Source organism: Aulonocara stuartgranti (assembly GCF_965226115.1).
Source record: "Aulonocara stuartgranti genome assembly, chromosome: 19".
NCBI lineage: Eukaryota > Metazoa > Chordata > Actinopteri > Cichliformes > Cichlidae > Aulonocara > Aulonocara stuartgranti.
The window spans coordinates 9,302,166-9,374,254 of NC_138955.1; the positions used below are offsets into that span (position 1 = coordinate 9,302,166).

The 72,089-nt window shown below is 38.9% G+C and overlaps 2 protein-coding genes across 14 annotated transcripts; one reads left to right on the forward strand and one right to left on the reverse strand.

Moving 5' to 3' along the window:
• Window positions 1-5,362: 5,362 nt before the first annotated feature.
• Window positions 5,363-56,504, forward strand: LOC309695053 (uncharacterized protein). 13 transcript variants are annotated; one of them, XR_014273029.1, is made up of 8 exons: window positions 5,363-5,463; window positions 6,090-6,137; window positions 26,178-26,813; window positions 27,802-28,132; window positions 28,215-28,390; window positions 28,487-30,944; window positions 34,054-34,100; window positions 52,007-52,066. XR_014273029.1 is itself a non-coding variant. In XM_082515446.1 (6 exons), exons 3-6 carry the CDS (start codon window positions 52,038-52,040, stop codon window positions 54,978-54,980), a joined length of 1,332 nt encoding a protein of 443 aa, XP_082371572.1. In that variant the 5' UTR covers window positions 28,725-30,944; window positions 34,054-34,100; window positions 52,007-52,037; the 3' UTR covers window positions 54,981-56,504. The 13 variants fall into 13 exon arrangements, 6 of the variants coding, with proteins under 6 accessions (XP_082371572.1, XP_082371570.1, XP_082371574.1 ...); XR_014273030.1 differs by lacking the exon at window positions 6,090-6,137; XR_014273031.1 differs by lacking the exons at window positions 5,363-5,463; window positions 6,090-6,137 and adding an exon at window positions 8,742-8,963.
• Window positions 56,505-57,981: 1,477 nt separating this feature from the next.
• Window positions 57,982-69,482, reverse strand: LOC309695057 (programmed cell death protein 10). Its single transcript, XM_082515454.1, has 8 exons — window positions 69,347-69,482; window positions 67,779-67,994; window positions 63,846-63,899; window positions 62,255-62,372; window positions 61,132-61,258; window positions 60,171-60,249; window positions 59,990-60,072; window positions 57,982-58,845 (listed from the first exon to the last, which is right to left on the reverse strand). Exons 2-8 carry the CDS (start codon window positions 67,866-67,868, stop codon window positions 58,764-58,766), a joined length of 633 nt encoding a protein of 210 aa, XP_082371580.1. The 5' UTR covers window positions 67,869-67,994; window positions 69,347-69,482; the 3' UTR covers window positions 57,982-58,763.
• Between the last annotated feature and the right edge of the window lie 2,607 nt (window positions 69,483-72,089).

Sequence of the window (72,089 nt, forward strand, 5' to 3'; positions counted from 1 at the left end):
TGTTTAAAACAGTTTGCAGTTTGTAGAAAGTGGTTCCAAGAGTGCCAAGAAAGTGTTACTCACACCATTACACCACCACTAGCAGCAGTGTTGGAGAGTAACTAAATGTACCAGCGTTATGTATTTAACCTCCTAGGACCCGGCGCCCACATATTTGGACATCACATTTTGGGTTGTCTAGACCAAAATACAAATTTTTTCTCTACAAGGGCCAGATAAACACTTACATGGATATTATGCTGCCACTGTTCTATCAAAATCAGTAAAAATAGCAAAAAATATTAAAAATGCATGCCATGAAAGAGCTCAAGTCTTAGGACGTTAAAATACAAAGTTTAAATGGATGATATTCAGAATAAAGTTACTTTGTTTAAATAAGTGGAATATAGGGCAGTCATTTTGTGTTTCATAGGCTATCCCCTCTTTATCCCTTCGCCAGTTTTGGTGATTAATTGCAGTTGGTATTAAATCTAGTTCTTTATGATTCTTTTACTGAATACAGAGAACACGACTCAGTCTTCAAAGTGTTTATAATTATTTATTCAATCAAATTCCGGAAGAGAGAGAGACGTGCACAGCCCAAAGCCATTTTGCAGATCTCTAGCATTAGAAGCCAAAAAATGTGTATCATACAGGTGTTATTTTGGTCCTTTACACGTCACACATAGTTGCGATAAAAACAACTCCTTCCTTGTTATTTAGTTCCGCTCTTTCTGTCTGGTTTCCTGCATTTTATTAATATGCCTCTGTTGCTAAGTCGACCTGTCACCCTCTGACCTAGTTCTCTCTCACAGCTGGCCTTGCTTTATACAGGCCTTTATTATTAAAATACATAAAACAATACAACCAGAAAAAAATCACTAAGAATATATATTTGTTCCGTAACATTGGGCACAGGTTTAGCTCGAATGGATGAGCGTGCACTTATATGGCCCATGGCCGAGAGTGGCCGACCAGGGTTTTCAGTATAACCTGTGGGATCCTTTTTTTTTTTTTTTTTTTTTTTTTTTTTACCCTGGGATGAATACATTTTCTCTGATTCTGAAACCCAAACAAAACGCGCAATGAGAGGCTCTAATGTTGATGCTGTCAGTTACACACTGGACCTGGCACCAGCAGAAGGGAACCAGCAGTGCATGAGCAGGAATGCGTTTTTTTACTTGGAAATTCCAACACCACTTCAGAAGAAGAATAAGATGGGCAAAACTTCAGTACCTTCGATGTGCTATTGCTGTAGTTTTTAAAATATTGATCTGTACCACACTGTTGAGATGTCCGTTTATGGTAAAATGTCATGCAAATACAAGTACATTAGATAATGCAGTTGAAGAAAATCAAATAAAGGGCCAAATTATAATTAAATTAATAACAAAAACTATCCCGGGCATTGGATACAGTTTATTTATAGTAGCATGCCAGTGAACATTCAGTTGATGGAATGAAAACAACAACAAAATACATAGTTTTTTCATCTGCAAATGTGACAAATGTGCTACAGCACAAAATACTCACATTCAGACCACTTTGTTCGAATGCTACTCTGCAAAATCAGTTTTGTTTTAAAAAAAAAATAAAATAGAAAAAGTGCAAATCAAGCACATCTGCTTGTGGTTTTGGTCGTTGGGGTCTTAGAGTGTAACATTTATTCTGTGGTCTTGGAGAGCTGGATCATGGTTGTCCAACTCTAGATGCTGGTTTGTTAACTTGGTTCAGACACAGCCAGGTGGAAACCTTTTGAGAGCCATTGGTTTCTGGTCCAGTAAGGCACAGTCCATCTTGTAGACCAGGTATTCAAGTCAAGGATGTACCTGAAAAGTGGAATATGCCATCTCCTTAACTTGTAACTTATAACTTGTCTTATACGGGTGTAATAGCACATCAGAAAGTTTAATTCCTCCCATATGCTAATTATATACAGGGATGAGTGATGGGCATGGAATGGTGATCTTTGCATTGGACTCTTTGCTCCACCGTTTGACCGATGAAAGAAGCATGAACAGACAGGCATTGTTTAGGAGGTTGACACATTTCTTGTCTAACCATTTCATTGCAATCAGACCTTCATCAGACCTGTAATAACAGGCTCCATGGCCCTTCTTCATCAGGTCTTTGTCTGCCATCAGGGGAGCTCCACCGGTGCAGTTTGATCATACAGTACCAATGCACCTGACACCCAAGGAGGTGTGCAAGTTCTGGACCAAGCAGAAACCTGTGAAGAGCTGGGATTCTTTTATGGGTTTGCATAGTGTTTTTGACAACTTTGCCCCCTTAGATGGAGCTTCTGTTCCTTTTCACTCAGGGGAGCATTGAAGAATGTGGACCCCCCTTGATACAGCAGCAAGTCGTGGATGATGCCAGATGAACTTGCTTGGTAGAACAATTTAAAGCCACACACATGCACTCCCATACTCTCACTGAGTATGCCAGTTGCTGTACCACTGGCCTGGTGTTCAATCAGTTAATGTTCATTAAAGTATATCTGGAAAGCGCTCTCTGTGCCCCACTCTCTGACTGGAGTCGTGGTCCTGAGGGAGCTATCACAACGGTATCCCAGAACTCTCTAACACCAATAGAATATTCGCGTAGTTGTAAAACGCATGACAATATATTAAGTAATCCAAAGTATTTAGAATACGTTACCCTCATTGAGTAACTTGACAGAATACTTTACAAAATACATTTTGGGGTATGTATTTGGTAATACATGGGCCGTATGGGGGCGCGGTGGTTAGCACTGTTGCCTCATAGTAAGAAGGTCCTGAGTTCAATTACTTTTTTTTTTTTTGCTTTTTTGCCTGTCCCGTTCGGTACTTTAGCAATCAGAATTGTTGTCTGAAGGCCAGGAAAGATGCAAAGGGAAAATATGGCAATGCCATATTGGTCCACTTTATTGGTAAATGGCCTGTATTTGTAAAGCGCTTTACTAGTCCCTAAGGACCCTAAAGCGCTTTACACAGCCAGTCATCCACCCATTCTCACACACACGTTCACACACTGGTGATGGCAAGCTACATTGTAGCCACAGCCACCCTGGGGCGCACTGACAGAGGCGAGGCTGCCGGACACTGGCGCCACCAGGCCCTCTGACCACCACCAGTAGGCAACGGGTGAAGTGTCTTGCCCAAGGACACAACGACCAATATTGACCAATATTTCAGGCCAGGGTCTTACTGTGTGGAGTTTGCATCATGTTCTCCTCGTGTTTGCGTGCGTTCTCCCCGGGTACTCCGGCTTCCTCCTATAGGAAGTCCAAAGACATGTATACAGTCCAAAGACATGTACTTAGTGGGGTTAGAGTAACTGGAAACACTAAATTGCCCATAGGTATGAACGCATGAGTGAAATTGGTTCTCTGTCTCTGCGTTAGCCCTGTGACAGACTGGCAGCCTGTCTAGGGTGTACCCTGCCTCTTGTGCTAAAACAGCTGGGATAGGCTCCAGCGCCCACTGCGATCCTGAAGAGATAAGTGGAAGTGAATGGATGGATGGTATTCTGTAATCTGTAGTGGAGTACATTTAATTAACCTTCCCAACACTGAACAACAGCCTGAAGAGCTTTAATGCTCAATTCTAACCCTACTATCCAAATGTCACAGCAAAAATCGAGACTCTCCAAACCAGCAATGTTTTTTTTTTTTTTTCAAATTTTCTTGTCTAATTTTGATGAGTTTGTGCTAATCTTAGCCTCAGTTTCCTATTCTTAGCTGACAGGAGTGGCACCTATGATTTTCTCCTGCTGTAGTTCATGTGTTTCAAGGTTTGATGTGTCGTGAGTCCAGAGCTCCTTTTCTATGTGCTCAAATTGTTGTCATAAATATTTTGTACTTGCAAATCAGGATTTGTATGTGTAAAAATAGTGTGTGTGTGTGTGTGTGTGTGTGTGTGTGTGTGTGTGTGTGAGAAAAAGATTTGTGTGTGGACTTACTGTAACTTGAAACTTGAGTGCAGAGTTTCACACGTATTTTTTTGGCTAAGTCCACACACAAATCTTTTTTTATGCACACACAAATTCTTTTTACACATACAAATCCTGATTTACAAGTACAAAATATTTATGACCACAATTTGAGCCCATACTTTTCTGCATCCTTTGGTTGTAACGCTGGTTGAGTTGCTGTTTCCTTCCTATCAGCTCAAAGCAGTCTGGCCATTCTCCTCTAATCCCTGCCATCATTTAGACTTTTTTGTGCAGCTCACTGGTATTATCTCTCTTCCAGACCTTTTTCTGTAAGCACTAGAGATGGTTGTGTGGGGAAAATCCAAGTATATAAGCATTTTCTGAAATACAGATTGGCACCAACAACCATGACAGGTTCATTAAAATCACCTTTGATCACCATTCAACCACTCAGTTTTGTCTTCAGGGAGTTGTCTTGACCATGTCAATGAGCTGCTGCCATGTAATTATACCCTATCAGCAAAGTTTTAGTTTATTATCCTTCTTTATCCTTTCTGTCAGTGCGCCCCAGGGTGATTGTGGCTACAATGTAGCTTGCCATCACCAGTGTGTGAATGTGTGTGTGAATGGGTGGATGACTGGATATGTAAAGCGCTTTGGGGTCTTTAGGGACTAGTAAAGCGCTATATAAATACAGGCCATTTACCATTTTACCATTTAATTGCATATTTTGAAATAGATTTTTATGGGTTTTTTTAATCTAACAAACTGTGATCATTACTTTTGCTGTAACCATAAATCTTTATTTTTATTTTTCCTCTTTGTTTTTGTGAGCAAATCAGGTGCATTGCAAAAGGTTAATTTTCTAGGACAAGGAAAGAATGGATGAAAATGTATTCCTCTGGTTGTCCAGTTCTACCCTATAACCTATAACTACAGCAAAAGATTATTTTAGGTTTAGAGCTATTTAAACCAAATGATTACTTTTACTTTTACTGTTTTCCACCAGTAACATTTAATGTTTAAGTGTGTATAACAAAGACAAAAGATAATTACGATTCATGTAGGAGCTGTGTATATTTCCAAACACTATAGGAAAATATTCTGGTAGCGCTTTCTATTACAGATCAGTAAAAAAGAAGTTATAGTAGGGAAACAAGGGGGAAATAAGAACGTAATAATGTGGTAATTTCTAAGTTATAACTATGCATTTACCCAAGGGCGTAGATTTGGCATGGACGGCAGGGACATGTCCCCACCAATATCCAGCGATTATTGAATTGTCCCCACCAATAATTTGATCTCTTCGAGTAAAGAACAACAATCCCGATAGTAAGAAAAAAAACACAGATCTGTCAACATCATTCACCCAGCGGTGCAGAAAGAGTTAAATTACGCCCTCTACTGGAGTCCTACGTCATGTGACAAATATGGCCAGTGTGATTGGCTGTGCCTTTCAGGGAGCTCTGTTTAATTCTAGCAGCGGCGATGACCTGCAGGGAGGAGAGGAGGACGGCAGCAAAGAGGAAGAACCTGGATATAAGAAAGTATTTTTCAAAGAAACCTGTAAGTCACTTAAACTCAAGTTCACTCATAAAATGTGTCCGTCACAATAACGTTACAGGCTATGCTAGGCTTTGGCCCACATCAGTCTAAAACTGTATGTAACCATGAATGACGTGTTTTGGAAACTAACTGCACAAAAGGCAGCACTATTAGTTCTCTCAGTCTCAGAGCAGCATTTCTAATTTTGATTGGAACTGTCAGAGAAATCAGCAGCCTCGAGCAAGCCAGGATATTAGTTTACAGAGGCTGTTAAAATTATATGTCTAACGTTAAAATGTTGGTGACACAATAATTTCATCCTAATGGCACTGACGTATTCATAGGGTTAATTTTTGAGACAATATATTATGAGCTAGTCATGATTTTACAAATATTCCACCTTGTAGTGCAGTTTGCACAAATTGTTTTAAAAATGCACTCAGCCTACAAACATTACAGATGAGTCAAGATCTGCACAAATTGACAGAATAGGCTGATGATTTGGTGCTATGATTAACTAGTATTTATTATCATGACAATTGTTAGGCTGCTGATGTAAACTGATTCAATATGGTATGTTTGACAAAGAATCTGAATTGACATGTCTCACTTTTTATATGGCACGAATCAATGTGTTATTTTATCAGGTGGCAATATGTCCTAGTGCAGTCAGAGGGGAAGAGCCAGGGCCAAAGGTGAGGCACATCAAGCACAGAATAATAATTGTAATCTGAGGATAAAATGCAGGTACTGAGGCCAAAAGAAGCTTCAGTGCTCTCAGAAGACTAACATGGCTAAGGGTTAACAGTGACTCAAATGAGATTAAACAATGCTGCTGTATGTCGACCAGGAGAGACTGGACAGTATAGATGTAAAACCAATATGCCAGCAGTTTCTCAGTTAACGAGAGGAGAAGGCATGTGTTTGGCTCCTTCACATAGAGGACGTTGAGTTGTTGTGTGGGACATGTAGTCCATGTCTGTTGCTGTAACAGTAGTTCATGTTTAGAATAAAACATCCCAGCTCACTGACTTGATCGGGGCAGTAGTGCCTAAAGTGTTGCATAATTTTGCCGAGAGATCTTTTACTTTGTGGTAATCTTAGATGAGTAGTTTTATGGACAAAAAACAGCAGGTCACTGAGTGTTCCCTTAGTGCTAATGTATAAGAAATGTTGGTGTAGTATAACTGAAGTAATGTTGTTGAGTCCTTAAAGTCATATTCTTTAATTGTCATGACTGTATTTTAAGCTATTTTTATTTTAGCATGATACCTGATTTATACGGAATATGACTGAAGTAAACTAAAGTCTAAAATACTTAGTCATTTGTTTAATAGTAATTTAACATTATATAATTCACATATAAAACTATGAATTGTAATTTTAAATGGTTTAAAAACATGCAGAATAGCATATGTAGGCAAGTATATTTCTCCTTTTTTATCAAGAAGCAAAGACAAAAAGGACAAAAATAAGAAACAGGGCAGGGTTCAGTGGTTGAATCATCCGTCCCCACCAATGCCAAAACCAAATCTACGCCCTTGCATTTACCACAGTAACAACCACTTAATATCCATATCAACAGAAATCACCTCAAAGAAAAGGCTGCCAGTAGATGGCAGGCTGCTCCCTACCGAATGTGCACTTTCTGTTTTATCCCTGAATAAAATCAGAGGAAGTGGGGGACCAACTGCTAGCTTTGGCACGTACAAATTCCAAAACACTTAGAAAGTTTGCTTCCTTTTTGGCTTGCCTCATAGAGCCATGGTTGCATAAACCAATGAGTTATAACAATAGATTTGGAATCAACCCATATTCTAGCTACTGCTGTAGAACTGCAAGGGAAGTAAAACATTTTTTATTCCTTTAGTTATATTTAGGAGCATGTCTCTTGTAGTTAACTTATGCCACATACTGTCAACTTACACCACTAACAGAGTAGCTAACCGTAGGTTAGTTGGTAATACTTAGAGTAGTCATAAAAACCAAAGTTGGATAAAAGTAAGGTTGTCGTGAAATAAGCTGACCATTATTGTAAATATGAATAGATGTGGTCAGTTGTACTTCTAAAAAAAATACATACATTTGCCCAAAAATTGAGCACTCCAGTTTTAAACAGTTTAGGTGAGTGGGTTCGAGGTTTGGTATTCTCGTAATATAGCTATCCACCCCCAGTATATTATGTAGTGGTTTATTTTTTAATGATAGACTAAATATTCCAATATGTTATTTTGTGCATAAAAGGAAAAAGATTAATTTATTATATAACTTTGTACACAAATTATAATGGTGCATTTTTTTTTTCCAATAGAAAAGTCTGTATCTGGTAAATAGATGCTGAAAGAACAACAAATTTCATCATGCTTGCTTTAACATTGTTTTTCTTCCAAAACGTCAAATTTTTCGGTATGCAAGTGGTGCTACTCGCTGCAGGACAGGATATTTGGATGATTAGGGGTCAATGAATGATGAAGGCAGTGCAGGACACTGGTGACCAACCCTGAATTAACAAGCAGGGGAACATGAATGGCATCTTATTTTTGTGTAGTGGACATTTTAAAAATGTGCTCCAATTATTATGTATTGTCATCCATGTATAAAATATGCTGTGAAAAAGGGTCCTCTACACGCCTATGCAAATTTAATGTATTTCTGTGTATTGTTCTGAGTCAGAAAAACAGGATCTCACCATCGGCATAATCCCAGCACACATTTCCCCATTACCAATATCATCCGTGCACCATGATCAGTCACGCATCAGCATCCTGAATTTGTATTTTCTGAGAAATATGTTCAGAGCCTGCAAATCTGTGAGCAGTCTCTTGTGTCTCGCTTGTGCTGTGTGCCCAAACACTTGTGTTATTTCTAGAGTACGGCTGAATAATCTGGTAGAGCAGCCACATGGATCATTTTATTACAGATGAAAGAACTTAGACAGTTTTTCAACTCTCAGTGTTGCCACAGTGATCTTATGGACCTACAGTGGAGTTTGTGGTCTGAATATTACCTCTTAAATGTGAAAGTTCAATAATGAGAACTGAAATAGTGAAATAAACCAGTAGTACAATTTTAGTTCTTTATGTTCGTTACTTTAAATAGCAAGAATTAAATAAGTCATTTTAGAGACAGTATGCTGACAGTACTTACTTTAGGGTCTGCTTTTATTGCACAACAATGGCTACTTTTAAACTCTGTGATGTAAAGTGCCATCTAACCGGTCTTTCCGAAAATTGAAAAACCAGATATACAACTCAAATTTGGCCTGGTGCCAACTGCCTGTTTGCTTTCATTTTCATTCATATGTGCCACCTGAGTGGTAAAGCTTGCAATACGATCCTTGTATTGTGCAACCCAAAAGAAACCACCATTTTTGGATTTATTTCTAATGCTTTTGGCTTATTTGCAAACAATATAGATTATTTTTAATTAGTATTATTACTATTATTTGCCTGTTTGCAAGCCATCTTACGCTGTTGGAGAAACGGAGCTAGGCAGACAGAGGAGAACTGAAGTTTGACCAGGTACCAAAGCAAATCATTCATACTGTACAAATAATGTAAATATGACTGTGTATCACGAAAGATTGATATCAAACTGATAGGTGGGAATCACCATACATCCCACGATACGATATTATCACAATACTTAACGCACGATACGATATTATTGCAATTTTTAAAAATATTTTGCAATATTCAGATTCTGTACATAAAGGTAAAGTTTATCAATATTCATTTTATCTAATAACAAAGTCTCACACTCAGTCTTTCTCTCATTTCAGTCAGTTTTATTGGGTTTTTTTTGTTTTTTTTCCGCCTGTCCCATTTGGTTCTTTAGCCATCTTTAGTCAGTTTTATTGTTGACAAACTGAACGGTTTGTATTACAATCTAGTCCAACTTAACTGAATGCAACCATCTGGTACAATTATAACTATTCTGAACTATGCAATTTATGAAAACTATGCAGCCCGTTCAGCAACTGAAGAATTTGAAAGTAAATTAAAACAAAATATAATTTTACATTAAATAAAAAAAGTTTTAAACTTAATTAAAATAAAACATGTCTTAAATGAAAATAAGTAAACTCTGAAGTCAGAGCATGTTCCAGTCCACAAAAACGTTTTTGTAACAAAATATCGATTTCTGCTGTCCCTGTATCGATACATTATTAGAAAACAAAATATCACGATACTACACGGTATCGATTCCCCCCCCCCCCCCCCCCCCCCCCCACAAACTGATCACTTCACCAATATTACGTTACTTGCTCTTCAAGTGAATCAACAAATGGCGAAATGAAAAGCCGAACAACAACAATGCTCTTTCTTTAGAGAGTCTTAGCTTACATGTGTGTTTATTTCATATTTTCAGTTGTTTCCCTCCACGGCTAAATAAATCGGTTTCAGTAATTTATGATATACAAGAATGGACATAAGGGGCTTCTTTCAAAGAAAAAACTCAGGTAGTCTATATATTATGCTTTGTATGTTGTTCAGTATATTTCTATGCAAAACAAGAGGAACTTCAATACACAGCAGTATATTCACAATTTAAACCACATATTTACATACACTTATGGAAAACACAAGAACATTTTTTTACTGTACAACATCAATTTAGAGTGAACTTGTTTTGTTTTGGATAAATAAATATTGAAATATATTTTGAATTAGTTAAATGTCAGAATAAAGAGAAACAGAGCTGTCTATTTTTTTATCACTTTCATTAAATTTAGGAGTACATGTACACTAAGTTTATTGTTAATTAATAAGAAAACTCCAGACGATTCCATTCTGAGCTGAAGAAGCTTCTGATAGGTTAGTAGAGTCCATGTGAGCAAATTGGTGGCACACCTGTGGACACATATAAGGCAAAACACAGAGCCTGTTTCTTTGACATGGGAAAATCAAGAGATGTCAACCAAAACACCAGGAAACGAATTGTGGAGCTCCATAAGTGTGGCTCAAGTTTGAATACAATTTGGTGCCATTTACAATTAAGAAATACAGATAGTTTCTCTCTTTACTCTTAAAGTTAACAAATATGTTTTTTATATTTATCAATCTAAAAAAAATAAACATTTAGTCTGATTTGATGTTACAATTAAAAAAGTGTTTGTGTTTTGATCTGAAGAGTGTGTAAATATCTGGTTTCCACTGTATATTTGATGATTGTCAGCACAAAGAGGGAGAGAGAGGAACAGAGAGGGAGAGAGAATGAGGACAGAACAGAGATGAACAAGAGCAGGTGAGACACACATGTTAGTCAAATGGTCGTTTACCAAAAGTATCACCGTATCATAGGTCCTCATGTATCTCGTACCTAGTGTTTCTTTTTAGGTTTACTATTTTTCAAATTCTACATTTATTAAGTTATGCAGGCTTGTTTGCAAAACAAGGCTAAATAATTATATAAACTTTTCTCAATCTAAATAGTGGACTTTGGTAGAATTAAAAAATAAGTGTAGTGCAGGTCTATGATGATTTTTAGTGCTACTATCATCTAGTTCTGATTCTGGTTCTGTCTTGGTTAAGTCCTAAGTAGTCCTGATTTTGAACTGATGTAGTCCTGTTTTAATTCAGGATCAGTTCTGGGTCTGGTTGAATTGGGGTTTACTCCCTGTGTCTTGATACAGCCCCGATTTTGTTCTGCCTTGCTGCTTAATTAAAAAACTAGTTTAAGGTGTCCTGCATATGTGATATATATTTTTCCCTATATGAAGTCATTCTTTTTTGAACAAAACTCAAACAGAGCCTATTAATCTTTCAGTCGTTTCTAACCCCCCCCACAAAAAAAAAAAAAAAAAAATCCCACATGCATACTACCCTTTAGGGCTAAGCCCCGGGTGTTTCAAATGTCTGGCTCCGCCTCTGGAAGGAACAGACTAAACACAGTCGTTATCAGGGTGTTGGGTTTTAGAGAACAGACTGTGAGAGAATGTTCCAGGGAAAAGTAATACAAAAAAAACACGAGACTAGGCAAGGACATAAGAGGCTAAGCAGGGAAGCTAAGGGAGAGGAGGAGAGGAGAAAAGTGCGACCACCTTCATCAAGAGCAAGAGCAGAATGCTGAATCCATCGCCATAAAAACTGTTCGCTTCACAAGGTACAACAACGTATTTCCTTCCCCCTCACATTTCAGGATTTGGTTTGTTCCACGAGCTGACACTGAGCCCTCTGCGAGATAAAGACGAAAAGTAGGTGGAAATTAATTAAATTCATAGTGAAAGAAACTGCTCGATTTTCCTAGTATTAGTTAGCTTACTTCATTTCTAACAGAAGATTATGTGTTTGTATTTTTTTAAGCCAATTTGTAATTCGTCCATGTACACCCTGTACATATGAACACTAAATAACCGATCTGTCGACCTGGTGCTTCTTCCTCAGGCTTAGCTGTCCGACTCTCCCCATACAGACATTCCCGACCCTGAACCAGTGACACTGATATGTGAAGGAAGTTAATTCTTTCATGTCAACAATGTGTATAATTGCAGGCAGCCCTTTGGGATTTTTTTTCTACCCGGTGTTTTGTAATAACACATCATGATTATAACCAACATAAACAGAGTACTTCTGGAGAAATGTGCATTGCTCTGTGTATATATTGTACACTGGCTATAACTGTTGTGGGTGGGGAAAACTAGTGAGCTAAAACAGATGGAAAAACCCTTTGAGTTCCACTAGGTTTTCTTTGAAATTGATATCCAAGGAATTATTTATGTTATATTTGCTAATATTTTGTATCATAAATAAAGGTAATTAAGCACAAAATGTTTTTACACCATTTTATAAATTACATTTATCTTTCCTTAAATCCAAAAAAGCTCACATATATAGTATTTGTATTTGGCGTACCAATCAATGTAATAATAATAATAATCATAATAATACCACTACAATATTCTAATGTAAAAAAATAAATTAAAAAAAAGACTTATCTAAGCAGTGTACTGATCCATGTCTCCACAGTGTTATATTTTTAGGTTTGGCATGGTTTCCAACATTAAAGTGGTAATGGCGCCATAACCTGCAGACTTGAGCAGATATTTTTCAGTTGCATGAGTCAAACAGAAAAAGGTGTAGACATGCTTTTTCTGTTTAACTGGTCTCAGTATAACTAGCTTTTCTTGAAACTCTTGCTAGGTTAGAAAAAGACAAAAAGACTATGCAACCTTTGGTTTTAACAGTGCCCAACCCTACAAAACCATTGTTTGTCTTCCCTGATTGAATTGCTCTTTGGAATTGCATTCCTTGTCTTCAGCCAAGGGTTAGAGCTCGCGTGTGAGGTTGAGGGAGATATGGCACTGTAAACAATTCAACCAGAAACTTGGCCTGAACGTTTCCAGTAATGTTAACCTATAACTTTCTTCCACCTGCTGCATGTGGAAAATTGATCCAGCTCTGCTTTGCACCTAAAAGTGACAAAACTAAGACATTTTCATTATTATCATCACTGCTTAAACACACTTCTCTCTCTCCGACCAGAAATACCAATTTATGTCATGTATTCACACTCATAGGTGTAAGCGTGTCTTTCATTGCATTTATGTTATGTGTTCATATTAATGTTGAGTGTATTCATATATTGAATTGATATACCTTTATTAGTCCCACAAGGGTAAGCTGCTTCTTCATTGCATATGTATTTTATAATCAGGTTTAATTCATGTCTCTTTGCACTGAGCTGTGGATTCAAACTATCTCACTTCTGATTATTTCCAAAAATAATTTAACATGTAACAATTTGTGTATGTGTTTTTTATTCATTCATTTAATTATTAGTTTGTGTTTTTCCTTCTCTCTCTCTTTTTTTTTTTTTTAAATTTACCTTTCTGTTATGATGCTCGGGGCATTTCTAAACCTCCACCAGTTCAGCCCCCATTTTCAAGCCAATTCCCCACACGCTGTCACTCTAACTCGTCTGGGCTTGACCTCTCACTGGTCCTTGTCCTTGTTCCTGTGTGACCTTCAAATCTCCATCTCTCTGTTTCTTCTCTCTTGATCTTTTCAGTCTTTTTTTGTAGGTTAACTCCCAGCATGGCAAATATCACGTCCAGTGCCTTCAAACAGTCATGTCACTGATTAAGTCTCCAGCTCGTAATTTAAAGCTCATGTTCCATCAGTGGTATTCATACATGCTGCTGGACCCTTCAGTGTTATAGGTCAGTTGCACTGTCTTTTGCCTGCTGTTATTTCTTCAAGTACACGGTGTTCTGTCTGTCTTCTGTCTTCATCAGGAGATTGACTGTCCTTTAAGCTTCTTCTCAGGATAAGGACAGAATGAAAGGTCAAGCTGTAAAAATTTTAAGCCAAAGGCTGGCCTGTTTGTCATCCCAATTCTGTTAATCTATCATTTTGCCGCTGTACTCATGTTTTGAGGTTGAGTAAGTCCATGGGCACCTGTATTAACACACTAAAACACTTATTTAATATCATTTTCATTACTATTTCTTAAGACATTCATTCTCTTCCTCCACCTAGATTTTAACAAGTCTCTCTCTCTTTCTGGTTCCACACTACACAGTTCCTTTTATGGGCATGCAAAGTTGTTCACTTCCTGCCAGACACACACACTGCACCACACACCCTCATATTTTTATCTGTTTCTCTCTTTTCCTGTTTCTCAAGGGCGTAGATTTGGTTTTGGCATTGGTGGGGACGGATGATTCAGCCACCGAACCCTGCCCTGTTTCTTTTTTTTTTCTTTTTTTTTTTTTTGTCTTTGCTTCTTGATAAAAAAATATAAAAAAAAAGAGAGAGAGAGAGAGAAACATACTTGCTTACATATGCTATTCTACATGCTTTTAAACCATTTAAAATTACAATTCATAGTTTTATATGTGAATTATATAATGTTATATTACTATTAAACAAATGACTAAGTATTTTAGACTTTAGTTTACTTCAGCCATAATCCATATAAATCAGGTTTCATACAAGAATAAAAACAGCTGAGGCTTCCGCTTCCGGCCGATGAAGTAAGTAGCAGCGAAAGGCAGCTCCGCTAAGATTTTTGATTATCCAAACCTCCTGGGACACATATTGACTTTGATTTGGACCAAGATTCAACTGTACAAACTCCTCCTGACTAAAGCGAGTCATGAAGAGTAGTCAGAAATACACGCAAAAAACTTTGTCGTCAGCTTCTGCTACATCTGGCGGCGAAGAGCCACAACACGACATGGCGGACGAGAACTCGCCAATCTCCGTGAGGATCCTTCGGAGCGAATTGCAAGCCTACCGAGACGGTATGATGAATGATATTAAGACGCAGATAGATAATATGCATGAAAACTTACGTGAGGACATTTCCTCGCTAAGAGAAGAAGCTAAAGCAGACACCAATAAGCTTCGACATGAGCTATCACAGAAAATAGAGGCACTGCACGAAACTCATGCAGAAACAACAAGTATACAGAAGGACATGGAGCGGGCCCTCTGCGACACTACAGACGGGTTAACAGCCTTGGAGAAAGATCACGAAACCCTAAAGAAAGATTACAACAAGCTACACGACAAATGCCTGGATTTAGAAAATAGAAGCCGCAGAAACAATCTGTGTGTGGTGGGCATTAATGAGGACGCAGAGGGGGGAAACCCCAGCCGTTTCATGGCAGAATTTTTCTCAGAAGTGCTCGGGAAAGAAAATGATGATTCGCTTATCATGATAGACCGAGCCCACAGAACCCTCGCCCCGAAACCACGGACAGGGGAGCGCCCAAGAGCCATGATAGTCTGCCTGCACTACTACACCGACAGAGAGAAGATTTTACGATTGTCCAGGGAAAAAGGCCGCCTCTTCTACAAAGGATCACCTGTACACATCTTCCCGGACATGAATCCTGAGGTCAGCAAACTTCGAGCGTCATTCAACCCCGTGAAAGGGAAACTACGGAATGCTGGCGTTCCGTACAGTCTGTACTACCCCGCCAAGCTGACTATAACGGTGAACAACGCTAAGCACTTATTCACAGATCCGCGCGAAGCAGAGAAGTTCGTCAGTACCCACGTCCAGAGCCCAGCCACATCTACCGCTTAGCCACATCTTTACAAACATGACCCAGGAGGGAATAGCATATAATAATAGACAATCTTAAGGAGTTTAGTGGTGAATCTGATGTCTACAGCCTGTAAAAAGCTGGACAAAAATTGTTTTTCTTTTCTTTTCTTTTCTTTGCAAATGAAGAAAGGGTTCCGGTTTGAGTTCATGAGGTTGTTCTTTAGTTTGGTTCAAGAAAGTTGTGAATTTCAGAGGATCACTTTTAGAAAGCTCAGAGTAAGATCCATCAACCACTCAGTAACAGTTAATAACTATTGGTACCTCTACTGAGAGAGCACCACAAAATCTTGTCAACTTTGTAACATGGAACTGTAAGGGACTCAGGGGACCAGTGAAACGAGGAAACATTTTAGCTCACTTAAAAAAAGTAAACGCGGATATAATCTTTTTGCAAGAAACGCATCTAAAAGTACACGATCACAACAGATTACGATGCAAATGGATAGAACAAATATTTCACTCTACGTTTAATGCTGATCAAAAAATCAGTACCATTTACAGCAGCAAAAATACTACCAGACACTCAGGGTAGGTATGTTATTGTAACTGGCAAACTTTATGGTCATTTAGTTATGTTAGTGAATATTTACGCTCCGAATGTGGATGATGAGCAATTTATACGGTCGATAATATCAAAGCTTCCGGATATCGATACTCATCAATTAATCATAGGAGGTGATTTTAACTTTGTGTTAAATACTAACCTTGATAGATCATCGAGTAAACCTGCCAAAATATCTAAATCGGCAAAAGCCGTCCAGGAATTTATGGGAAACTATGGAATAATTGATCCGTGGAGAGTTCAGAATCCTAATGTGCGACAATATTCATTCTATTCTCCGGTCCACCAGACATATACCAGGATAGACTTTTTTTTTTTATTCGATTCTAAATTTCTACCATCAGTAAAGCACTGTGAATATGGCACAATAATGTTGTCGGATCACAGCCCCCTCCTTTTGCAACTAGCCCTCGGGTTCAATCACACAACAAAGATATGGAGATTTGATAATAGTTTATTATCAAATAAACAGGGGGTAGAAGACATTAAGAACCAAATTGATTTCTACCTGTCAATTAACAACACTCCAGATATTACCAAGTCTACCTTGTGGGAAGCAATAAAAGCGTACATTCGGGGGCAGTTAATGTCGCGGAAGAGTCTAATGAATAAACAACGAAGAGAAGAAGAGAGACGTATAAAAGACAAGATACAGGAAGTAGATAGACAACACACAGCGTGGACAAGAAGAAACTGTCCCTGCAAGCTGATTTAGAATTGATGTATACCGCAAGAACAGTCAAGCTTCTAACCAGGGCAAAATATAAATATTATGAACAGGGGGAAAGGATGGGTAAAGTTCTAGCACAACAAATCAAGAGACAAGCAGCAACAAGATTGATCACAGAAATTCGCACCATTACGGGACAAATAACGAGGGACCCAAAGGAGATAAATAGTATATTCAGAAGTTTCTATGTAGACTTATACGCCTCGGAATCAAAAAAAGAACCCCGCACTATTTGAGATGTTCTTTAACAAGTTTAGTGTACCTGTGATCAACCCAGATAAAGTAGAACAACTCGAAAAATCCATAACTATACAAGAGATACAGCAAGCAATAGATAATTTACAGAACTCCAAAGCTCTGGTTCCAGACGGTTATACTTCGGAATTTTACAAGGCCTTTAAAGACCATATCTCACCCCTGTTACTAGAAGTATATAATGAGGCACTGGACAAAAAAGCTCTACTGCCGACTTTATATCAGGCAAGCATCTCTTTGATCTATAAAAAAGAAAAAGATCCTTTAGACCCGGCTTCATATAGACCGATCAGCTTAATTAATGTAGATAATAAGATACTTGCAAAGATTTTGGCAACACGCCTGAAAACTGTTCTGCCAACAATTATATCTCAGGACCAAACAGGATTCATTAAAGACAGGCAGCTGTTTTTTAATATTAGAAGACTTTTAAACATTATCTATACGCAAGACAAGCATAATCCTAATCCTGAAATTTTGCTTTCTTTGGACGCGGAGAAGGCCTTCGACAGGGTCGAGTGGGATTATCTCTTCTCGACCCTGTCGAGGTTCGGATTTGGCCCTAAATTTATTTCTCTGGTTAAACTACTATACATCCAACCAAAAGTGTCAGTACAAACAAATAATGTCCACTCCGACTATTTCGATCTGAATCGTTCAACAAGACAAGGCTGTCCTCTTTCACCTCTGCTTTTCGCGTTGGCTATTGAACCTTTAGCTCTTCTACTGCGCTCAACAGACGAATATACAGGGATCAGAAGGGGAAAAGCAGAACATAAAGTCTCGCTTTATGCAGATGATTTACTACTGTATATTTCTAACCCTGCAAAATCAGTCCCAGTCATCATGGAGATTTTGCAGAATTTTGGAGAAGTGTCAGGATACAAATTGAATTTATCTAAAAGTGTGCTATTCCCAGTCAACTCTAAAGCAATAGGTAACCCAAGTTGTTTCAATACCTTGCCATTTCGGGTTTCTAATCAGTTCCAATATCTTGGAATAAATATCACTCAGGATTATTATGGTTTATTTAAACACAATCTCTCTAAACTATATGATGAAACCAAAAATAACATAGACAAATGGATTAATCTACCAATTTCACTAGCAGGGAGGATAAACATTGTTAGAATGAATATTCTTCCCAAATTCTTATTTTTATTTCAGTGTATCCCTATTGTGATTAATAAAGCCTTTTTTAATAAATTAGACTCCTTAATATCCTATTTCATATGGAACAGAAAGAATCCAAGGATCAAGAAAAGCTACCTACAGAGACCGACATGTCAGGGAGGGATGGGGTTACCATGCTTCCGTCTGTATTATTGGTCATGTAATGTTCGTTCCATGTTGTTTTGGTTGCGGACTAAGGGGGCCGACTGGACAACGAGGGAGAATGAAGGCTGCTACCCCTCCTCATTAGAAGCTATGATCTATTCAGCTCTCCCTATCCCTAAACATGACTTTAAAAATCCTGTAGTCTCTCATACAATTAAAATCTGGACACAGATAAGGAAACATTTCGGGTGGAAGGAAGCTTCCATACTAACTCCACTCATGAATAACGCATCATTCACACCATCACTTTCAAACATTTCATTTCTCCAATGGAACCACAAGGGGCTGCACTCAATAAAGGATTTATTCATCAACAAGGTTTTTTCCCACATTCCGGCAACTGCAAGAAAAATTTGACTTGCACAGTAATGACTTTTTCAAATACTTACAGATCAGAAGCTTTGTAAGGAAGCTTTTTCCATCTTTTCCAGGTCGGCCCCCAGACTCTGCCTTAGATAACTTATTTCAGTTTGATCCACTCAAGAAAGGACTAATAACAAAAATTCACAACGCTTTGTCACAACTGGAGGGACCTGTCACACTTGACTATCTGAAAGAGGCCTGGCAGTGTGACCTTGGTACGAGAATTACAGACAATCAATGGACAAAAGCCCAGGAAAATGTACACTCTTCCTCTGTTTGCATTAGTCATGGACTCTTACAGTTTAAAGTGCTACATAGACTCCATTTATCAAAGTTGATACTGTCAAAAATGTTCCCCAACGTAAACTCGTCGTGCGAAAGATGTAAACAGCAACCTGCTTCACTGGCGCATATGTTTTGGAATTGTCCCTGTATAACAACATATTGGAATAATGTCTTTCATATCTTGTCTAAAATTCTAAAAAAACCACTTAAGCCAGACCCAATCTGTGCTTTATTTGGAGTGAAGCCGGTTGTTGTAGACCTATCAGCCACCCAAAATAATGTGATACGTTTTGTGACGCTGCTGGCACGCCGTTTGATTCTACTAAATTGGAAACAAAAGGTGCCTCCTACCACATCAGCGTTAATACAAGATGTATTGAGACACTTGCAGCTCGAAAGAATTAAACTCCTACTAAAGGGGAGGTTGGAGGAATTCCATTCAACCTGGCAACCTTTTATAGATTTCTTCAATACTGTACAGATATAAATGGTCACTCAGCCTCATTGTTAGTTCGATAAATAGCATCCTCTGTCCAACGTTATTTGTTGTTGCCTTTTTTTTTTCCTTTTTACTTTGTTTAATTTCTATTGTATATATGTAATCATTTCTATTTGAATCTTAGTTGCCTTTATGATAAAGAACACTGGAAAACCAAATAAAAAGATTTGAGAAAAAAAAAAGAATAAAAACAGCTTCAAATAGAGTCATGACAATAAAAGAATATGACTTTAAGGACTTAACAACAATACTTCAGTTACACCAACATCTCTGACACATTAGCACTAAGGGAACACTGAATGACCTGGTGGATTTTGTCCATAAAACTACTCATCTAAGATTACCACAAAGTAAAAGATCTCTCGGCAAAATTATGCAACATTTTAGGCACTACTGCCCCGATCAAGTCAGTGAGCTGGGATTTCTTATTCTAAACATGAACTACTGTTACAGCAACAGGCACGGACTACTGGTGCCCCACACTACAACCAATGTCCACTATGTGAAGGAGCCAAACACATGCCTGCTCCTCTCGTTAACTGGGATAAACTGCTGACATATTTGTTTTACATCTATACTGTCCAGTCTCTCCTGGGTGACATATGGCAACACGTTATTCATAGTTACATACAATTTTAGACTGATGTGGGCCAACGCCTAAAACGATGTGTCCGGAGTTTGCTGTTCTCATCGGCTTAGATATTTGAAGTTTACTCAGCTACATTCTCGCCTGAAAATATGTTAAACGTTTATTTTGCGACCCAGAAAGCGTAATAAGAGTAATACTAAAACTAAGTAGCTGCAGTAGTAGTAGCCATTGTTGGAAACTGGAATTGGCTGGGCCAATCTGGAATATGGTTTTTCAATTTTGTTGTCCGGGTGGAAAAACGGGAGAAATTCGGGAGAATGGTGGCTCCGGGAGATTATCGGGAGGGGCACTGAAATTCAGGATTCTCCCGGAAAAATCGGGAGGGTTGGCATGTATGCCCTAACATAGCCTGTAACGTTATTGTGACGGACACATTTCATGAGTGAACTTGACTTTAAGTGACTTACAGGTTTCTTTGAAAAATACTTTCTTATATCCAGGTTCTTCCTTTTTTGCTTCCGTCCTCCTCTCCTCCCTGCAGGTCCTCGCCGCTGCTAAAATTAAACAGAGCTCCCTGAAAGGCACAGCCAATCCCATTGGCCATATTTGTCACATGAGAACTCCAGTAGAGAAGTAATTTAACTCTTTCTGCACCGCTGGGTGAATGAGACGTAGACAGATCGTTTTTTTCTTTCTATTGGTTTTGTTTTTCTTTACTCGAAGAGATCAAATTATTGGTGGGGACAATTCAATAATCGCTGGATATTGGTGGGGACATGTCCCTGCCGTCCATGACAAATCTACGCCCTTGCTGTTTCTACAGCCTAATCGAACTCTTTTTTTGTATTTACAGTCTATAAACCCTCTGTAATTCTGCTAAATGTTGATATAAAAAGAATGCACTCTTATTACACGCACACACACTTAAATATACTAAGCTTTTTGCCTTTGCAAGCATTCAAATCAAAATCTTCAGCATGCTTAGCAGAGCTCTTTCAGACCTCAAGACAATTAACCGTTTGTTTTTTCCCACACATATCACCATTCTTTAGCTCAGTTTTTTAGCATCCTTCACACAATACATCAGCATTTTACAGGCTTCCCTGAACTTCGTCGTCCCACACACACACTTTTCTCTCAGACTTCCTCTGTTCACCCACTCTGCTATGAACCCACGTAGTGTTATTATTACTTATTTATTTTCTACAAATCACACAGAATCACTCAAATCCACTACCCACAACGTTCACACACTTAGAATCACCCAAAACATGCTTGTGATAGACTATTTTCGTCAAACCTGCTGTTTAGAATCAGAAAGAGGAAGTAGACCGCACCCTGTTAAGTGCATATACGACCTCAAACTGAAAGAAAAACAATTAAAACCTCTAATAAATTTTCACATTACACACCAGCAGGTTCAGCGATGTTCACAACAATATATTTATAGAATCACCAAAGATTAAAGGATTTCACAACATGCACACTTTCATTTCAACACACTCTCAGCATGCTTTCAGCCTTTAAATCACTGTTAAATTGCAAAGTTCTTTGAAATGCCAAAAATACTTATTTTATATTACAAAGACATCTTATAATTTTACAACAAACATACGGATCCCTGACATACTCAACACAAGAACCAAACCAATTTTGACAAATTTAACAAGCGTCCAACGCTAGGTCCAACCTTTTTGTGATCAATTAACCAGTATCAGTTCCAAACTGTGCCTGGCCCAATTTCTAAACACCCTATTTGAATTTTTTAAAGCGTCCAATGCCCGAGGTCCAACCTCTGCTGCCCAAAAAAGTGCAGATACCATTCTAAACAGCAAAGTGATCCAATCACTGGCTATTTTAAACCAAGGCCCCAAGTCTTGGCAGGTGCCACCTGGAGTAATCCTCCTAGAGGGTCTTTTTACACGTCTGTAAAAAGCGAGAGGTCTCCACCTCTGAGCTTGTGCACTTCTTAGAAGTCCCAGACTTTCGTTCTACAGTAATTTTATTATACTTTGAAACAACAACCAAAAGTCCACCAGAACTATTTGACCGATGCAGGTCCAACCTTATGATCAATAGGGACTCAAACCCATAAAAATTTATTAATTTAAATTTATTAATTTCCAGAGCTATCACTGACTCCACACACCAAGTTTTACCACGATCAGACCAAAATTCAAATTTGGGCCCACGTGGATTTTGGCATTGCAATGTCTGATTGGTTGAAGTGACGTGAACGTGGCATCATTACTTTGATTCTATTGGCTAAAACGATTAAAAAGAGGTGTCAATCATGCAAATTGACCAAAAGAAACCAAAGTTACAGCCCTCGGAGTTTAAAGGGCCAGACACCAATTAAACGCTTCATGCGCACTGCAGAAAAGGGCCATTACCATGTAAATGTGTGGTTAATTCTTCAAAAATGTATTTTTTTAAAAAGAGCATTTTTAGGCCTGTTAATAAAATGTATTAATTTTTGCTCTTTAATACCTAAAAAATTCATGGTGTCCAATTATGTGCCAAAATTGGACATTTTTGTACAACATCTGGATATTCATGTATTGACAGGGCTGTAATTTTTCACTGTTTCACTTTAGAAACAGTAGAAACAAATCTTTGCACAGATGATGTTTATATGTTGGTTACTGAAATCCTGGAACCAAATGTGATCTGAGGCATATTTTTAAAAGATTTATATGCTAAAAATTAAAAAAAAATATTAGGCGAGGATAAAATATACATTTTCTATGTTCCAGTCTCAGTAACTTTGACACAGTAATATCTGCTTCAATATTTACACCTCTGATGAAATCTCACAAGTGTTAGCTTTATTTTGATACCAAGATTGTATGGACAGAGTTTGTAATTGCAGAGAAATAATCAATTAAATTTGGGCATTACATTTTCGAGCAGGAAGCTCAGAAACCCCCTTGGGGCTTAAGAGGTTAAAAATATATATTTAAATCCCAACAGTTGTTTCAAGATGGGCATGATAAACTCACTCATCAGGAAGGTATTTTTGGTTAGCAGCAATGTATGACATTACCTGGCATCAAAACCTTGGAGAAAAGACGGGGACACTAAGCTGTAGAACTTTTTTTTTTTTTAAATAATTAATCCATCGGCATAAAAACTGTTTGCTTCACGAGGTACAACAACTTATTTCCTTCCCCCTCACATTTCATGATTTGGTTTGGTCCACGACCTGACACTGAGCCCTCTGCGAGAGGTAGGTGGAAATTAATTCAACTCATAGTGAAAGAAACTGCTCGATTTTCCTAGTATTAGTTAGCTTACTTCATTTCTAACAGAAGATTATGTGTTTGTATTTTTTTAAGCCAATTTGTAATTTGTCCATGTATACCCTGTACATATGAACACTAAATAACCGATCTGCCGACCTGGTGCTTCTTCCTCAGGCTTAGCTGTCCGACTCTCCAGTGTGTGTGTGAATGGGTGGATTACTGAATATGTAAAGAGCTTTGGGGTTCTTAGGGATTGGTAAAGCGCTATACGAATACAGGCCATTTACCATTTTTAGTTAACATACTTGTTTTGATTTAGCCATATCAAATATGTATTATGTAATAGGCAAGCATACTATCCTGGATTTGTTTATGCTTTGCACTTTTACAGATAACATAACATCTTGGTTTAAATCAATTCTGACAAGTTTAAGTTACTGGTTAATCTGAGGTCACAGGAAGAGACCAGGTGAACAAGGGGGAGAATCCTAATTTAACAAAGCTGATTTTAGAGTGTTTATGAAGAAATGAATGTATCGTTGTAATATGTACTGATTACACAGCATAGCTTTTATTGCTTAGAAGGAGTAGCAGTATAGAATTGAGTAGGGAAATGTTTGCCTTACCTACCTAATGGAATAGTCCAGGGGTGAGATTGTTTGGTTAAGTGGACTATTTAAGCAGACGAATGCAGGTGTTTGAGGAGAAAGGAGCAGGTCAGTGTAGCTGAATGCATGTGAGCTTATTTGCTGTTGATTTAAGTTCAGTTATGTTTATTTGAACTGAGTTAACTATGGAGTTGAGTTTCTTATTTCTTTTTGTCAATATTGTTTGGTCACAAAAATGGTAAATAAATCGCTCACTACACTGGACAGGATCTGTCTCCTGCCCTTCTTTAGCCACTTAGGTCAAGTTCTACCACAGGGTCCCTTGATTTTGTAAAGGAGCGTCTAGTATGGGTTGTCTACAGAAAACTGAAGGGGGATTCAAAATGGAAGTTAAAGTGAATCTTATTGATATTTGGTGCTGCAAAAGAACTCAATAAGTCAAACAATATCAGGTCATATTCCATTTTCTTAAACTAACTTGTTTAATAGGATTTACGTTTTTTTCTTTCTTTCTTCAAGGACACTCTTTAGCTCTATAATGTTGTGGTTTACATGTTTTGTAAAAAAGTTAACTTTTGTGTAAAAATCTGCCAAATCAATTATATGGTGAACTTGCAAATAAAGAAATGGGTATCTTGATGCATGCTCAATCATCCAGGTAAGTATATCCCAAAAGGTTGATTCTGTTGATCTGGACGTAGTGCTTTCAGTGGGAGAATCGTCACTCATCCAAGTGACTTCTTTAGTCTCAGCTGACTGCAGGTTTCCCCAACCTTATAAACAGTACATTTGCACAATGACTGAAACTAGTCCACTGAATGAACAATAAGCTGTGAGGTCAGTTCCTTGATCATTAATATGCAAATTGTCATGACCATTGATCAACTAGCACTAATCAAAGCCCATTGATTAATGACCATTCAGTGGGCTGTGCTGGTCAAATGAGTGCCAGTGATACATTGGGCAATAATTTTTACCATCTGGTTTAGTGTTATTTAACCATCTGTGGTAAAATTGTTGTACTACACTGGTATGCCGTTGGTGAGAATGCTCTCAATAGTACAGTGGTTGACATTGACTAGTATCCTGGGACACAGGTGAGCTTTCTAAAGGCCTTTTTTAATGGGAGAACAATCAGGCAGAATTCAGTTATTACATAAAATGAGCCTGGAGTTTGGGTCTTACATCTATCAAGAATATTTCAGTAAAGACACCTGTAGAGGTTAAGCCTACGCTTGAAGCCACTGAGGTGTTTGTTATCACTTCCTGTTCCTGCTCAAACACAGTGGTGTTTCTGAGGAGCTTATTTGCTTAGCAAATTAAAAACTTTTAAATACATTCTTTTTTCATAGTACAATCTTCTCGTGCTTCATCCGAAGCACACTTTCTGTTATGCTGCAATAGGCTTCCGGGGATTCCCATGATGCATTGAATTTTTCCTTTCCAGTCACCTTTCTCACTCACTATGTGTTAACAGACCTCTCTGCATTGAATCATATCTGTTATTAATCTCTGTCTCTCTTCCACAGCATGTCTTTATCCTGTTTTCCTTCTCTCACCCCAACCCGTCGCAGCAGATGGCCCCGCCCCTCCCTGAGCCTGGTTCTGCCAGAGGTTTCTTCCTGTTAAAAGGGAGTTTTTCCTTCCCACTGTCGCCAAAGTGCTTGATCATAGGGGGTCATATGATTGTTGGGCTTTTCTCTGCATCTACTGTACAATATAAAGCGCCTTGAGGCGACTTTTGTTGTGATTTGGTGCTATATAAATAAAATTGAATTGAATTGAATTAACGGGGGTGACGCGATTTCACTGGTATGCATGAATTAATTAAACAGTCCAATAACTCCAGCAGTACTTATCTTGTCCTTTTGGTCTTTATTCCAACATCATTTTAACATAACAGCGCAGTGGTCATAAACTGTGTGCCTTCTTACGATTAACAACACAGCTGATGCTGATTATGTGCGTCTACCTTAAATACCTTTACATGAACCAACCATACGAAAACAAAAAAATGTGACCTTTAGCGGCAACATAAGGTATTAACCCAAAAATGGCTCCTACAACATCAAAGTGGCTACTTAAATGAAATATAAAGTTTGAAAACAGGTTTGTTGATGTTCCACAAACATCGCAGCAAGAAAATTTCTAAGGAATTTTTACATTTCTCTTTGTAATTGTGATTCTACACCTTCTCCTCAGGTTGGAAATTAGCTTCATCTGCGCTGGCTGGATGGATGCAGCAAAATCTCTCGAAAAGAAGCTGGCTCTCCTCTTGATTGTTGCATTAATCTTCATTCTTCTATTCAATGTGAATATGCCAAACAACAACAACAAATCCATCCCAAAACCATCTGGGCCTGCGGGTGTTTGCTCCTTGGGAGTATCTGAGCAGACCATCACCCCGCTCAAAAATACCAAGCACTTACTGGTGTCAGCATACGTGGACCAGAGAGTGAAGGATTTGGATATACGCATCATTGGCATATTTAAGAGAGACTCCATACAGCCCCTTCACTGCGTTTTTTGCTGCACAAATGTTTTAAGTAAAACCACTCCAGCAACAATTTTACAACATTCTGATCACTTTGGTTTTCCCTTCGCCACTACGGACGTCATGTGTCAGATTCCTCAGAACTGCAAAGCTACACGTGTCACTCTCTTGACTACACCAGACAAAGAAAGTGCATCTGACTCTACCTGGCTTCCTATAAGAAACCAAAAGAGCGACAGGCAAAAGGAAGAAAACATGAAGTTTGACTTCACAGTCTGCATCTCTAATCTGTTTGGCGACTACAACAATGTGCTTCAGTTTGCAGAGACTCTGGAAATGTACAGGTGAGTACAGTAACAGCACTACAAGCTACAGAGTGAAACCTATGCAGCAAAACCTCTGTGTAACGGTTGCTGTTAATTGTAAAGCTCCTGGATTTCTTCAGTGGTGTTTCTACTTCTGTATTCAAGAGCGGAGGATAACGTTGGCTTGACTTCAGAGTCTTTGACATTCTCACCAAAGTGAATATTTCCAGTATTAGAAGTTTTGAAATGTAGCAGGTGCTGATAGATATTTAAATGTGCATCTGCACATGTAAGTGTGGAGCATAGACTGTATAAAAACGATGGAGTTTTCCCCACCCATGTTTTTTTTTTCTTTTTCTTTTTGTGCTGCCAGCATTAATCTCGTTAAAATGACGTTAACGCCATACCCACATTAATGGGGCAAATCTCCATTAGCCAGTTAACGTGGCTCACCCCGTGCGTGGGGCTGCATGGTGTCAACGTGTTAGCGTGGTTAGCTTGTTAACACGTTAGCGCTGTCCAGGCTCTCCTGACTAATGGAGATTTGCCCCATTAATGTGGGTATGGCGTTAACGTCATTTTAACGAGATTAACGCTGACAGCACAACTTTCTTTATTTTTGTTTTCGGGTTTTTTTGTTTGTCTTTTTTATCCAAATGTGGCCACATTTGACTGAGGCCACACAAAACATCCTAACCCCTAAATCTACCAGTATCTAAACCATCCATAAAGGAGGGTTTAGATACTGTATCATGTATCAGGATATAGACTTCCTTATAATGTTGTGTAAATGTTTTCCTTTCGAAGCTGGCCCCTAAACCTAACTGGCTTTTCTGTGGCTTTAAAGTCAAATGTCGTCTCAAACAAAAAATCTCTGCATTTCCAGTTATTTGTTATATGTATACTTCTTAACTCCTCTGTGTAATATGAATGCATTTTTGTAAGCTAAATGCAATAAATAACAAAGGCATGAGCAAACTAATGAAATATATAAATGTAAGCCTTTAAACCTGTTACTTTGTCCCAGGTTGCTGGGTGTGAACAGAGTGGTGATCTATAACACCAGCTGTGGTCCAGAGCTCGACCGCCTGTTGCAGAATTATAGCCAGGAGGGCTTTGTGGAAATGGTTCCTTGGCCCATTGACAAGCATCTGAATCCATCTCGTGGCTGGCTTCACTCAGAGCACGGAGGAGACGTGCACTACTTTGGCCAGCTGACCACACTTAATGAGTGCATTTACAGATCAATGGAGCGTTCCCGCTACGTCCTGTTAAATGACATTGATGAGATTATAATGCCATACCAGCACAAAGATCTGATGTCTTTGATGAACACGCTCCAAAATCAGAATCCAAATGTAACATTTTTTTCTAAGCATTTCTAAATCTATTTTCAAATTTCCTTCCTGCACCTGTCAAACCTAAACTGTTCTTCTACAGACAGGAGTATTTCTCATTGAGAACCACACCTATCCCAAGAAGACTTTTAATCAAAATAAATGGGGACCCCTGCCTGAATGGAATGGGGTGCCAGGCTTTGATATTATGGTGCATATCTACAGAGAGGAGCCTAACAGAAATATTTACCATCCACACAAGTTAATAGTTCAGCCAAGGTGGGTTATAATGGGACAAATGGTTGAGTGTTCGGCACTAGCATTCATTTAACCCTGAGGCATTGTGTGATTGTACATGTATTTATGCACCTACAGAGCAGTGCAGCAGACCTCAGTGCATGATGTGCTTATGATGTCTGCAACAAAGTTCAAGGTTCCACCAGACGTCTGTCGGATCATTCACTCGCCAATCAGGACTCCGACCGATCCACCACTTGATCGGCTTCATGTGGACACCCGACTGTGGGACTTTAAAGACAAACTGCTCCCCAATGTGATCAAGGTGCTGCGGAGAGCAGAACTGCTGAGATCACAGACGCAAAACTGATAGATGATGGACAGAAACACAAATACTGAAGTTTTAGGAGAAAAAAGCTGGTCAACAAAACACAGGCTGACCTACAGGGGTGGCATGTGCCAGCCTAAAATAATGTCTTTCCATCCCAAGTCCACTCTATTTTTGCTTATCACAATGCTGCATATTAAAATTAGCCATCATTAACACTCTGAGTCTGGCTACAAGTAACATTAAATATAAGTTCTAAAACTGAATGTATTGCATAGCATTACCTCCCTGCATCACTAAAAAAAATGTTTCAGCCCATAAAGCAAACGGTTTTATTTCTTGTTGTCAGTAGCGACCAATGCTTATGATTGTGCCAGAGCACACAATCATCAGCATTTCAACACATTGGCTATTTTCCGATTTCAACACAGGTGGTTGATTGCTCCACTCTAGAACTGGAATGAAGGCGAGTGTTATTAACCCTCTGGGTTGACGGACAGCCACACCTTCAAATCACATGACCAATTTAAGCTGATATAGCTACAAGCTGCAGTCACGCATCTTCTAGCATCAGGGTCTCTATTTCGGCTTGTGTTGAAAGTCCAGACTTCAAACTATATGTCAGTTTTTATATTTTATTGATAAGCCACAATGACCGGAGTTATGATAAGAAAAAAAATTAATTAAATTTAAAAAAAAAAAGATGCGATGGATGGAAAAAAGAATACTATCGTCACGTTTTGTGTGAAAAGAAACGGTAAAAATGGCATTTGGACAGCGCAAATAAGGGAAAAAATGCCACCCTTTCCTATTGGTGGAATAGTGTACCATGTCCACCGATAAAAATGATATGACAACACGTGGGATTTGGTGATTTAGGAACAGGGAAAATTTGGGGGAGTGGTGTGGCTAAAGAGAGAGCGATATCGACTAATTTTAGTTTTTAGTTTTAGTTTTTAGTATTCGTGGTGGTTGCAATTTTAGGTAAATGGTTGTATTAACTTAATTGTTTCCAAAGTTTGTACACAGGTTTTTAAAATTTACACTTTATATTTGCATTTCAGGTTATGAAAATAATTCACTAAACGTGTTTGTGGTTTTTACAGTAAACTTTTTCCGTACTCGGTTTTTATCAGGGTTTTGTGTGTGTGTGTGATTTCAGATATTTTATAGATATATGTTTTATATCTATTTTAACCACATATAATCAGTGTTGGGAAGGTTACTTTTAAAATGTATTCCATTACAGAATACAGAATACATGCCCCCCAAAATGTAATCTGTAACGTATTCGGTTATGACAGTAACGTATTCTGAATACTTTGGATTACTTAATATATTATTATGCTTTTTACAACAACGTGAATGTACTATTGCTGTGATTTATTACTATTACTGAAGGTCCGCGACTCCGAACTGTAGTAAAGGGACCTCTGACTAATACGGCGGGGTCCCTGTCGGCTCGTAGCCGAAAAATAGCTTTACTTTGTTGTGTGGGTCAACTTTTCTTGTGAGACAGAGAGAGGCGTTGAAAGGCTGCTCCAACGGAACTTATTGTTTTCGGAGGAAAACACGAACACGGCAACCCGTTCTCACTCCCGACGCGTAAAATAATTTTTTGTGCAAATCCACTTCCACATTTGTGTGTTTTTCTCTGGCCAGATAGAGCGTTCTGCACCATTACCACACTGTGTTTATGGGCTGAAAGTTTTAGCAAAAAGGACAGGAAAGTCTTTCTCTTTCAGCCCATAAACACAGTGTGGTAATGGTGCAGAACGCTCTATCTGGCCAGAGAAAAACACACAAATGTGGAAGTGGATTTGCACAAAAGGAAATGGCCTGTATCTGACAGATTTAGACTTTTTTTTCCGAAATACGTTTTAGACTTTATTCTCAAAATGATCAGCAATATGTTTTCTTAATGTGCCCCTAATACTACGTCGCAGTTAGCTGTGTGTGGTTGGCATTGCGCGATAAAGCTTAGACCACGATCAGAGGCGAGTGCGTCTATAGTGCACAACGCAAAACAAAAAAAAAGCCCAGTTCTCCCCAACGTTTTGTGCGATTTTGCGAACTCGTTTTTCCCACTGACTCGTTTTTTCCCCCCTTGATGATTTCCGGTAATAATTCTGACGTATGACTTGGTCACGCCCGGATAGAGCAGGAGAGAAGAAGACTCCGAGTGCACTTGCAGACCTACGGATTCAAAGCTCTTTCTCGACTGGTGGGCACAACCGGGGGGACATACTGACTACAGTTCAGCCTCGAGTGAGTTACCTGCTGAATGGTGAATAGTGGCTTTAAGTTGATGTTTAAGTTAATACAAATATTCTAATTCGACCGCTCAGAGTATTTATCTTCTACTCCGATTTCGATGTAACTTAAATAGCGTTTTCTTGTGTCCTAAAGTTTATAGCATACACCGATTAGTGACTTCATTGCATTTGCACTATAATTTCCCTAAGACATTATATTAGACACTATAGCATTCTTTTTATTTATTTTTTCATGGGACATTATGTAGCTCACTTATGAATTACAAGAAACATATCATGGCAGTAACAGGAAGTCTGCATTCACTGTATGACACATGCAGGTTGTTTTTTTTTTGTTAGCTTGTACTGTAGAGATGTTGCCTCCAAACTTAAACAGGATATTGAGTAGAGTCAGGGTTGAAGTGAGATTTAGCATGTGTGGGAACTCTGTGATCAGTTGTACTGGCTCAGCTTGGCGAAAAGAACTCAGAGTTTCTACTTAAGTAACGAAAGTCGGTACTTTTGCCACCCTTTCGTATAACCCCTTTATAAATCCTGTTGACTATAGCCTATGTACTGATAGAGGCAACGATATTAGACATTTAAAAAATAATAATTTAAAAAACAGAATGCAAACACGCAGAAACTGTGATTTTTTTTTTAAACAAAACTTGAACTGTGCATAGGAAATCATCTAGTTGAAGAAACAGTTTTTGTTATCCTTATAAACATTTGGTGGTTTTTTTTTTTATGGGTTTTTTTGCATTTGCACCACTAAGTGTAAATCTAATATATGTTTATGATTGATTTTTAATTTCAAAGCACTAGTCTAGGGTCCTTACCTACCTTACACACAAAACCATTAGGTAATTCCTCCGTAATCTGCAGGTTTGAGCAGATCGTTTTTGATGGCATGGCTCAAGCAGAAAGAAAACAATGTATACATGCTTTATTTTTCTAATGTCAAATCAAATCAAATCAAATCACTTTTATTGTCACATCACATGTGCAGGTACATTGGTACAGCACATGTGAGTGAAATTCTTGTGTGCGAGCTTCACAAGCAACAGAGTTGTGCAAGATACAATAATGTAAACAAGCAAAATACAAGAATGGCTACATCTGAAACTAATAAATATATGTACAATATATAATAATGTACTATTGTATACTGAAAATATAAAATAGTATATTAGTATATGATATTGTAAGTTTAAAACTCCACAATAACACAACAAAGGTTCAGTATAACTGGCCTTCCTGGAAACTCACCAGGTTGTAAAAGAAAATAAAGAGACTCTGTGTCATGGGGTGTTTTTTCTTTTTTCCATGCCATTACCAGCAGTATGTAATCCAAAGATTTCTCATATGCACACTTTCATAATGTTGCTTGCTCTGCAAAACTATGAAACCTGCTCAGCAATGCAGACTGGAAGGAAAAGATAAAGAAATGAGGAGTGGCTCACAGTACAGTACTGAAAAGATGGCACTTTTGGCATCTGTTATTTAGGGTGTATATTTCTTTCACAATCTGGAGGCCTATATGACAATAAGAAATTTAATTTTCTCATTGCCTTCAATAGTACATATTTGCTTTTTTTAAAAATACACATTTTAGTAGATTTGTTAATGATATTATCTTCTTTGAAAACAAAGGAAGGTTTCCCTTTAGTTTTTTGTTCATAAAGCAATTTAAAAAAGAAAAAGAAAGTGTGAACATTAAAAAAAGATTTATTTGCTTTTCACCTTTTAGGCTCCGTACATGCTTCCCTTCTTGATTGGCAGCAGTTATAGAAGAGAATACTTGCAGTTACAGTAATACCTTGGTTTACGAGTATGATTCGTTCCTTAATGCTGCTTGCAAACCATAAATACTCATATGTCAAAGCAAATTTTCAAAAAAGAAATATTGGAAACTTGGATGGATGGTTCCAAGCTCCAAAAATATTCATGTAAAAATCACTTTTAAACATATTTTTTATATAAATCATTGACCCAAATACATATTTCTGCAATAAATGCATAATGATTAACACAAAATGCATATAATAAAAATAAAAACGCACTTTACCTTTGAGAAAAGTCACTGCTGACCTGAAGGAAATGAGATGAGGAGGTCAATGTAAAGAATACGCTTAACAAATGCTAGCTTTTCATGAGCTCATGCGGCATGACACTCAGGTTGGCTCAGCTGTTACTGGAAAACATACGTATACAGCCATAAGTTTGCTCGTATTAAGATTATGGCTCATAAACACAAGTAAAATTTTATTCAAGTTTTTTGCTCGTCTTGCAGATTACTCATATGTCAAGTTACTCTGAATCCGAGGTTACACTGTAATGTGTAACTGGGCTCTTAAACCATATAGTGCTCCAAATTTAAGGAATAAAGTATGTCAGTAAGAATTAAGCCATTTTTATTCTCAATGCCTGCCCCTGTCAGATGGTGGTGTGTGCTAAAAATGATGCTGCAATTTGTGGTGTGTGCTGTCATTTTGATAGTGATTTTTGCAACCTGGAGCATTGTGCAATGGTTGCCCCAGTTGGGTTGATGACATGAGTATGATTGTATCACTTATTACCATTTTAATCATATTCTAGTACAGAAGCCCTGAGCTATATAGATATACAGAGGGAGATATTGCAGCAATCTTTTTTTTTTTTTTTAAAGTGACTTTCTGGAATAACTTTGCAACAAAAAAAACCACTTGCCAAAGTCTTATCTTCTGGTTTTGACTTCTTCTCTTCCTATATCAGTGCTGCCGTAGTGGTATTGTCTGAGTGGCAACACCTAACGCTCAGTAGACTACTGCAGTGGCTTCCTGCACCTTAACAGTGGGCATAATCAGAAATGACTGTGTAATGATGTTGCCAGAGCATGCAAAGCAACCAATGTGGAGGTTATAGCAACTCTTTCTGTGTATCATTGTCCAGGGCTTGGTGAGCGATATCTTTAATGGGAACTCTGCCCTTGTTGAGTTTATGTATTAGATCTGTGGATGTCCTGCTATGGCTGTTCAAATTTTCTGCCATGATAAAGGTTTATATATATATATATATATATATATATTAGGATTATCCATCCCTCCATCCATCCATTCACTTCCGCTTATCCTTTTCAGGGTCGCGGGGGGCGCTGGAGCCTATCCCAGCTGTCATAGGGCAAGAGGTGGGGTACACCCTGGATAGGTCGCCAGTCTGTCGCAGGGCCAACACACAGGGACAGACAACCATTCGCACTCACATTCACTCGCACATTCACACCTAGTGGCAATTTGGATTATCCAATTAACCTATCACCACAAGTTGCATGTCTTTGGACAGTAGGAGGAAGCCAGAGTACCCACGCAAACATGGGGAGAACATGCAAACTCCACACAGAAAGACCCCAGCCTGATGGTGGAATTGAACTCAGGACCTTCTTGCTGTGCGGCAACAGTGCTAACCACCGTGCCACCGTGCTGCCCTATTAGGATTATATATAACTTTATACCTGTGCTAATCATGGCAAAGTATCTGAAGGCTGATGGCTTCTTGATCCGCTCAGATTCTAGTTACTGGTTCTCACAGCGGTAAGGTAAAACATTAAGCTGCCATGACCATCCCACTTAAGATCCAACTCCACAGGGCTGAGGGAGAGGAAACATTGTTGCAATGGCAGATGAGTTTACATCAACTGAGTTGGCCATTTTTGCACCCATCCCAGACGGGTCTTAATGGCAGCTAGACCCCAATGGTCAGTCAGGCCAAGCTACGCTACAACTCATTATCAAGTGCTGCATAAATTTTGAGTCTGACTTGTCTGTAATCTGTGGGCTTGACCAGGATTTCTGTTGCTGAGCTTAGCAGGCTGGAATCCTCCCAAAAGTGGTGCATTGACAGAGTTAGTGATCATCTTTGTTGTAATAGGGACCTTAAATGACTACTTTCTTGGGATAAAGGAGGATTTATGTTGACAAAGTGATCAGTTCTGCTGCCTGACAAAATTAAAGAAAGAGCTTTGCAAAACAAAATTTGGATGGGATGAAGTAATACTAGAAAGCAGGTTGAAACAGTGGAAAGGTTAGCTGAATGATTTACAGATGGACCATCTTTAAATGTGGCTGTGATAAAGTGTTATCATCCCTTATGATAAAAGAACAACCAATTCTAGCAAGTCGGTAATTTTATCTCTGTAGGGACCTCTACTGGTGGAAAACTGGGTAATCAACCAGTAGAATTAATTCTAATGACAGCTGTTAGGTAACTTTCATTATCACTACAACTATAGCTGTCAGTTCACATATATTATCCTCAACATAGCTCTGCAATTTTGAATGCTTTTAAACCATCACCAAGATTTTGGTGTTATGTTACAATGTGTTGCATGAAGCTTGATAACACAAGTAGAAGTTTTATTCCCCATGTTGGCGTTTAAGTTGCTAGTGCTGGGTTGAACTCTCGGTCACCCTCAGAGTTGCTTTCATTCTCATGGTAGACTCAACAGGGAAACATTTCTCAGTGAATCCGGTGCATGTGATATTATGACTGGACATGATAGTAATTAAGTAAAACTTTATTTGTATAGTACAATTTAAGATATAAAATCAGTGCTTCACAACAGCCAACAGTTAATTTAAAAAATAATTAAAAAAAACCCAAGAGAAATTAATAGAAAGCAGATTTAAAGCATGACAGAGTTGCTGCTGCAGTTGTGTGGAACCTGGTGTGGTTTTCTGTTGCTGTTAGCTCATCTGTTTCAAGGTGTGATGTGTTGTGTGTTCACGTTGAAATGGGAAACTTTCAAAAATACAGATTTACAAATAATGTTGCTACAGTAAAAGCTTTAATTTTTTAACTCTTTCCTTCACCTGAATTGTTTCCATTAGGAATTTAAGGTGAACTTGTTCAACAAATACAGATACAGTCACACAAGCAGATATTAAAATAACATAATTTTACTGAACTGATAAGAAAATGAGCTGTAGGTAGCGCAAAATCCTGATATGAGGAAAGGAACAGAAAGGACCTACAGCCCACAAAAAAAAAAAAAAAAAAAAAAAAATGCGGAAGGGGGAGTGACGGTTGTATAGAAGCACAGGGCTGACTCTGGGCGCAGGTCCAAGAATTAGGAAATGGGGAAAGTCACACTGCCAAAGAGGAAATACAAGGAGAACAAACAAGGTAAGGAATGGTTTTGAGAACAGGCAACGACAAAAGTCGAGTAAAAAAAAAACAAAAAACATGCGGATAGTATTTGAGGAGCAAGATTTAAGAAGCTCATAAACATTTACAGTATTACTACTATTTCATTTAGATTGCTACTTTCTTTAGATATTTATGTTCACTTTTTTGTTTTTAATCGGGTTCTTTTTCTTTCTAATAAAGGCGTATAGGGCAAACCGTTTTATTCGATTTTTCCCGAATGATTTCCGCTAGTATTCTGACGTATGACAATGACTTGGTCACGCCCAGACAGCAAAATCAAGTAGAAAAAGAGCAGCAGAGGAGAAGGCTCCGAGTGCACTTGCAGACACACGGATTCAAACTCTATTTCTCGACTGGTGGGGACAAACGGGGAACATACTATGGCCACACTTCAGCCTCGAGTGAGTTACCTGCGGAATGGTAGTGGCTTTAAGCTGATGTTTGAATTAATACAAATATTCTAATTCGACTACTAATAGTGTTTATCGTCTATTCGAGGAGACTAAATAGCGCTTCTTGTGTCCTAGCGTTTGTACCATACACACATTAGTGACTTCGTTGTATTTTATGGCGTTATTTTTGTGCCACTATGCTGAGCTCACATAAAGAAATTTTGAGCGCACGTAAAAAAAAAAAAGTTTGCAGGTGCAAGTGTTGTATTTTGAGCTGAATCTGAGGGAACAAAATTCATTGTTGCGTGCAAAAAATGTATTTCCGTGTTTGATATTATCCATACACACAGACAATAGTGATGGGATTTCCGGATCTTTTTAGAGAACCGGCTCTTTCGGGTCGACTCACTAAAAAGAGCTGGCTCTTTTGGCTCCGAACCGGCTCTTCAGGTTGTTTTGTTGCCTTAATTAATTTATTATTAACAATAATATAAAATTATGCACAAAAGAAATTACTAATGTAAAAAAAAGTGGTTTTATTTATATATAAATATATGTGGTGGCCCCTAGAGACAAAATATGTACAAACTCCAAAAAGCACGGACAAACTCCAAAACACATTTCTAGCTTTAACTGAACTTCCAAAACAGAGCTACCTAGATCACTTAAATTACACAATTAAAAGCATATGTGTATTGTTTGTGTATTTATACACAAGCACTCATATATATTCAAATAATTTAAACAAATGTTCATTTGCCTGTTATTACCACACACCAAATCCGGTCATTGGTACTTGCTGGCTTGTGTAGTCACTAGGTTACAAAAGCTCAACACTGTGCCTAGCATTCTGGAACACTTCTGTTGTGTTTTGTACGTGTTTTGAGTTTTTATGTGCTTCTCAGTTTTTACGTGTTTTGGAGGTTGTACGTGCTTCAGAGTTCGTACGTGATTTGAAGTTTGTATGTGCTTCGTCTGTAGGGGCCACCGTAAATATACTTTTGTTTATTCACTCCACATAAAATGTAATAAATAAATCATATACCGTATTTTCACGACCATAAGACGCACTGTACTAAAAGGCGTAGTCTCAGTTATGTGTGCCATCACTGTATTTAACACACACATAAAAGGCGCACTGGATTATAGGGCGCATACAAGTACCGTATGCGTATTTAAAAATAAAGCGGGAGCAAACCTGAGTTCGGTACCTTACTCACATTTCTATTACCGGTAATCGTCATCATCAACAACACACAAGCATACAAGTGTGCGTATTTAAAAATAAAGCAGGAGCAAAACAAAGTTTGGTACTCACATTTTTATTACCAGTAATCGTCATCATCAACAACACACAAGCATACAAGTGTGCGTATTTAAAAATAAAGCAGGAGCAAAACAAAGTTTGGTACTCACATTTTTATCATCAATCAAACCCATCGAAGTCCTCATCCTCTGTATCTGAATTGAACAGCTGCGCTAAATCTCCATCAAACATGCCAAGTTCACTTTCTTCACTGTCAGAGTCACTTTCCGTGCCGTGCGGCTCCTCGGAAATGATGCCGGCTTTTGCGAAAGCTCGAACAACAGTGCCAGCAGACATGTTAGCCCAAGCATCTACAATCCATTGCCAAATTGTGGCGTAACTCGCCCGGCACTGCCTTCCACTCTTGGTGAAACTGTGGTCTCCATCGGTCATCCATCGCTCCCAGGCCGCTTGCAGCCTTACTTTGAACGGGCGGTTCACACCGATGTCCAGCGGTTGGAGTTCCTTTGTCAGGCCTCCCGGAATGACAGCAAGCTCACAGTTTATTTGTTTCACTAGTTTTTTCACATCGGCTGTGAGATGGGCACGCATAGAGTCACCGATTAAGAGCGATGGTGATGCGTGGAAAAAACCACCTGGTCTCCTTTAGGGCTGCCACAAACGATTATTTTGATAGTCGACTAGTCACCGATTATTTTTGCGATTAGTCGACTAATCAGATCATCATCCATTAGACGTAAAACTACAGCTTATTGCACCAGCAGCATCTGCTCTTATATAACTATCATTAGCTTACAGCTTTAAGTGTTTAAGGTCTGTGCTAACTAAAAATAAAGACAAGATGATAGTTTATTAAATTTTAATGAAATTTGCAGATCGTTTCGGTGAAGTTTAATAAACTCCTTGCTATCTAAAATATAACAGGACACTGGAGTATATTCTGGAGCATCTCACACTTCTGATAATCAGCTGTCTGCTTGACGTTTATTCAGCTGTGTAAAAACTATAACTTTAATCTCAGACAAACTGATTTACTCAGGAACAAATAAAATACAAAAAAAAAAAAAGCCAAACAATAACATTTTAAGTTATCTAAGTGACTCATATATATTTAACCTGAGTAGCGAAAGACGGCGGTGGGTTTGAAAACGATTTGCGGGGAGTCCGGTGTTCTCACGGCGCTAGTGAGCCTAGCCCCCGGCTCGCTAACGAGCTAGTGGGTAACAGATGTCTCCGAAAACGTCGGAGCGCTTTTGAAAATATGTGGTGTCCTGATAAACTGAGCAGATATTTGAGGTTTACACAGCTACATTCTCGCCTGAAAATATGTTAAACGTTTATTTTGTGACCCAGAAAGAATAATAAGAGTAACATTAAAACTAACTAGCTGCCGCCATTGTTGGAAACTGCGCTGGGCCGCGCTATGAATTCTGGGACACAGCTGCTTCTTCTTCTTCTTCTTCGGGGTTTAACGGTAGCTGACATCCTTGTACATGCAATGCTGCCATCTTCTGTTTCAGTCCGTTATTACACTCTTAAATCCTGCCACTTATTCCTGCGTCTTTTGTGATCTTACAAAGTTTCAAACGACGCGTCGACTATTAAATCAGTCGTCGACGATTTTGATAGTCGACGTAATCGTGACTAGTCGACAAATCATGGCAGCCCTAGTCTCCTTACATACACCTCCCTCAGCCACTCTTTCATCATTTCCTCATCCATCCAGCCCTTTTCATTTGCCTTAATGATGATTCCTGCTGGAAACTTCTCTTTAGGCAAAGTCTTTCGCTTAAAAATCACCAGTTTCTGTCCATTAGCATGGCAGCCAAGCACAACAGTAAAAGAAGACTTTTCATACCCCGTTGTGCGTATCGCTACCGTGCTGGTCCCCTTCTTCTCCACAGTGTGACTCACCGGGATGTCAAAAGTGAGCGGGACCTCGTCCATGTTTGTGATGTGGCTGGGCTGGATGTTTTTGTCGCCGATGTGTTTGCTGCAGTTGTAGCGGAAGATGGCCAGCTTTTCCTTATAATCCGCTAGAAGTTGCTGCGCTACCGTAGTCCTGGTCCGGATGGAAAAATGGCACCGTTTCATGAAACGAAAGCACCAAGACGGACCTCCTTGGAAATGTTCAATGTTCATCTCTTCAGCTAGTGAAACTGCTTTTAGCCGAATGGTGACTGTCGAAACGCTTCTCCCGCTCGTTCTTTGCTCGATGATCCACTGCTCGAGTCTTTCCTCCAACTCGGGCCACCTCGCCTTATGTCCGCGGAAACTCAGCTGTGTTTTCTTGACCTGCCGGAGCTTGTTTTCTAGCTTCCTCCATTTGCAAACCATCGATTCGTTAATCTTAAATTCTCTCGCCGCTGCTCGATTTCCATGTTCCTCCGCATAGCTGATGGCCTTCAGTTTAAACTGTGCTTCATAAGCATGTCTCTTTGCCATTTTCAGGGTTGTTAAAACAACGATGTTCCACATAATGCACATACCTGTCCTTTTATACAGGTATGTGCGATTGTCCCGGTATATACGATCAACGCCCACACTTCACCCTTTAGCGTTCTCATGGTGTTCTCTACTACATCCTCCTTACAACACACAGGGCGCACTGCGCTATAGGGCACGCCGTACTTTTTGAAGAAAATCTAAGACTTTTAAGTGCGCCTTATGGTCGTGAAAATACGGTAATACAAAAACCAACTATTCACATTTCAACTTTTAACTGTTTCAATTTTCAGCTTTTTCCTTTTACAAATTTAAAGTGAAAAAACACAAAACACTGCAAACCACAACACAATTAAATATAAATTAAAATATGAAAACAAAACGAAGATTCATATTCTCTGTCATATTGACCTGCATGAATAAACTTTCTGAATCCTTTATCATCCGCAACTGAAAATAGTTGTGGATGATTACTATGCCTTTCTAATGACGTGAACGGTTCGCGTCGTTCACGTCAAAGATCCGGCTCTAAGAGCCATTTCGTTCGCGACCGACACATCACTAACACACAATAGCAGCCCCTCTCACTCAGTTTTTGCATTTGCGCTCGCTCGCAATGTGTTGCTCGTGCTCTCAACATTTCTGCCCATACACGCTCAACTCTTTCTGTACACCGTTATATTGGTGCCACAAAACCAGCCAATCACAGACTTGGATGCAAAAAAATCTGATTGGCTGTTCTGGTCTCCAATCAGCTTGAAATGACGAAATGCAATATCCCAGAATCCATCCATCCATCCATCTTCATCCGCTTTATCCGGGGCCGGGTCGCGGGGGCAGCAGCCTAAGCAAATCCCAGAATCCATTTTGTCCAAAACTCAAACGAGGCAGTTGCGGAGGAACACAGAGGGGCGGAGTTTGAAATATTACTCTTTCTGGGTCACAAATAAAACTTTTAAGATATTTTCATGCAAGAATGGTGCTGTGTAAACTTCAAATACCTGCTCGATTTATCAAGGCATGACATATTTGCATAACTGCTGTATCACCTTCATGTTTCCAAACCATATCATGAGCAGCAGCTTTTACAGCTGTGGCTCCAGCAAACAGAAACTAGATACTAGAAATTAATTTTAAATAAATTCTAACAACAGCAGTCAAGAACTTCAATATTTGCATAGTATTTTTACTGACATGTAGAGCACATATGTTTTGGGCAAAAACATTTTTGAATATTAAAATACGAACATTTTTAACATACAATTGGCAAATTAGCCAATTCCAATGCAAAACCAATGCCTGTTAAAAAAAAGAAGATAATCTTCTCACAAACTGGTGTTTGATTTTGAAACAGGAAAAAAGTGGGGAAACAAATGAAAAGACTAACATTTGAATAAAACCTGAAAGCAAGTAAATACTTTATATGCTGCCTTATGGTAAACTTTGGTAATATTGATGTATACAGAACAACACTGGCTGATGATGAAATACAGTCAGCTGGCATGGTGACACTGCCAGTATTAACTTGCAGGGCTGGACTGGGACAAAAAAATTGGGCATTTTCACTACAGACCGGCCCACCAGGTATTAAAGCCATAAAGCCTTTGAATGAAAACAAACGCTGTTGTGACAGTGATGTACACTGTCTTTTTGGTATATGTATGATTTCTATACATTTTCCATCAGATAATAACATTGTTCACAAGATTCAGATAATTATTTAATAAAAGCTAAATATTTGAATTGAGAATAAAAAAGAAAAGTATTTCTTTGTGCCCCCCTCTCCCTGTTAATGCCCTACCTGGTCCCCTGGAAACACTTTGCTAGACCCGCCCCTGCACAGTTACCAGCTGTCAGCTACTTAGAAAAGGATCCTGGTGTTATTTGTCTCTCAGAAACTGTTCATAACTTCCCTTCAACTCATTCATGTCACCTAAAAGGTAAACCTGTTTCTATATCAGTGGTTAGAAATACCATTATTACTTTAGGATTGGTTTAACACAAAGTCAGGGCTGACCCGGGACCATGGCTGTGAGTCACAGTGCGCAGCCAGTGGCGTGTCCAGCGGGGTGGCCTGGGGGGGCACAGGCCACCCCCCTAACCAGACTGGCCACCCCAGGTGCCACCCCGAAGCTAAAACAATAAAATTGTAAGGACATCTCCTGGTTTCATCTTCACGTTTCCCTCTCACCACATATCCAAACCGACATCATGACCAGCAGCTTTACAACTGTGGCTCCAGCAAACATCAGCTGATAGTAGAAATTAATATTAAATAAATTCTAACAACAGCTGATCAAGCTTAAACGTGCTGCTGTTGTTTAGCGCGACATCTGCTGGTTTCCTCTTTCTGGCGCAAAGTGGGCGATAAACAAACAAGAGAGACGATCAGCTGATCATTGATCAGTTTCATGATTGAAGTAGCAATAGAAGAGGGAGGGGAGATAAGAGAAGAGGCAGCTTCTTTTTCCATCCTAGCTGAAGTACGGGACAAACTGCGTCTCTTCTCAGCTCAAGACGAAACGCGTAATATTTTCTCTGAATGAGGGACCATTCCATTTTTTAAGGAGCTGTTGGCAACTCTACTAACTAACCTTATGAATAAAATAAAGTTCACTATCAGTAACATCATAGCAACCGAACAGCTGTATAGAAACTCGTCATACTAGCTCACGCAGTATGAGGTATTGTAACTGACTGTAAAAAGTCAGCACAACGAAAATAAACTGCGCCTAAACTTGGTTTATATCTGACCCAGATAGACTGCAGGTCATAACTTCTTAGCTGAAGTTCAGTTCACCTGACACTTGGACCAGCGGCCGCCTTGGGTCTCTCCTCCTGCCTCACCTTCCCTCATCCACCTGTTGCCTCTGTGGAAGCTCCGCCATAGCCACCACCAAACAACTGAGTTATTTTTACACATCGGCCAGCATCTGGCCAATCCACCACCTCTCATTGTTCATGCCGTTACAAAAAAAAAAAATAGGGTCAAAATTCATACTTGTAACTTGCAGGGTTTTGTTTTGGCTATGTCCACACACAAATCTTTTTTACACACACACAAATCTTTTTTACACATACAAATCTTCTTTACACACACACACAAATGTTTTTTACACACACAAATCTTTTTTACACATACAAATCTTTTTTACACACACACAAATTCTTTTTACACACACAAATCTTTTTTACACATACAAATCTTTTTTACACACAGCACCATTCTCGCATGAAAATATCTTAAAAGTTTATTTTGTGACCCAGAAAGAGTAATATTTCAAACTCCGCCACTCTGTGTTCCTCCACCACTGCCTCTTTGAGTTTTGGACTTTGAGTTTTTGGAGTTTGAGTTTTGGATTCTGGGATATTGCATATCGTCATTTCGAGCTGATTGGAGACCAGAACAGCCAATCAGATTTTTTGACATCCAAGTCTATGATTGGCTGGTTTTGTGGCACAAATATAACGGTGTACAGAAAGAGTTGAGCGCGCACAGGCAGAAATGTTAAGAATGCGAGCAACACATTGCGAGCGAACGCAAATGCAAAAACTGAGTGAGAGGGGCTGCTATTGTGTGTGTGTATGGATAATAGCAAACACTGAAATACATTTTTTGCACGCAGCAATTAATTTTGTTCAATCAAATTCAGCTTTTGTTCGCTCAAAATAAATTTCTCCTCAAAATACAACACTTGCACCTGCAAACTTTTTTTTTACCTGCGCTCAATTTTTTTTTTACGTGCGCTCAGAATAGTGGCACAAAAATAATGCCATACTCTCCCTCCCTTGTCTTTCCTGCTTGGCTTCTCATGTCTTTTGGGTTTGTTTTTTTTTATGATTTTATGGCTGGCCGACATGATAGACAATGGCAGGGCTGTGAGTACTCAGACTGATTTTGAGATCAGTTCTTCAGCAACAACAGTTCAACAACAATGGATTAAATACAGTTCTGTGTGAAGTTGAAGCAATTGCAATTGATCAACCCATAACAAAGCTGCCTGATGATCCAAAAGACCTAGAGTCATTTACTCCAAATCACATCCTCCTGATACGTGAATACCTGCCTTTGTTACACAAGAGACAAAAAGACAACCAAAAGAGGAAAAATCTAAAACCAGGGTATATAGTTATTTTAATGGGTTCTTCTGTCCCCCGAGATTCTTGGCCCCTTAGACGTGTTCGTGAAACCATTCATGATAAAAATGGACTTTAAAGACAAAGACCAACATTCTTGAAATCCCTGTAACTAAACTTTGTCTTTTACATTAGACTGTAGTTTAAAAGTGTATTTAAGTGCTTTTATTTTATTTTATTTTTTGTGTGTGTGTCTAAAATGGAAGTACTTTATTTTTAATTTGGCTCCTTATTTGCTTTATAATTAGAATTGTCATGTCTGACAGCCATTGCACTTAGGGCCTGGTGTGTAGGAGCCATTTTTGTGTTTTGCTTATTACCTTATGTGTGCCTCTAGGTGTCACTTTTTTGTATTTGTAAATGATTGTATGGAAGGTAGAACATTTAATTAGGGTCAGGTGTTGCTGGTTGGAAGGACCAAACAGTTTGTGACTGCGGTGATTTATGTTGGATGATGTTGGATCTTACGATCAACTGTGAAATATCAAATGCAATCAACGGTGATTGCTTAGACTGCTTAAACTGACAAGGTAAATACAGCTGGAGTTATTGACTGGACTTTCTTGTCAAGTTCACCAGTCATACACCTCAGTGGCTTCAAGCGTAGGCTTAGCCTGTACACCTGTTATATGGTTGTATTTGTATTTGACTCTCACATTAAGGGGTTTTGGGGTGAAAAAGTTAATGTTCATCCTCAATCTTCGTTCTGCAAATTTGTTTGTATTATCTTAACCATAGCTCTGTAGCTAGCCATTCTATGCCAGCTAGCCCAACTTCATAAACCATACAAACACTGGTGCTGTTTAATTTAGTGTTTTTAGAAATCCGTCAGTCAGAAGGATGATCTGATATCGTAGTGTTGGTGTTGTTCCCAGATCATCATGAAAATGTTGTTCCAGGTTATTCTTTTGCGCACCAAGCCATTCGTGCATTTATGAAATTCCAATGTTGCAAGGACAATATCAGTTCTGCTTACCATTTATTAAAGGGTCAGGGTCAGGGTCCGTTGATCGGCGGACAGAGGCGGTTTCTCGCAGCTTAAGTACAGTTTTTTGTTTTACGGCAGTTTTTCCCAAAGTCGCAAAAGTATGACGTCACAACATTGATTGGTCACTTGCAATGTTGATCCTGGAACAACATTTAGTATGATGATCTGGGAACAACACCAACACGACGATATCAGATCGTGCCAGTCGGATCATGGCATTTCATCTTTAGATGGAAACTGGCAAACTAACTTCCTGCTAACTTCAAACTCTCTTTCATGCATGCCTGGATGTTAATGTTACTGTAACAGCTGGGAGGCAGCCACACTGATCATTTTATTGAAGATGAAATCATTTGGGCCACTTTTAACTCAGTGATACCACAGTGTTTGTTTTGGCTATGGAAATCAAAGAAGAGTGGACCCAGGAATGGATAATGATGTTGTTTTTATGCTTGCTGTGCAACCTGTGTCATGGGTGTCGCTCGCTGATTTTGATATCACATCATGAGGCATTCGTCACAATATTTGCGGCCGATTGTGTGGCTCTCGATTTCTCGTAACGTGGCGGGTTGTGTCACAGCTGGGTTGAAGACACAAATGTTTGAGTGTGTTCGTTTTTTATGATATTCCAGTACAGAAACTCGGATACAGTTATACAGAGGACAATGTTGCAGCTGTTTAAAAATTGGAGACTTAGTTTTTCCAAAGTGTTTTTAACAATTTGCTTCTGGTTTTGATTTCTTCTCTTCCTACATCAGTACATTTGTGCCCAGCACCTATCATTCAGAAGAATACTGCAGCAGGTTACCACACCTTAATAGTGGCATTAATATAAGTGACTGCATGCTGATGTTGTGGCAGTAAGCAGAGTGATCAATGCGGTGGGTATGCTGGTGCCCGTAAGAGGCAAATTTAAAAATTTTTAAAAATATAATACATCACAAGCCCACGTGGGGGTTTTGAAACAAATTTAACACTGCCAGCTTTGCACAGATCCACAGATGTAAGCTACATTCATGTCTGTGTTTTTCCTCCATATTCCCGTGGGCAGCTCATCACCTCTCTACCAGAAAATGTACACTACCAGTCAAAAGTTTGGACAAACCTTCTCATTAATGGATTTTCTTTATTTTTACTATTTTCGACATGAAAAGTATAAAGCAAGATTTATGGAATTATGCAGCATAGGAAAAATTTCATCCATCCATTCGCTTATCCTTTTCAGGGTCGCGGGGGGCACTGGAGCCTATCCCAGCTGTCATAGGGCGAAAGGCGGGGTACACTCTGGACAGGTCGCCAGTCTGTCGCAGGGCTAACACATAGGGACAGACAACCATTCACACTCACACCTAGTGGCAATTTGGATTATACAATTAACCTATCCCCACAAGCTGCATGTCTTTGGACGGTGGGAGGAAGCTGGAGTACCCAGAGAGAACCCACGCAAACATGGGGAGAACATGCAAACTCCACACAGAAAGACCCCGGCCTGATGATGGAATTGAACTCAGGACCTTCTTGCTGTGCGGCAACAGTGCTAACCACCGTGCCACCGTGCTGCCCATAGGAAAAATTGATAACTTTAAATATCTCTTATACAGTCCTGTTCAAAAGATTAAAACGTCTTGAAAAATGGCCATCCCCAAAGGTTCTCAACTGGATTTAGATCAGGGGAACACGCGGGATGGTTCAGAAGAGTGATGTAATTCTCCTGGAAGTAGTCCCTTGTTCTGCGGGCATTGTGTACTGTAGCATTGTCCTGTTGAAAAACCCAGTTGTTACCACAAAGACGAGGGCCCTCAGTAATAACGGATCCTCTCGTCAACATCTGGACATAGCCAGCGGCCGTTTGACGCCCCTGCAACTCCCGAAGCTCCATTAGGAAGTTGCCTTGCAACTCTGCATTTCTGTCCATTTGATTTCCAACTACACACAAGAACAGTTAATGTGATTAAATGAACAGATGAGACAGTTGTTGATGACAAACAATAGTATAAAATGATTAGGAGAGGCTAAATCAGTGCACTAATATACTCAGTTTAGGTGTGCTTGATCCCCCGTCTGAGCTGTCTTAATGGTCATCATCTCATATGTTCTCCAAAGGTTGTTGGTTTTCCATTATTCCCATCAGCAATTCATCCAACTGCTCCGTGTCTTTATTTGCAGGTCTTCCACCAGTCTTAAACCTCTCTTTTCTGGCTTCTGCAACAGTCTTTTTTTACTTCTTTTTAATATATATTTTTAAGATAAGATAACGCTTTATTGTCATTGCACAGTCATACCTAGTACAATAGTACAAACGAAATTGGAAATTGTCCCACATCAGCACTATGCACACCTGAACACAACACAGTAACTTAAAGTGGGTTTTTTTTCTAATGCTAAATCACCACTAAAGTCACCTCAAGGCACTCGAGTTTTGGACAAAATTTGACTTTTCTGCCAAACATTTCTAAACAGCCACCTTTGCATTGAGACGATTTTTGTTGAGGCTTCACTGAACAGTAGATCGATCAACTGGAGGATTAGATGTATCTCAGCTCCTGTGCCAGGTCTTTGCTGGATTCTTTTGTTTGTTTGTTTGTTTGTTTGTTTGTTTGTTTGTTTGTTTTTCAATAGATACTGTTCATCTGCTGTAGATAGTTTTTTTTTTTTGTTTTTTTTAGGCCTGCCACTTCTTCTTTTGCCCTCCATTTGTCCAGTTTCCTCATATTGTTAAGGATACACTGCACAGCATGCTGAGATATGACAAGGTTTTGGTTAATATTTCTTCAGGAATGACCTTGTTGGTGTAGATTCAGCTGAATCAGGCTGCATGTAACAAGGTGCTTAAACATAAAATTTATGATTGGTTGTTTGCTAAGTTGTCTGTGTAGACACAACACTGGCTCATTCTTGATTTAAATGCCTTTTCACGTTTAAATGATTGACAGGTCAGTGTTAAGGGATTTAACAAACAATCCAAGAAAATATCCCACTGAAAATGTTTAGGGTTTCCTTTTTGAAAGCCTGGTGAATTATTGCTCATGAACAAAACAAAAAATAAGAAAAAGAAAATACAAGACAGGAAAGTTTAAAGAAATGAGGAGTGGTTCACAGTACTGCATACGGATGCCAAAAGATCTTTTGGCATCCGTGGGTTTGGGTATATATTTGTTTTAATATATGGAATACCCATATGACAGTAAGAGGCAAGGCAAGGCAAGGCAAGTTTATTTGTATAGCACAATTCAACAACAAGGTGATTCAAAGTGCTTTACAGAGACATTAGAAACAAGAACAAATAAAAAGCATGATTTAAAATTGATTAAAACAAGCAAATAAACTAACTAACTAATTAACAAACAAACAAACAAACAACAGTATATAAAATCAAAACAGATAAAATCAGAACAGTAGATAAAATCAGTAGTTAAATGTAAGTTTTGAAATTTAAGCTTAAAGTGTGGATTTGGTGCTTTATTCAAATGCAGCTGAGAACAGGTGAGTCTTCAACCTGGATTTAAATAAACTGAGTGTTTCAGCTGATCTGAGGCTTTCTGGGAGTTTGTTCCAGATATAAGGAGCATAAAAGCTGAATGCAGCTTCTCCGTGTCTGGTTCTGACTCTGGGAACTGATAAAAGACCGGATCCAGATGACCTGAGGGATCTGGATGGTTCATACTGGGTCAGGAGGTCATTGATGTATTTTGGTCCTAAACCATTCAGCTTTATAGGCCAGCATCAGAACTTTAAAGTCTATCCTCTGACGGACAGGCAGCCAGTGTAAGGACCTCAGAGCTGGACTGATGTGGTCCACTTTTTTGGTCTTAGTGAGGACTCGAGCAGCAGAGTTCTGAATGAGCTGTAGTTGTCTGACTGATTTTTTAGGTAGACCTGTAAAGATGCTGTTACAGTAATCAAGCCTACTAAAGATGAATGCATGGACTAGTTTTTCCAGGTCCTGTTGAGACATCAGATCTTTTATCCTTGAAATATTCTTGAGGTGATAGTAAGCTGACTTTGTTATTGTCTTAATGTGTTTCTCTAAGTTTAGGTCTGCATCCATCACTACACCCAAATTTCTCGCCTGGTTTGTGGTTTTTAGATGTATAGATTGAAGTTCTCTGGTGACCTGTAATCGTTTTTCTTTGGCGCCAAAGACTATTACCTCAGTTTTGTTTTTGTTTAGCTGGAGAAAATTGTGGCACAACCAGTCATTGATTTCCTCAATGCATTTACCAAGAGCCTGTACAGGGCCTCGGTCTCCTGGTGACATTGTGATATATATTTGTGTGTCATCTGCATAGCTGTGATAGTTTATTTTGTTGTTGTTTATAATCTGTGCCAGTGGGAGCATGTAGATGTTAAACAGAAGGGGTCCCAAGATGGAACCTTGGGGAACTCCACATGTGATACTTGTCTGCTCAGATGTGAAGTTACCTATTGATACAAAGTATTTCCTGTTTTCTACGTATGTTTTGAACCAGTTTAGTACAGTTCCTGAAAGACCTGTCCAGTTCTCCAGTCGTTTGAGTAATATGTTGTGGTCAACTGTATCAAATGCTGCACTGAGATCCAGTAAAACTAAGACTGACATTTTTCCACTGTCTGTATTCAGACATATGTCATTGAACACTTTGGTCAGAGCGGTTTCAGTGCTGTGGTTCTGTCTAAAACCTGACTGGAAGGCATCGTAGCAATTACTCTGTTTTAAGAAGTAACTGAGCTGTTGAGAAACTGCTTTTTCAATGATCTTACTTAAAAACGGGAGATTTGAGATCGGCCTGTAGTTGTTCATTTGTGTCTTGTCAAGATTGTCCTTTTTCAGTATAGGTTTGATTACAGCAGTTTTTAGTGATTCTGGAAACACACCTGATAATAAAGAAAAGTTGACGATCTGTAACAGGTCTGACTCTAAAGTCTTTGAGACCTTTTTGAAAAAACTTGTTGGCAGGACATCTAAACAGCAGGAGGAGGAGTTCAGTTGACCTAAGATGTCCTCCAGGTCTTTGCTGTTAATAGGGTGAAACTGTTTCATGGTGTTTAAACAGTTTTTTGGTGGACACAGTACATATCCTGGATCTGCTGTTGATGTACCAATTGCTTGTCTAATTTTTTGGGTTTTTTCAGTGAAGAATTTGGCAAAGTCATTGCAGGCCATGGTCGAATGAAGTTCAGCTGCCACTGACACAGGAGGGTTTGTTAGCCTGTCAACTGTAGAAAATAAGACCCGAGCATTATGGCTGTTTTTAGTGATGATGTCAGAGAAGTAGGACCTCCTTGCATTCCTCAGTTGTAAATTATAATTGTGAAGTTTCTCTTTATAAATGTCATAATGAACCTGGAGGTTTGTTTTTCTCCATTTGCGCTCAGCTTTCCTACACTCTCTTTTTTCATTTTTCACCAGTGTGGAGTTTCTCCATGGGGACTTTTTCCTTCCAGAGATAACCTTCACCTTAATGGGAGCAATAGTGTCCATTACATTTAACATGTTAGCATTGAAGCTATTGACGAGCTCATTGACTGACCCTCTGGACAGGTCAGGTGTTAAAGAGATACAATTTCTCATTACCTTCAATAGTATAAGTTTGCTTTTTTTCTAAAATATGGAAGTCTTATAAAGCTTGTGTGATTTACTAGTGATGATATCCTCTTTGCAACAAAGGAAGGTTCTCCTTCAGTTTCCATTAGGAAGAAAGCAATTAAACAAAACAAGCAGATGCGAATTTTACAAAAGATTTTATTTGCTCTTCACCTTTCAGGCTACACAGAGGAGGCTTCTTTTCTTGGTAGCAGCTGTTCAAGGGGAAACTTGCAGTTATTGCATAACAATGTTCTTTAACCATTTAGTATTCCAGATTTAGCATTGGAGATTATGTATCGGAATTTCAGGAGCAGGACCACATCTCCAAACACGCTCTTTCCAGCTGTCATCTAAATAGGTTCCCCCAGTTCTGCAAGCCGATCATTCTCGTTTTCGTGCCCCACCCTCCCTCCTTCTTCACTTCTATATAGTACCTGGGAGCCATCACCAGTCCCCTTTGAGGCCTTCCACAAACTGCAGCTCAATTCATGTCAAAGCATTCACTTTTACCTACTAAAACGCTGTCAAACTTAAAGTGAGGATGTTGGCCCAGCTAGTGAAATAAAGTATGTCAATAAGAATTAGGTTTCCTCTTTGTGTGTGGCATTGTCCATGGTGTAGTGAGTGATATCTATAATGGGAACTCTTAAGTGTATCTATTACATCTGTGGATGTCCAGCTATGACTATCCAAAATTTCCATAGATAGTGTCCTTCATTAATATCTACCAAGGCAGATTAAGGCTAGATCTCACCCCAGTTATCCTATCTCTTAATTGTCTTTATCAGCTTATCACAGTAGTCCCTGAAGGACAGCACACTCTTTTCTATACTTCAAAGGGTCCAAGCAAAAGCCACTGGCCAGAGAACATCATTAGGTCTAACCTTTGTAATAAATTGATATTTTTAATTGTTGTTCCTTGTTTGTGTAATCTGAGACTACGCAGCAAGAAGACACTGGGTTGAAGTAATGTGAACATTTGGTAGTTCTAGATTTTTTTTTTTCTTTTAAGATTGTAAGATTTAAAGGTTTTTCATCAGAGTTCAAATTTTGCTAGTTTTGAAACTAACCACAATTCTGTGTTCTGGTACAGGTTGGGAACTGGTTTCATCTCCACTGCCTGGATGGAGCTGTTAAAGCATTTTAAAAAGAAGTTGGTTCTCGTCTTCATCACTGCACTCTTCCTCTTTTTGGTCTTCACTGTGAAAACGCCCAGCACATACAACTCAATCCCAAAACCATCTGGGCCGCAAAGTGCTTGCTCCATGAGGATATCCGAGCAGACCATCACGCCGCTTAACAATACCAAGCACTTACTGGTGTCAGCCTACATGGACCAAAGAGTGAAGGATTTTGATATACGCATCATTGGCATATTTAGGAGAGACTCCATTCAACCCCTTCACTGCTTTTTCTGCTGTACTGGTTATTTGAGTAAAACCACTCCAGCAACAATTTTACAGCATCCAGATAACTTTGGTTTTCCCTTTGTCACTACGGATGTCATGTGTCAGATTCCTCAGAACTGCAATGCGACACATGTCACTCTCTTGACTACACCAGACAAAGAGAGTCCATCTACTGATCAATGGCTCCCAATAAGAAACAAAGACACAGTTGGACAGAAGGAAGAAAACATGCAGTTTGACTTCACAGTCTGCATCTCTAACCTCTTTGGTGACTACAACAATGTGCTTCAGTTTGCACAGACTCTGGAGATGTACAAGTGAGTACTGCAACACCACCACAAGCTACAAAGTCAAAAATGTGCAACAGCAGCTGGTCCTGACACAGAATGAAACCTAACAAGCTCTGCAAAGGCTCCTCTTCAATGCAGTGTCTGGATTGTATCACATTGCACAGTTGTGTCTGTTACTCCTGTTGCTTCTGGAGTAACAGACACAACTGTTGGATAGTGTCTTGCCCCTCAGAAGTCTATCACTTGGCACTAAATATTTATGGGAGCACGGTTTAAAATTCTGCAGGAGCTGTACGTCTTTTCAGACACTGTAGGAAAATGGATTTTTAGCCCTGTAAACTGTGGATTTCCAGCTGTTCAGAACCAGTTAGGAATAGACAGTGTCCCTCCTACTTGAGAAACACCACAGTCTACTCTTAATGATTATAATATTATTTTTTGTCTGTGTATTTTATCAGTCACATAGCTGCAAGCTATTGTGACAGGTACAGGCTAATACAGTATAAATAGTATAACACAGTATAAATATTATACTAAGGATAGAAAAATGACCAACTGTTTGCTATATAAACCACAATTGTTTTTAGTAATCTGTTTTGTTTGCTGACAACAATGAACTAATTTGCCTTATTTTTGGGGCGATCGTGGCTCAAGAGTTGGGAGTTCGCCTTGTAATCGGAAGGTTGCCGGTTCAAGCCCCGGCTTGGACAGTCTCGGTTGTTGTGTCCTTGGGCAAGACACTTCACCCGTTGCCTACTGGTGGTGGTCAGAGGGCCCGGTGGCGCCAGTGTCCGGCAGCCTCGCCTCTGTCAGTGCGCCCCAGGGTGGCTGTGGCTACAATGTAGCTGCCATCACCAGTGTGTGAATGGGTGGATGACTGGATATGTAAAGCGCTTTGGGGTCCTTAGGGACTAGTAAAGCGCTATATAAATACAGGCCATTTACCATTTATTTTGTCCCAGGTTGCTGGGTGTGAACAGAGTGGTGATCTATAACACCAGCTGTGGTCTAGAGCTCAATCGCCTGTTGCAGAGTTACAGCGACGAGGGCTTTGTGGAAATGGTTCCTTGGCCCATTGACAAGCATCTGAATCCATCTCGTGGCTGGCTTCACTCAGAGCATGGAGGAGACGTGCACTACTTTGGCCAGCTGACCACACTTAATGAGTGCATTTACAGATCAATGGAGCGTTCTCGCTATGTCCTGTTGAATGACATTGATGAGATTATAATGCCATACCAGCACGATGACCTGATGTCTTTGATGAGCACGCTCCGAAATCAGCATCCAAATGTAGGCTGTTCTTGTAATAAATTTGAAAATACAGTTCATCAAAAATTCAGTATCCCATACAATAAGTTGTATTTGACTTGTTTTTATCTAATTTGAAGGCAGGGGTGTTCCTTATTGAGAATCATATTTTCCCAAAGAAACACTTTGAGCCAAGCGGACGGTTTCACCTGCCTCAGTGGAACGGGGTGCCAGGAATTAATATTCTGGAGCACATCTACAGGGAGGACCCCGCCAGAAACATATACCATCCACACAAGATGATAGTTCGGCCAAGGTAAGCTGAATTTGTCAGACGGAAGATTTACTCTATTTAGGATACAGTTCTTCGGTTTACTTAATTATACATTTGACTGCAAGTTAAAAAAAAAATAAGTACCTTAGTTATTGAACTTGATAAACCATGATATGAGATATGAGAAACATCAAAACTGGTTGGAATGACAGTCCCAGGTACAAAACACATTTAACAAAAGTTCTTATTTTGTTCCTATCTAATTTGATTAACATTTGAACTTTCAGATTTGAAATATGTCATATTGCTCATACAGAACTAACACAAAATGTAAACATGAACCCAGGAAACAGAAACCTTGAGGGAAGGCTCCCTACGGGTTTCCTAAAGGTCACAGTTTAGAGAATGTCCGAACAACCTGAGGGTTATTTTTGCCAATTTTTCAGAGATCATCCCTTAAGGTATTGCCAGAAAACCCAGGGAACATTCACTAAGGGTCCCCCAAGACTGATTTGTGAAACTTTCAAAGAACCTTCAGGGCACTCCTAAAGAGCAGGATCTTCAGTAATCGGTGTACCCTTAACTCCAAGCAGTTAACTGTCTTGTGTTTTGTGTCACAGAATGGTGGAGGGGACTTCAGTCCATGAAGTGATCAAGAATTTTGGAGAACGCTACAAGGTTCCACTAGATGTTTGTCGGATCATTCATGTCCGTGTGGCTCTACAGGGATCATTAACCCTGGAGCAACTTAATGTGGATAAACGACTGTGGGACTTTCAGGAAAAACTCATTCCCAACGTGGACAAGGTGTTGAAGAGGGTGGGGATGCTGAACTTGACATAGAACTAATGGATAAGATGTACAGGCACTACGATGGACACTTGTTAAACACAGTGAATCAGATCGTGAATGTGCATCTTTGAATCAGGGGCATTTGTGAATTCATTGTGTCATTGTTTTCTGAATAGTTTGCTTATTTTGCACCAAGTGCCAGTAAAATCCCTACACTTACCTGAATATGGCTTAATTGCCTACCTTGAATAACTACAAGCGTTTTGAAGAACACATTGGTTCCAATGCTGTGTGATATGAGTGTGACCATTTAAATAGTCCTTAATATAAAACTGTTGACTTGAAGAACTGCAAATATTTTAACTGTCCTGCCTATGCCACCTGAAGAGAGTAGAAACATTTACTAAATCCACAATATAACGTCCCATAGAATTTGCCCAGTTGTCAGGTTGGAAGAATCAGAGATGGGGAAAGCATTTTTATCTGGGGTGGCTGTAGCTCAGGAGGTAGAGCAGGTCACCTATTAATTGTAAGGTTGGTGGTTTGATCCCTATCGAGTCACAACAATATGCCAAGTATTCTTTGGCAAGACAATAACACCAAGTGTCTCTGTAATGTGTTAGATAGAAAGAGCTTAGGGAATAAAGTTTAAATACTATTTTGAGAGTAAAGTCAACATGTAAATACAAGGTCTTGAAAGACGAGGCCCTTCCTCCTAAGGTCTAAGGATAATGTTGGTAATATAAAATTCTTATATATTTTATCATTTGTTGTGACCTTGACCCAGTTTTCCCCAAAATGAAAGGCTCATGCTGTTATTGGTATGAACCATCACAGTTTGAAAATGATATCTTAGACCCGTACTCGCATTCCAGCCTTTACATTCATTACATAATTTACATTCAATAACTAGAGACGGTTGTGTGAGAAAAGTAAATAAGCATTTTGTGAAATACTCAGAACAGCCAGATTGGCACCAACAACCATGACACGTTCACTAAAAACACCTTTGTTCACCATTCAAATACTGTTTTGACTTCAGGGAGTTGTCTTGACCATGGTCGTGTCCAAATTCATGGGCTGCATCCTCCTGAGGCCGCATTTGTAGACAGCGACGCGCCGAAGGCTGTCCAAATTCGTAGACTCCTCCGAATGTAGCCGACAAATGCGTCCTCCTTTTCCCCGAATTTGAAGGATGGGTTGGGTGTGTCCTTCGTGGCCTACCATATCCCAGAATTCATAGCGCGGCCCAGCCAAACTCCAGTTTCCAACAATGGCGGCCACTACTAAGTTTTAAAATTACTCATACTAATCTTTCTGGGTCACAAAATAACCTTTTAACATATTTTCAGGCGAGAAAGTAGTTGTGTAAACATCAAATATCTGCTCGGTTTATCAAGATATCGCATATTTGCAAAAGTGCTTCGACGTTTTCGGAGGCTTCTGCTACCCACCAGCTCGATAGCTAGCCGGGAGCTCGAGGGTTACTGATGCGGCCGAGAACGGCACAACTCCCGGCACATCATTTTCAGATCACCGCGGACTTTCGCTGCTCGGGTTAAACGTAATATATGTCACTTACTGACTAAACGTCAAACAGAAAACTGATTAAACATAAGTATGAGCCAGTCGAGAATTTACGCCAGTGTCCTGTTATATTTTAGATAGCAAGGAGCAGACGGCTGAGTTTATTAAACTCCACCGAGACAGCGGCGACGCTAATCTGAAGGCTAGACCGTCCAATTTCACGGCCGTTTACTTCCGGCCTACCCAACCTTCTGAGGACCCAGCCCACATAGACCGCAAAGGCCGGGTCCTCAGGAGGATGCAGCCCATGAATTTGGACACGACCAATGTCCATGTGCCTAAATGCAATGAGTTGCTGCTATTGCGTATTTTTAAAAATGATTTATATATCTATTTTTTTTAATCAAACAAACTGTGATCATTCATTTTGCTGTAACCAGCAAAATAAAATCTTTGTTTTTCTTTTTTCTCTTTGTTTTTGTGAGCAAATCAGGTGCATTGTAAAAGGTTAATTTTCTAGCATAAGGGAAGAATGGATGAATTGATAAATGAATGAATGGTTGGATGAATGAATGTATTCCTCTGGTTGTACAAGTCTCCTCTGTAACTACTGCAAATGATTATTTGAGGTTTGGAGGTATTTAAGCTAAATGATTACTTTTGTTTTCCACCAGTAATATTTAATGTTTAAGTGTGTATAACAAAGACAAAAGATAATTGCGATTCATTCTTTTCGAAAGCCATCGGTGTGGCATAGCATGCCATTTTCTTTGTATTCAGAGGACAGTTTTAAAAATGTATGTGGAGGTTTGGTTTTTGAGGGGTTTAACAGCTTTTAACAGTTGTGGGTGGATGACATTAAAAAAAAAATAATAATAATTTACCTGTATTCACATTTCATGTCTTTTTATATTTCTATTCACCAACATTTAAAAAAGATATTCTAGTATTAGCTCCAGGCCTTGAGAGCCGGTGTCCTGCAGGTTTTAGATGTGTCCTTGATCCAACACAGCTGATTCAAATGGCTAAATGACCTCCTCAACATGTCTTGTAGTTCTCCAGGGGCCTGGTAACGAACTGATCATGTGATTCAGGTGTGTTGACCCAGGGTGAGATCTAAAACCTGCAGGACACCGGCCCTTGAGGCCTGGAGTTCCCCACCCCTGATCTGATAGGTTCAATGTTTTTGAGAAAGTAAGTAGATTAATAGAAATCCGATCCCTCGTATCTTCTTCCAGCAACGGCTCAAGGCTACTTAAAGAAATGTCGGCAAACCTGTTTTGACAAGTGGGGAAAAAAGAAAACAAACAGAGCCACAGAAAGCTGCAACCATTTTCAAACTGACCATTTGGCAGCGTTATCAAAGTATCATTGTTCTGAAATGGTAAAATCCTTTTTTGAATAAAACAATGTGACCACACATCTATTTTTCAGGCCATGCCACTGCAAAGCAAATCCTCTCCCACTCACACAGAAAAGTTGACCCCACACACACTGGACACGGACACAGATAAAAAAAGCATCATCATTTGGAAACTATTTATTGAACATTTGCAACCAGTTAAATACAGAACTCTTTTCTCTCTACATCCCTCAACAGCAGGGACTGGCTCCACTTCATTACACTCTTGAGAGGAGGGAATGTTACAGGACTTGGTAAGGCGCACACTGTGCTGGAAGTCTTTTGGCTTTCTTTCTTCTGATAATAAAGAGAAACGAAATCTGCCTCTCAAATGTCCAACTCTGCTTCCTCTCCTCGCAACTGTTTGACCTGCAGCCAGGTGCTTCTGTCAATCCATACAGCCCGTGGCAAAAATGACACAAATAGGAGGCGAGAAGAGAAAACTGGTATAGACTACTGAGAACAATCCCTACTGGATGTAGTCTCAGATGTGTAGCCATGACTGAAAAGCTAAAAGTAAAATGATCAACATGAATATATTAGAAAAATGGCAATTAGTCTTTAATGAACACCTCGCCTCACCACCTCCCAAACAAGTTTTGGGTTATAAATTAAAACTGTCCAAATAAAATCAATTAACCAAGACTTTGGGCCCCTGTTCAGTTCCACTTCAAGACTGGAAAATCGTCATTGAAAAAAAAACAAATGGCACTTTTCAGTCTCTTGAACTGGAATCTAGAATCTCGACTCCAATGACATCGACCCCAACCCTAAAAAATCAACTCTAATTTACATATATGGGTGAGGTGCTCTTCAAGCCTCTGCCATTTTAGCAGTTGTTCCCCAAGGGACAATGAGAAGGGGGCTCTGTGGTCTCTTGGGTGGGGTCGGGGTGAGGTGTGGGGCTAGGCCACGGTTTTGAAGGTCTGCAGTATGAGGTTGGTTTGGTGGATGAGCCGGTTTGCGCTGATGAAGACATTTATTGCCCTGGGAACAAAGAAAAATGATAGCTTGTGAAAACTCACTGGAGAACATCATACACAGTACAACAGAGTGAACAACAACTTTAGAACAAGAGTGGAAAAGCTGCCTTCCCTTATCTAATTGGTTAAGGATATTCAAATCTAAACAATAGGAGTAGAAGTCCTGCAAGCATGGATGCTCCTGTGACCCTCTCTAACAACTTTATCCACAGTTGACACAAAACAGGATGACACTTTGTTTGCACACGGACAAAAGTCATACCTTGGAACACTTTGCATTAGTTATTATCAATCTGATGATAACCAACTATGAGCTAGTTCCTCCTACAAAACCACGAACACCAGTTTTCTCAAATAAGGACTGCAGTAACGTTAACATTTTGCCGCTTCAATTGCAATCTCCCACATCCCAAAATATGGAATCTTTTCACCCAATTTCTATAGTGGCTATATCTGAAATAAAATCCTCAACTTACCCACAACCATAAAACCCCAAGTTTTTGACTCTGTTGGGGTTTCTGTGGTCACACTCATAAATTGCTCTTTGATGCAAGACTGTCCCCCCAAGTGCTTTAAACAGGGGGTTATCCAAACAGCAATGCACACAAGTTATAGACCTCTTTAAAACTTCCTTTCATTGCTAAAATATTTGAAAAATTTGCTGAGACAAGGTGTTAGAGAAGCCCGATATTCCAGATAACTTTGGTTTCAGGATGTTACAGTCCACAGAAACAGCTCCTTAAAGTCTCAAATTCTGATAGCTGTAGATACGGGTGACTGTTGATGTCTTGTTTTGCTGGATCTTAGCTCAGCCACTGATACAGTTGATCATCAAATCTTCTACGTTGACAAATCTTAAATTATGCTTTATTATTCAACAATTTCTGGACCCGTTTCCTCTGTTTTTAGAAACCACTGCTTTCTTGAACTTTTACTGTGAAATATCTTTATGCACACTATATGCAACAACGACCAGGCAGTTTTAGAAAATACATTTGCACATGTTTAACAGAGACACACATTATATGACAGGCACACAGAGCTTACCAACTCTTTTTTATGTTTTAATGCAATTCAAGATTCAATAGAATCTGTCTTTAAAACAGGGTACTGATTAGCTGAGGCATAACACGTGGTGCCATACTTACTTTCCATCTTTGAAGTATGTTTTGAGGGTGTCACTGAAACTTTTGGAGTATTTCACAAACTCCTTTTTCTGGTGTTCCAGGGCCTTGCCGAGCAGAAAATAAAGCAAAAACATCCATTTGAAATGAGGGGAAAATGTGAAATAATTCAAGTAGTAGTAATTGTAGCGTATTCATTACTCACTCTGCGATTCTGGTACTGATATTTTTTAATGACATTGTTGACTGTGTCCAGGAGCTCTTTTATGGCGCTGGCAATGTCTCTGTGAAGTAAAATGAAACTTTTTTTTTTTCAAACACAAATTCAACCAAGAAGCTAAAGGATAAAATCGGAATCAAGCACTACCTCAACCCCTTCCCCCGATATATCTCGAACATCTATTAGAGATGTCTGCTAGAGCTTGTTGGATGGATCTAAATATCGACAGTATCGATACCAACGCAGGTATTGGTATCAGATAGATACTAGCAATACTGAATTTATGCAAACTCAGTATATAGCCTACTGAATTGTGTTAAATCAATAATATTTTTTAGGAAACTGGAATCATGCACTATGAAAAATGTTTGAACATTTTGCTCAATATTTCTCCAAAGGTCTTCAATGATTGTTGTAGAATTTTCAAAACAAAATCGTCCAATTTAGCAGTATTTTCCAGATGTTTTACTACACAATTTCAAACAAAAGGGCCACAGGAAAAGTGTAAGGTGTCCATTTGGAAGATGTGATGGAAAATTTAAAACAGCTAATGGGCCTTAAGAAGAATGCAAGCATAAAAGAGCATATTTACCAGTTTTTATCCATCTTTGAACAATCTCCCTATAACATTTATTAGAGCATAGAAAAAAAATCCAGCACTGCATTGTTATAAATTAACAGTTATAACAAAAAAAATAGATCTCAACTCAGCAAATTTCAATGTATGATTCTTGAAATAGTTATTAAATATATAGATAAAGAGTCACGCATCTTATAAGGAAGAGAAAGTGAAAATTTCAACCACAAACACCTGCATCATAGTAGTATGCAAATACTATGGTGCCCATTTCTAATTGTGTGGAGAGACAGAATGCATATGTGCAATATCCGCTTTCATTTGTAATCTGGTGGAAACCCTGGAGCGTGTGTGTGCATTCGCACTCACTTGATAGTTTGTAGGAAGCGTACTCTGTCATTGATCTCATCTGGGATTTTGCTGAGGATGTGTTTAAGAGCTCTGGCCTTCTCATTTAGGTCCTGGAACTCCTGCTCAGGTCGGTCAATCATGAACTCTGCAGGGGAGATGAACAAAACAAAACAAAAAAACGAAACACACACACACACAAAAAAAAAAGATGTTTAGCACACCCACAAAGACTAGATGATTTACAACATCTAACAGAGCATCTTAACATAGCATCTAAAGTGAGGCTGTATCGAAAAACAACACAAGCCTGTACTTGCACTGACATTAGCACAATTAGATGCATGAAAATACCATTAAGCAGCACAGCATCTTAGAAACATCTCATAAAAATCTGTGTGCACCAGAGAGAAAAACTAATTCATGGCTCTCTGCAGATTTTGAATTACATAAAGGTGTCTTATTATCAACTGCAAAATCAAGCTGTTTTGTGTGTGTGTGTAAATGTGTGTGTAGATGAATTATGTTTTTCATAAGCTGCCAAATCAAAACACTTTAGAATTGGACATGGAAGTAAGGAAGGAAGGAAAGAAAAGAAAAGAAAAGAAAAGAAAACAAAGGGAAATCAAATCCTGACCAAGTATTGTGTCCTTGGCAAATCAAATATCTGGAATCCAGTTTTATTTGGTGTATTTTATTTGACTGTATGTAAACAACAAACAGCAAGCAGCTGCCCTAAATACAGAAGTATCAATTCTAGTTTTAACTTTCTAACTAGAAACTCAGCTGACTATGTTTCAACCCTCAGGTGTTTCCTGCAGAGTACACGCATTTTCCCATAAACTTCCAAAAGCGTGGGAGCAAACAATGTTTGCTTTAATAAAGAACAGAACAGATGTTCGGTGTTAAACCAATTAACTATTAGACGTGTCCTGGTGCATGCGTAACAATCAAGTTTCTCTGAATCATTAGACACACTGTCAGTACTGCAAATACAGTTTGCTTTGGCAAGATTAGAGGACACATGAATGTATCTTTGCGAGTCAACATATAATGTGACAACACAAGCCTTCCTGAGAATATAACACATTTACAAGGTGAAGTCAAGAACATTTCAGTGTGAAAATGCTGTCTCTCTACCCACCTTCCACATCATCAGCTGCCATGCGCAGTAGGGATTCAGTGAAGTTGATTTGGATGTTTTTTTTCTCCAAGATCTTCATTATGATGTCCTGAGTCAGGCCGGGGTTCTCCCTCTCCGCCTGACAGAAGAGGAGAGTCATACATGTGAGGTGAGCAAGACAAACAAGGCGCTCGGTTTGTCTTCTCCAATAAAAGCACCAGGGGGGCTTAGCCGAAGGCGCATAGGACAGAGTCAGAAATGTATTGAAAGTCAGGTGTCCCCTGTGACGCGCTCAGATGAATGTACAAAAGCTCTCCACCTGAATAATTCAACAAGGTAGGAAGCAGCGAGGGCAGCAGAGAGCCTAATCAGAGAGACAAGTGAACAAAAGCCCCACAAATGCCAAAGTAAAACAGCTGTAAAGGGATCAAATGTCCCTTTGGTTTGTATAATGATAAAGCCGCTTCAACTCTATTAATATTTCATTTGCGCGCGCACACACACACACACACACACACACTTAACACAACTGGCATCTGGAGTGGTATAGAAGCAATCTATGCCTGTGCCACTGTGCTTCTATTATCCCAGTGCAATCAGAAGGTTGCTCTGTTATTAACAAAAACCTCTTCTGATCACTGCAGGCTGGTGTCCAAATCACAGCACGAGTGTGAATATCAGTGCCTCTCATGTTCTATTAATACCTGCTGAGTTAATTCATTTAAACACTAAGTATGAAAACTGAGGTGCTCAAGTTTAAGGAACATAAAAAAAACCTAATGCATAACTGATAATAAAGGTAAGAGTGCTAAGAGTTTTTTCCCCACATCTCTGGCCAGCTCCATTTCTAACAAACAAAAGGAAAAATACAGACAAATGAAAGCAGTAACATAATTCATTTTACAACGAGGAAAAAGAACCTATCCTGCGACATGAAAAGGTAGTAGAAATAAAATCTGGGAAAAAAACTGGACTTTGTATTTCACCAAAAATAAACAAATAAATCAGATAAGCACACAGCTGATTTTGACTACTTCCCAGTTAAAAACAATAGAAATTGCCCTTAGCCAATGAGCATATCCTGGATAATACACATATCTAACAATTGGAATAAAAATTTACAAAACTGACTTAACTTTTTATTCCGTATTACCCAAAGTGAGTGACTGAACCCACACTCTCATCAAAAAAATAAAATCTAAAGACCATTTTACCACAGACTTCTATAGGTGTGGATCCTTTTGCAACCACATGGATTGCCCCCTGGTGGTCATTAAAAAGAATGCAGGTTGAATATACTTCAGAAGTTAAACAGAAGCTACATCCAACTCTTACGCAGCTTCTATCTTTGTAACCTATCTTTGTTTGCATCAGACACACATTTTGCAATGACCCAGTTATCATGCCAGTCAAGGAGAATACATGCCTCTTGTTATTCTGCCAAAGCAACAAACTCATTATTGGTGAGGGCACCAGACAAAAAGCAGATGCACCTGCAATGTGTCACGCGAGCTGGAATGCAGCCTAGGTATAACAACCAAAGATGACGCAAAATTTGAAGGTGTGAGCAATACTTCATGTCTCGGGCCTTCTGCCTGATACACAGTCTTACCTTTATGAAGGCTGCTCTGAGAGTCTGAGCTGCTGATAGGTTGATCCTCTCCAGCTAAAAAAGGGGGGAAAGCAAACATGTTGATGCCAAATCTGGACATGCTGCGTCCATCACAGGTTATGTATACACACTTTTTTCATCCTAAATTAAAGCATTCTGATTAAAGATGTCAGGTCAGGTTTATACAGTCTTGCGTTAAACGTAACAGTAGTTACGTGTGAAATAAGTTTGGTTTTGGTATGTCTTTGATCAGCTCCCTGTAGGTGGGTATCTATCATGTCATCAAAGGAGAGCACATAATCACTTAATCATTTACAAAGAACAATTTTTATTTTGATACATTTATGAAAACACTTAGATGCCCCTTTGATGTGGACTGAAGTTTTGAGCCTCTGTATATGGACCATATTTAATATGTTTGGGCTTTTAAGCTGAGTGTAATCAGAATGCTGGGCTCTATGTAAAAACACAGCCACGCTGTAGTGCTGGATGATATGAAAAATAATCTGATCACATTGATCTTTTCCATATCAGTCGATATTAGTATCAATTAAACCACCGTTTCATTCTAGCTTTAAGGTTCCTTTTTACTCCTGATGTATGAAGATATAGTTTATTTTGCTTTAAATGTTATTTATTTTCTGTCTGAAGTTACACATGATATACTGTAAAACTTTAAACAACTGTATTTAAATACACGACACGGGTATATAATAAAGTCAATTCTAACCAGGCAAAAGCTTCAAGTCAAAGAAGTTAAAGAACGCAAACAAAGTGGAAAAACTAAATTCCAAATAAATAAAGTAGGTATCAAAACAATAAAAATAATTTTTTTTAAAGTAGTATAACATATTTTGTATAGATTCAAACTGTTTTACATTATTGGGAAACAAACCCACAAGTAAATAAATTCGAAATTAAGAACACTCTTCGTGGAAAACTTAAGAAACCTTCAAATGTAAACAAAGGAGAACAAACTAAACGCGTCATATTCACTCAATTATGCTTTGCTTTTGCTCTGACACAATAAATAAATAAATAAATAAATACAAATGAAGAAAAAAAAAAAGAAGGTACAAGAAGTCCAGAAATGTCTCTTTGAAGTGAGCAGTGAGGCTCATGTGCATATATGACCTAACCATAAAACCTCTGTGTTAATGAAGTATAAGAGCTGTTCAGCTGTTTCTGTGGACACTGTGTGTAGATGAGAAATTGCCATCTGAGAGAAATATTTACGTCCTGGGACCTAGTAACAAGAGTTAGTGACTTTAATCAGCCGCTTAAATCCAACATTTTCTACTGTGCTTACCAACATTAAAGTGTTTGACAATTAGGGCTGCCACAAACGATTATTTTGATAGTCAACTAGTCACCGATTATTTTTATGATTAGTCGACTACTCAGATCATGCATCCATTGGATGTAATACGTACAGCTTATTGCACCAGCATGCATCTGCTCTTATATAACTATCATTAGCTTACAGCTTTAAGTGTTTAAGGTATGCGCCAACTAAAAATAAAGACAAGATAATAGTTTATTAAACTTTTAACATCTGCTCTTTGCTCCCTAAAATATAACAGGACATTGGAGTAAATTCTCTACTATCTCACACTTCTGTTTAATCAGTTTTTTGTTTGACGTTTGTTCAGCTCTGTGAAAGCTATAACTTTAATCTCAGCCAAACTGTTTTACTCAGGAACAAATAAAACACTGAAAAAAGCCAAACAACAATTTTTTTAAGTTATCTAAGTGACTTATATATCATGTTTAACCCGAGTAAGGAAAGACCGTGGGCGTTCGGAAAACATTGTTTTACATACATACTTAAATCCATCCATCCATCCATTCACTTCCGCTTATCCTTTTCAGGGTCGCGGGGGGCGCTGGAGCCTATCCCAGCTGTCATAGGGCGAGAGGCGGGGTACACCCTGGACAGGTCGCCAGTCTGTCGCAAGGCTAACACACAGGGACAAACGACCATTCGCACTCACATTCATTTGCACATTCACACCTACATACTTAAATCTCACTACTTATTCCTGCATCTTTCAGGATCTTACAAAGCTTCAAACGACGCGTCGACTATTCAATTAGTCGTCGACAATTTTGATAGTCGACGTAATCGTGACTAGTCTACTAATCGTGGCAGCCCTGTTGACAGTAAAGTGGGCAGCTACATTCAAGATATCACTGTGTTGGTTTGTTTTTTCTTTAGAATGCATGACATGAATGGTAAAGACTTGCATTACACGTGTATGTATAATGCAAATAAATGGTGTAAGGACGGCACTGCTTCAGATGGTAAAACCTATTTATGGAATTACGTGTGTCTATGCTTTCAACAGTTTGCAGTGTATGCTGCTCTGCTTCTTTGTCTGACTTTAAATAACCCAAATATCTCCACACTACCTCTGCCAAGTATGACTAAAAATAAAAACAACACAGACTGGTTTCTGATACTTGAGGTTATCACAGAAGTGCATTTTAGCAGCCTAAAACAAATGACAAGGTGTGTGTATGTATGTATGTATGTATGTATGTTTTGCATATTTCTCATGTTTTTATGTTTCAAACCATCAAACAACTCTTTATATTAGATGAAGATAACCCAAGATTCTATTTATTAGACAATCCAAACCCATCTGGTCCTATGTGAAAAAGTAATTGCTCCCTAAACCTAATAGGTTTGGCCAAAACTTATTTATTTATATTTTTCCCTTTTTCTTCTTCTTTTAAGTAAGCCATTTTCAAGCATGAACAGCCTGCCAAAGCATCTCAATAGGATTAAAGTCTTGACAATGCCACCCCAAAACCTTCATTTTATTTTTTGTTTGGTTTTTATGAGCTTGAGCTTCAGTACATGAATTGATGGCTGGACATTCTCCTTCAAGATTTTCTGGTAGGGAGCAGAATTTGTGGTTCCCTCAATTACGGAAAGTTATTCAGGTCCTGAAGCAGCTCAGACATGTTTGACTGTTGGTATGATGTTCTTTTATGAAATGCTGATGCAACGGGACTCAAACCTTCCAAAACTCTGGTAGACATGAGACAAACCTTTGTGTTCTTTTGGTCAACAGTGGTTTATACCTAGAAATTCTCCCATATGCCATTTTTTCTTATTGTTAAATCATGAAAAATGGCCTTAACTGAAGCAAATCAGGGCTGCAGTCCTTTTAATGTTGTTCTGGGTTTATTTGACCTCCTGGATACGTTGATGTGCTTTTGGGGTATTTTTGATAGGTTGCCCACTCCTGGGAAGGTTCACCACTGCTCCATGTTTTCTCCATTTGTGAATAATGGTTCTCACTTTGATTTGCTGGAGTCCTAAAGCAAACAAAGTGAATAATCCTTTCCAGACTGACATTTTCATCTCTTGACTTTCTTAAGCTCTTGGTATGATGTGTTTCTTTACGAGATCGTTTAGCCTACCTCGCTTTGTCTGACAGGTTCTATTTAAGAGATTCTTGATTCGCCAAGTAATCAGGTCTGGGTGTGGCTAGTGACATTCGACTCAGCTTTTCAAAAAATGTGGTTAATCAAAGTTGAGTTTCTCCCTTATTAAATGAAATAATCATTTTAAAACTGCATTCTGTATTTACTTCTGTTATCGTTTTCCAATATCTACATTTGTTTATTGATCCAAAACATATAACTGTATGTAATATGCAAAAAACAAACAAACAAACAAACAAAACAAAAAACAGGAAGTGGGCAAATACTTGTTCACAGCACTGTGTATGCATCTTTGTTTCTGCTATGCCGATTCATTATTATAATCACCTGCTATATGGATATATTTTCAAATGTGTTACTGGGTCTCTGGTTTCTCATACAGGCATGCTAATGCTGATAGCTTCCCTGCACATCTCCTGATGAGGGGATGTCCAGGGAAGCTATCAGCGCCTTTGTCCCCAGCATGTGATATTTTACCTCATTGAAAACTGGATACATCACGGCGTACAGCGTCATGGATACCATGGAGTTTGTCTCCGCTTCATTCTTCATCTCCTCCATTGTCATCCTCCAGGGAGGAGCAGCTCTGGTTGTAACAGTGAGGAAGAATCTGCAGCTCACATACACTCACACATACACTCAACCAGTCACACACACACGCTCAAAACCACGCAAACTCCAGAGTATAGTAGCCTGAAGAAGAAAAATGTGAGACAGTAAAACAGAGTAAACGAAGAAACTGGATTTATAAAAGTACACAACTAAAACTCCTGAACACTCTAACATTAAAACAAATGCTGTTTAACTAGCATTTTCTATCGTGTTCAGACAAAAAGAAAACCAAATTGACCATATTACTATTAGTTATTAGTTAATACTATTGACCAGTATTGAAGTCATTTCAAAAGCTTTCTATTAGTTCATAAAGCTCTCAATGGCTTGCCTCCCTCCCTATCTCTGACTCAATGTTAACCCAATCAAACCTCTCAGGCCATCAAGTGCAGATCTTTTGAATATTTCCCAAATCAGATCCAAGTTTGCCGAGTGGTCTTTCTGCTACTGTGCTCCTGTTCTTTGGAACAAGCTGCTCGCTGACTCAAAACCTTGGGTTTTCCCATAAAGTTTTATTTTGCCATTTTGACTGCCTTAAGAGACTGTCAAACCTACGCAGGTTTTTAATGTTTCCATCATTTGTTTTAAGCACGTTTACGTACAAGGAAATTTTCTATATAAATAAAGCTGCCATTGCCATTCAAACACTGCTCTTTTGTGAGTCTGGAGAAGGGGAGTGGCACAGTTACCTGGCTGATGACAGCAAACCTTCAATGACCAAACAGCAACGTAAATATATGACAGTTGACGGAATTAAGAAGAGCTTATTAGAAGCAAGACACCATTCATAATTCTGTTGATTCATATCAAAATATGTAAAAGTCCAAAAGGAATGACAGGAATAACATTAACAACAACAAAAAAGTTTGGAGATGTAGATCAGACATTAGCCTCCTAAATACCATCTGGGGTATTCAGCTAGGCTAGCCAAATATCTCTCGATGTCATTACGTTTACATTAAAACAAATGTTTAGATTTTTTTTTCAAAGTCATAAACTAGATTAACATTACTATTTTTCAACCAAACGCGATGGTAGCTGGCAAACCCAACCACTTAAGCAGCTTACTGGATGTATACAAGCCCAGGTATTTGAGACTCGGCTAACTGGACGTAGCTAACCGAGTAGATATAAAGTAGACGTTACATTGAGCTGACTATTTTTCTTGAGACTGTTAAAATCAAGAGTCAGAACAACAAATGGGTGGGTATAGTATTATATTTGTCGCGATCTACCCGTAAAGATATCAACCTGAGGCCTATGGCCGAGCATATCGATGGTAGCGAACTGCTAGCAGTGAAGAGCCGAGCTTCCGTGCTAGCTCTGGTAATTTCTGGATTTATATTTTTTGAGATCCTAAAACACGCCAACCGGCTGGTTTAGGACAAATGTGTACATTACAGTATGTGTCAAAAATGTGAGCAGGTATCTACCTTTTGTCTGACTTCGTAAATGGGATGGTTACGCCGTCGATAGCCTTTTTAGCTGCTGTGTTTTCTCTACAACTTAAGGCGGAAGTTTTTTAGGACTGGCCCGAGCGACATCTTCCGGCCCGTTGCTACGTAAACACACACCGTCCAATCAAAGAGCGGATAAATTAAGCGACTCTGACGTCATTTAAATAGTTACATTGTACACGTAGTAGAGTTTTGAGTTACTTTGCGGAAGTCTTGTCTTCTCATGATAAAAATATCACACGGGCGTTTCTCTCCTTCGGACTCGGTAAGTTCTCAGGGGAATCCAGACTTGAGAGTCCAGGACTGAGACAGCAGTGTGGCAGCATCACAGCTCAGCTCAGCTCCATTGTGTCCTTCAGTTCCTTGTTGGGCTTAATTTCATTTTGACTAATATTTACAATGCAATGCAGATGCACTGTGAGCAGGTTGGACAGGGTAAGAAATGAAACAGCTGAGGTTGAGCCTCTGAAGCCAAGTCAGAGTGGTAAGGCTATGGTTTGGACATGTGCAGAGGGGAGGGGACAGTGGATATATTGCAGAATGGATGTTGAATATGGAGCTGCCATGGAGCAGGTAAAGAGGAGGACCATTGGTATGAGAGAGAAAGGGTCCTAGGGAGACAGTGAGATGGAGACAGACATTCAGCTGTGGTGAAATATGGTGCTTCCCAAGAATTTAAACCCAATTTGATTTGGTAAATGTTGCTTTCAAAGTGAAAAAAAAGAGCACCCAAACTATTTACTTAAATTAACTCATTCACTGCCAGCCATTGGCAGTGAATGAGTTAAACCCATTGACTCATTCACTGCAATTGACGGCTATAGACGTCAATGGCAGTGAATGAGTTAAAGTTGTAACACCACTGTAGTGCATCAGCTCATTATGTAGAATGACTGACGGAATCATATACACTGTGTTGTTGGACCATAATAATTGAATCAATGACAGGTGTTACTTAGATATTGTTGATAGCTCATTTATAATATTCCATTGAATCTGCAAAATGATAAGTAACTACAGCTTTAGCAAAGCAGACCTCAGGCCATTACACTACCAGTACCATGTCTGACTGTTGGTGGGATGTTTTTTTGGTTTGTTTGTTTTGTTTTTTTTATTAAATGCTATGCTGTCCTATTTTTCACCAGATGTAACGGGACTCAAACCTTCCACAAAGTTCAACGTTGATCTCATCAGTCCACAGAATAATTTTTCAAAAGTATGGAGGATCGTCAAGATGGGTTGTGTTGTAAATGTGGGACAAGTCTTTGTGTTCTTTTGGTCAGCAGTGCATTTTACCTTGAAACTCTCACCCATACATGTCATGTTCCTCCCAGTCCCCTTCTTCTATGTTATATCATGAACTCTGACTTTAACTGAGGCAAATGAGGCCTGCCGTTCTTTAGATGTTGTCCTGGGTTCTTTTGTGACCTCCTGGATGAGTTACTTTGATAGGCTGGCCACTCCTGGGAAGATTTACCACTGTTCCAATTTGAGTATAACGGCTCTCATCATGGTTAGCTGGAGTACCAAGGCCTTAGAAATGGCTTTTAAACCATTTTCAGACATGTAAATGACTTTGTTTCTCAGCTGTTTCTTTAGATCATGCTTTTGGCTAGTTGGCACTATTCCAAGACTAAGCTGGTGTTTCCATCGTTCGCTACTACCTCTCAGTTAACAATTTGTTTGTACACAGGAAACGAGTTTGTGTGACCTTTCGTTTCACTCTGCATGTACATAAACCTGCCAGGAGGGGGCCCCAGGAGATCTGTTTTTATGATTATTATATTTTTATGATTAAGGGCTATGTAAATATTTCTATCAGGAGACAGGGCCACTTAAAGTTTACCTTCTTGTGCATTAAAGTCCAGACACCGTTTATTTACTCGGTGTGAATAAAGTGCAGATTATGTGGGTAGCTTTATTTTTCTTAACATTTAATAACGCTACCGTGTTCTCGCACACCATGGCTTTGCCCATTATTAGTCAAATAAAAAAAAAACAATAAGTAAAAAGACATAGATGTTATAGATTATTTTAATGTAAAGTGGCATATTGTGATTGTTCATGTGTATATTTACGTTTAGTTATCAGTGTTGGTTTTCCTCCCAGAGCTAGTGGCTGCTGTTGGCTTGTCATCCAAGGCTCTCCAGCAGTCAGCCAGCTGTTAGATGATTAGAGCTGCTCTCAGTCAATAAACCAGTATTCTTCACTGGTCAGCTGCTGCTTTTGTGGACTGTGTGCTGCTACTCTAAGATGATCGCTTGAATTGTAAAGACACTCACAGCTTACCAAAGTCTCTTAGGTCAGTTTGAATTGTACCTATTTTGACTGGATGTAATGAGCCCTATGTGTATTTGTGTGTTTATGTTCAATTGCTACTTGTAATTATTGCTCGCTTCTTGCTGACGTTACTCTTGAAGAGGACATTCTCAATCTCAGTGACATTTACAGCTGGATAAATTAAAGGTAATATTATAAAACAGTTACATTACCAACTTGTACATGTGTGGATTGAACAGTACTGAACTGATTTTACTACAGAAATAATGCCATATATATATATATATATATATATATATATATATATATATATATATATATATATATATATATATATATATATATATATATATATATATATATATATATATATATATTTAGTTATTTATTTAGTTATTTATTTATTTATTTATTTGTGGAACTTCCACAGAAGTGTAGC

What these genes read in the sequence shown, in the direction of transcription:
- LOC309695053 (XM_082515444.1), top strand. Translation starts at nt 52,038, where the DNA reads ATGGAGCTGTTAAAGCATTTTAAAAAGAAGTTGGTTCTCGTCTTCATC. An exon ending in CAGACTCTGGAGATGTACAA is followed by an intron (nt 52,640 to 53,574) that starts GTGAGTACTGCA and finishes ATTTTGTCCCAG; the next exon opens with GTTGCTGGGTGTGAACAGAG. An exon ending in TCCGAAATCAGCATCCAAAT is followed by an intron (nt 53,906 to 54,003) that starts GTAGGCTGTTCT and finishes TCTAATTTGAAG; the next exon opens with GCAGGGGTGTTCCTTATTGA.
- LOC309695057 (XM_082515454.1), bottom strand. Translation starts at nt 67,868, where the DNA reads ATGACAATGGAGGAGATGAAGAATGAAGCGGAGACAAACTCCATGGTA. An exon ending in CGCTTCCTACAAACTATCAA is followed by an intron (nt 60,250 to 61,131) that starts GTGAGTGCGAAT and finishes TTTACTTCACAG; the next exon opens with AGACATTGCCAGCGCCATAA. An exon ending in ATCAGTACCAGAATCGCAGA is followed by an intron (nt 60,073 to 60,170) that starts GTGAGTAATGAA and finishes CTGCTCGGCAAG; the next exon opens with GCCCTGGAACACCAGAAAAA.